At 41.4% G+C, this 72089-nt stretch overlaps 1 protein-coding gene across 1 annotated transcript; it reads left to right on the top strand.

Annotated features, from left to right (window-relative positions):
* The first annotated feature begins 34339 nt into the window (after nt 1-34339).
* Nucleotides 34340-59153, top strand: cdh10a (cadherin 10, type 2a (T2-cadherin)). The gene is made up of 12 exons (XM_047568096.1): nt 34340-34594; nt 40032-40378; nt 46748-47042; nt 48966-49085; nt 50549-50716; nt 50841-51022; nt 51700-51953; nt 52823-52959; nt 53042-53163; nt 53310-53418; nt 54244-54495; nt 57813-59153. The coding sequence occupies exons 2-12, from the start codon at nt 40166-40168 to the stop codon at nt 58301-58303; spliced, it is 2343 nt and encodes a 780-aa protein (XP_047424052.1). The 5' UTR covers nt 34340-34594; nt 40032-40165; the 3' UTR covers nt 58304-59153.
* Nucleotides 59154-72089: the final 12936 nt, after the last annotated feature.

Raw genomic sequence — 72089 nt, 5'->3', positions numbered from 1 at the left:
TCTTCTACATCTGGTAAATGCATCATTCTTCGACATACCAAGTCGTAAAATATATCAATAACACATCAGTCAGAATTTGAGCTGCTTGATGTAGCAGAAATTCATCAAAGTCAGCAAACAGGAGAGGACACAGACTGTTTTTCAAATTGCCAAGGATCTGTTCAATGAGCCGTACTCACAAGTGATTTATTTGCCCATTTTTCAAGCAACTGTATCGTTTGTTAATGCACCAATATATATGGACAAATGGTCAGAGCAAGGGGAGCAGTACAATAAATAAAGAAAAAGACAAAGTGATTAACTGTCCTGTTGACTATTAACTAACCATTTCTTTTGAAAATGTAAAAACAGAAATATTTAAGTCGGGCAGATGGCAATGTAGAAGTCCATGCTCTCACATTAATACAAAAAAATATGCATTAATGTGCAGCTACAAAGGCCAACTCCATTATAGAGGCAGTGCCTTATTTACACATTTTTATATAACTCTTATTCCAAAATGCAATATGCAATCGTTCAAATCATGGGTGAAAGATTTTACCATGGATACAATGACATATAAAACTGCAAAAGACACATCCGCAGTGACACAAGCACAATAGACACCTTTAGTTTTCTGGATAACCGGCCATTAAGAACCCAAACTGGGCCTTGAGTGTGACGCTAAGTATGTTCCCTTGACAGTCTACTCTCTAATGGCTTTTGCGAGTTAAAATAAAGACGTCAGCGGTGCACAATAAGGACGTTTGCTGGTCTTTTGTGCCCAAGTGTGTGTGTGTGTGTGTATGTGTGTGTGTGTGTGTGTGCGTGCTCGTGCGCCTGTGTGCATTGGGAGCGGTGCTTTTAATCTGTGTTATGGATAGTTTTAATTTGGCAATGTTTAATAATCCTGTCCCCATTACACTCAGATAGTGTTTAAGCTACAAAATAGATTTTTCTTTTTTTTTAAATGAATCACTGGAACTGCACCATGCACCAGTAACACAGATAATTCAAGTTGAAAAATAACGTTGTTTTTTTTTCCTTCTTGCTTCTTCCTAAGGAAGATGGATAAGCTGCTGCGGAAAGGAGTTCAAACGTCACCTGGACAACCGCGATTACCGAGAAGTGTCTACCTCAAATACTATAAAAAGAAACACAATGCTTTGTACAGATTTAATATTGCTTTCTAAGATTGCATTGTGTTAAAGGGAACTCATTACGGTCATTTCCTGCTCTATATTTTTTATATTTCCACTAGAGCCGCCGCACGTGATGCATAGTTAAAAAAAAAAAAAAAAATCCTTATTTATCTTACACAGCATGTCCTCAGTTTTGCACTTGGTCTGAAATCGGCAATAATAGCTTAGGGCTCTTTAAAGCCACCCTCCATAAAAGCCCACTTTCTTGTGATAGACAGTCTTTCCGGAAACCTTTGTTGTGAGCACTGCCTCAAATTGTCGCTATTGTGGAGGGTCCAAAAACTATAACCATAACTCACCCGTTTTATATAACTCACCTAAATTGTATTTAGGCTTAGCCTTGAGCATAATTAAGGTGCGCGCTATCACAGGTCACTAGCTGTCCAACTGGGTATTATTTTTGAATTAGCCGGGAGTTAGAAGGACTCTGGTGGTTCCAAGATGTGATGTCCGGAGCCACCGCACTGAGATTCAAGTACACTTTTTTTTCTCCCCAAAATTAGGATGGGTGAGGACGTAACGAACATTCAGTTGTGTCACTCGAATTCAATCCAAGACCAAAAGCAACAAATATTACAGCAGGATCTTGTTCAGTACCTGCTTATTGTGTGACATTACAGTGGTTATTTCTATGCCGGAGTACATAAAATGCCTATAATACTACACAGGCTGACTGCTTTGAGAGAAGTTGTCCATACAATTACCAAGATGACTGCAGTTTGATTTTCTGGTTCCTGGAGCAGATCGCCTTATGAAGACTACCTCAGATAAAACTTTAATTTGTAAATGACAGTCCATCCGTAGCTGCAAATATGTCTGCAGCTGTACAGTTGTCAGGAATAGTGTAAATATCGATAGAGATGGAGGCATCTTTTGGATGACTTGTGATAATGTCGACTGGCATTTTGAGCCACTCTCAATTGGAAAAACTGCAGTTCTTGGCGGGGCAGTTTAATTTTTCAGCTCGCATCACATGCATGATTATTACAGTTACAAATAAGAGTTGGATTATACACTGTGCGTATCTAATTTTTTTTTTTTTCTCCCCAACTCTCACAGCCCCACAGGACCACTTTACGGAGCATGTTGTCACATCCTGTTTCTATAGCACCAAAAAACTAACTAAAATTAAACTTCTCAAATGGACACTTAGAATATGTATCAGTATTATATTAACTCCCTAAAATGACTGATATTATCCTTGAAAAAAAACACCACTTACACGGAGAGGGTGGAGCTTATGACTTATACCGCAGCAAGCCACCAGGGGGAGCTCCACTTGCTTTGGTTTCACTTTTGAGCAACTGTTCTGTCGTCTTTATACAGTATACCCCCAAATCTGACTTGGAGTGAGTGTTCGTCCATATTTATATAATCAGTGGTTCAATATAGAAGAAAAATTAAGTTCCCTCTTTAAATTGTAACCATATTTTTTAGAGTGTGGCCTCAGCGCGATTAGTTGAACATCCACTTAATTGCGATGGAGCCACTGTTAAAACAGTAACAATGTTTACTCCTGCGGACAAATCATTCCTACTATGACATGTCCGCGTCTGTGTTTACTTCTTTAAAGCATTTCGCACAGTCGAGCATCTATACATTTCCATCAGGGCTCCTTCGTGGTCATCACGACTGCGCGGCAGAGGCTTGAAGTCGACTGTCATCGTAGTGTTCCCCGTGTCTTGGTAATTGAACATATAATTGGAAGCAGTGGGCCACTGTGTGCTGACATGGAATGATGAAGGTAAACATCAGGAGAAGGGACAACAGCAACAGTGCGAACGCTCTGACATGTTTGGCCAGATGATCTGACAGCAGATGGAGGTAACATTGCACTGTTCCAGCCCTTCATTAGAACTGTCTGCTGATGCCTTCCTACCGGTTATGTATGTTGATGGCTGGCACGTAATGTTCCTGGTTGCATGTCACCTTTGAAATATTAAAGTGTTCCTCTCATCTGCTCGCTTGCCGTCATTTAATTAGCGGAGATGCAGAGATGCAGCAACCTAACCCATTACTCTCTCGTACTTTCATCCAAAGTAGCCATCATTTGTAACAATAGGTATAATAGGAAAGTATTATTGCTGTGCACAAAACACGAGCTGAATATATTTGTGCCGGCACATGAAAACAATGACCATATACAATGTCCTATTAATACTCCAGGGTAGACACTGTTTCTGTTACTCGGATGGAATTAAATACATTCGGGTAATTTTACTATAGGATGTATTTGACCATCTTAAAAAAAAAAAATCAGCAATTTTATTCCTGACATCTGCAGGCATCCGTCAAACGAGTGCTGGGGAATAACGGGTTGTTATCAGGTTGTATCACAAATGTGTGTAAATCTCTTAAAACATCTCCAGGTGCTTTCCTGAAAATAGGTTTTCATGACAACACACTTTCAGTTTGGGGAGACGCTCGCGAAGGAAGATCAGGTGCGGGCCTCGCTCTGTTTTCTCCAATAATCTAAACTGATTCTGTAAAAGGCTAATAGATGGCATCCGATTTGCATATAAATTATTGCAGAGTCTCTGGTGATCTATGACTCTCAGTCTGATTTAGTAGCGACGGAACAGCAGGGGAGGAGCTGGAGATCCAGTGGGGGAGTTTGAGGGGAAAAGGGAAAAAAAGAAAAGATGGAGAAATGGAGGGAGAGTACATAAACGAATAGGACAGAGTCTTTTTTTTCCCTTCATGTTTGGCAGCTAGATAAGCGTTTTAATCATGTATCAGATTTCTTGGCCCTCTCCATCTCAATTCAGAGCACAAGCCTCTTATTCTATCAGGTGTTTTCTTTCTCTCCCTCCGTCTCTCCACTCTTTGGCTCAGCACTTTCTCAACAATTATAAAAATTGGGTTAGGTACAGATGATGACCCACACGAACACATGAGTCATATCTGCAAGGTTTGTTCAGATGTAGGCAGGATGAAAAGTGATTTTGCATTCTATTTCTAAGATCTTAACATCCTATTTAATAGGGACTGTATGTTTTGTATGTAAAATCACGGCTCCAGATGTCATGTTGAATGTAGCTGAGCAAAAACAGCAGGCAATGTGCACACGGGCCAAATTTGCACAATTTGTACCGCACTAATTACTTAATTTCAGCCATCTAATTAGGTACTTAATGCTCAGTATTACTTTTAGACATGTTGTTTTCAATAAAACTGTTATGAGTTAGTTTCAATCATGTATTTTAATGCTTTCTTAATTCATAAGACAGATAAAAACATACCAATATTTGATCTTTCTTAATGTAAAATGATTCTAATAAGGTTATTATGAGTGCCAAAACGATCTATTGGATAATAAGTCTCGTCTGAACGCTGCCTGTTTGTCCTGTACTGACACGATCTTTGTGTGAAACAGTAAAACGTCAACCGTTTCCTAAGGCGCATACAGTCATCGCTTTGGAAGTATTTAAAATAGAAATTAAAATCAAACATTCTCTTATTCTACCCTCATTTTCTACACGGCTCACTCGTTCAGCCCATCACAATCAGTGTCATAAAACGTATAATGGATGCAATCCTGTGTAAATGATGAGTAAGATTGCATGAATCATTGTGCCAGTGTCTGCTGGGCTGGTTGTAATCAGCTGGGAGACCTGAGGTTGTTTCACTGTGGAACTACAGACATCAGGAGATCGCATTGGAAGATCTGATGCTAATTGCATCGTTCTCCATTGGTCCACTCTGAAATTGCTGTGAGGTTCTCTGTTTCGAAACACAGAAGTGCCGTTGTATTTACGCCTCTCAAAACAACAACAAAGCAGAAACATATGCATTCTTATTATTCACGGTCTTTTCTATAATCTAAAACATAAATAGGGACTCCCTACTATGCTACTATGTGTTCTATATTAAACTTCTCGTGCACTTTTAGCTTCTTTTTTTGCTAACATGGTAGCATGCATCTGGGACACTTGGGGTCTGAATATCCTCTCGGCCAATTGTGTGAACCTGACAGAATGTGCAGTCTCGTGATTGGCTCAGCAGCGATAGGGGCGGGGCCTACCGTGTGCAGGAAGTTTAGATCGACGGGTCTAGTGTGGCGCTCTGTGTGTAACGGTGCACTGTTGAAACAGCTCCTGTATCGCTCAATGAGTGAAGTGCTGACTGAAAGACAACGTCTTCTTCCTCCATTTATCCCTTTACTCACATATGTTGGTTTTATATTAATGTTTATTTAAAGAAATTTAAATGTGTGGGGGAAAATTAAAGAAAAATATATAGAAAAATGTCTAATCAACCAAAGATATTGCGAACCCCCAACTTTTGCGAGTTTGGTCTCATCTAGGTGGGTTGTATACACCTAAGCAACATCCAAACAAATGCTAGATTCAAAGATTCCCAGACAAACGTCATATTATCACAAGATGGTTGGTGTCATTTACTTCCGCTGTTAGTGTTTTTAATGTTGTGGCTTATTGGTGTATAGTACGCCTAAACCATTGGGTATATTAGAATGATTGTAAATATAGTGAAAGAAGTTTAAACAATTAGTACTGAAAGACGTCAAACATGCTAAATATAAAATATACCAAAAGTAAAACACTGCACATTAATGCAACTTTTTCCATCTGTTAACCATCCTTATCAACAGCACTGTATCACTGAATGTGTAGATATTAGCTATAAAGCTATCAAAACAAAACCTCCCATTCATACGTTAGCTCCATTGTCCTTTAATTCGTTATCGACCCGTGTAACTGGAGACATATCCAAATGATGATGAAACCAGAAGGCCATCTATCCCTTCGTAAAATGGCAGCTACATCTCCACCAAAACCGCTGATCAGTTCATTTCTAAATGATGCACTGTTAATGGCGGGCGCATAATGACTTTCTTCGGTGCGACCATTGATTTCAGCAAGTAGTTTAATATATCACTTGTGTTTTGAGACGCAAGCTGTCGATTTCCTGTTAGCGGGTCCTCGTTTATGTTTATTTAAATATTGAGGGTCTTTCAGCGAAGGGACACATAAGTGGAAGACGCTGCGACTGCCCCCAGCTCGCTGCCAATTATTCTGCCGTCTTTCATTAAGGGAGAGTCTGTAACAAAATCAATGGCTTCTATTTTAATCATACATGTCTGACTGCAGTGGCAGGGGGGAATATACTGTTCTAATGAGTAAAGTGAAGTTTGAATTAAGGAAATCATTTCTTTGGAACGAGAAACAAGTGCTACATAAATGCAATTAAAGGCTTTTTGAAACTTTATCAAAACTGGTTCCTTTAGCAGTTAATTGCAGAAGAAGAAGTAATCATGAAAGCTTAGTGGCAGGTGGCTACAATCTTTCCACAATACCACTTCTTCTTGTGTTAAGCAACAGCTCCTCTCCTCCCTGAAAAGTGTGAAATAGTCTTTTATTTCTGTCCGTGCACTCCACAGACCATTAATTTACGCAATTTATTTCCTAATGAGTCAATTAGATTTAGATTACAAAAGGGGTGACAAGTTTAATTAATCTATAATGGATAATTTGCCCCACATCATTTGAAACTTTTCCCACTGCGCTGGACGTAACTGGATGCGGACATCCGGCTATAAATGTGTCACGCTACGGGAAAACGCAACTAGGACTCAGAGGGAGCCGGGTGAATGCAGAATCAAGTCATTTTGATACCCCGCTCAAACGTTACCTCGACAGTAGCACCGCTCGGAAAAAAAAAAAAAAAAACGCGCCGTGATTTTTACAGGATAAGACGGGCGTCGTGTTGCTGGGTTGTCTCTTCAGGCAAAATACGTGTCTGCACATCTTAGGAGCAAGCGTGTGCCTAAGGAAATGATAATAGATGATTCAGATAATGTTGTAACACCAGTTATTCTATATTAATCAGATAAGATGTAAAGAGTTGTGTCATCTTGAGGGCAGAAAGAAAATGTGAAGTAAGAAACAGAGCTAGCATTAAATAGCTTCAAAAGACATGGAGATTTTACAGTTAACTTCTTCTTTTGTTATGTTTTTAATTTGGAATGATAAGCAGTAAAGCTGTAAAGCAACATTAGATGAGAGAATAAATGCACAAGAGCTTTTAGTTTTTTTTGTTTTGTCTGTTCTTCTTTTCATATAACACTAAGGATTTGTACCGACATCGGACGCACTCATTTCGTGGAAATATTTCACAATTAGCATGGCTGACGTGACACCCGGGCATCACTTAAACATTCATAAATTCAAAATAAGCAGGAGTCGTACCATTTGCTTCCTGCCAGCTTACCGATGGTAGCATTATGTTGCTCACAAATGGAAAAGGACAGCCCCTGCTGACTGCATTATTTTTTGACAGATGCTCTTTAGATTATTGAGGTTTTCTATGACAAGAAACATACGGGGTGGTCAGCAATCACTACCTCATTCTTGGGTCAATTTCCCATCTGAATTCAATACTCAACTGACAGAGTGTGGATACATGCAGGAGGAGATGCATGTTCTGACGGGGACATTCTTATGCACCATTACTATATCAATAATCCTTTTCGTACGGGTAAAAAAAAAGACACTTATTTTAACATTCATCATGGCGCGTGTTTCTGTATTTTTCCTTTTCATATTGTGTTGTTTGTTTTTGTCAAGTTTCTTGTCACATAGAAGGCAATAATGGATATAAATATGAGAGGAAAGGCGTATACATCCAGCCTTTATAATTATTCATAGAGGGGTGGGTTGTTAAAACAAATAATTTTCTCACAAATTTACTCTAAGAATTGTGGAATAAACCCCCAAAACTGGCCACTTTCATGGGTTTACAGTTGGCGCCAATGTTAAACCAGGAAAAGAACAAATACTCCAGAAACCCACTTTGAAACAATGACTATAAGAAGAGAAGTTTGTGAGAGCGGTGAAGGTAGAGTCGAAGGACTTTCATTCACCCATCTCCTTTTTAGAATTTCGTTTAATTTTTACTCTGTACTAAGACCAACTATGGCATCATCTTACGTAACTGTCTGAACCAAATGGTATTGGCGTGGAGGCTAGGAAACTAGGTAGAACTACAAACCGCCATATCATACCTCCTAATGAATCTTGTTCATGTACTGGCCTAAGCTATATTCATCCAAGACGACCAGGTTTTAAAAATAATCATATATTTGAATGTGTCTGTTCAGCCATATATTCAACACCCTGAATCAGCAGAAAGGTCTGGCTTGTGGTAAAAGCTTGGATCACACCAGAAAAACTACAGACACATGCACTCATGGACGACCCACGCCACCAAACAGCTGACCGTAGGCTGCCTTTATGCTACTACTGGATTAGATTTTTGAACAGCAGATGATATTTGTCTGTAGTCTCAAGGCATCTGGTTAGGTTGACAATGGAATAAATTGCATTGCCGGTGCATCACTGCAACAAAGGCCATTCAGTATTTGATGGAAATGAGAGTGTGTGGTTTAGGCACCAAGGCAGATGAATTATGTACAGTTAAAAGAACCTTTGCAAATTAATATTTAGCACATCTGCAGCTACTTTCTGGGATAATGTTCCTTCAGAATGTTTTGCACCTGCCATAATATATTTCACTGTTTCAAATTAGTGGCATCACACAGTCACCTTATATAATGGATTTTCTTTAACATGTTAAATTATGATGATTCAGCATGAAACTTAAATTAGCATGATGTACTCCAGCATAATTTGTTTTGGTCGTTACAGCTGGTTGATTTTGGAGGAACGGCAGTGATAACTATTCTTATTCCTCGTCTGACACCAACTTCAGCTTTAAAAAGCTGAGGCATCAACAGCTGATAAGAATATTTGCTGGAGGGATAGTTTTTTTTTCCCTGCAGAGACGCTGTAAAGATTGCAGGATTTTGATATAACTGGGCAGAACCCAAACCTTCTGTAGTGACACTAGATGATTGGCAAGGGCATGGAGAGAGATAACTCTGGCTCCTTATGTAAAATGACCGATCATTAATTATGTATGCACCCGATAAGATGTTTTATTTCTGGATACAAACACCGAGCCTAACGTGATATTTATTACACTCTTAATTCACAGGGACGTGACAGCCAGGCCTATAAACACCTGCGCATTTATTTGTCCATAAGTCTGTGTTGATTTAAGATGGCTATGTTGACTTCTTAACTGCAGTGTATCACAAGTATATAATGCATATTAATAAATATGCAGTGAACAGTAATACACAATGAAAATGCTCAGTTTGAATTAAAAAATCATCCTTTTTTTATGCTCTGTCGCTGTTGTCATTGTTGAATGTCTGTGTTTCATTTCACTTTGATGAATCGCTTTACAGTGCTGTCGCAATGACACCAACATGGATCAATGGGTTTCAAATCATGGTTCTGGAAGAGCAAACAGTGAGCACTAAAAGTGTCTCAGAAATAGTGGAGACTCATCAGAGAATGGACATTGGCCTTCTGAGACTTTCCTGTGGTGTCCATTGGGTCCTATGGGTTGTGGGGAAGGGCCTCTGTGGATCAGGCTTGTTCCAGTGCATCCCATAGACACCTGATCAGTTTGGAATCTAGTGAATTCGGAGGATGTGCTGTGTTCCTTTTTTGTTTTTCTTGATTAGTTGTTTCTAAACCATTTTTTGTACATGTGGGGCAGCTGCTGCCATCAATGAGTGTAATTGCTATGGGGTGTGGGTGTCTGGCCTTGTACATGTCTAAATAACATCCACAGAAATGCCAGGTTCAAAAGTTTCCCAGTAAAACATTGTATTGTCACAAGAAGGTCAAAGTTATTCACTTCTGTCAGTGGTTTTATTGTTTTGGCTAATCAGTGTATCTGCTTGTTGGATTCCACATCTACTTAATGTTATGTTCCAACACTCCATCTCCAGCAGTTGCTCTCAAATGAGTTTCCCAACAGTAAAGAGGTTACTGGGAGGTGGTTGGACATATTTTAATGTTCAGCAAACAGTGACAATATACCAAGCTTATTTTTTTTTTTCTTCTCTGAGCTGAGCTGTAATGTGAACGCTATGATATCGGAAGTCTGAAATTTCCGAGCTGGAATATGGAATTTCTGTGTTTTCTGAAGGCATCATCTAAGCTGATGTTTTTTCATTTAAGTCAGCTGTCAGAGAGATGGAGAATAAATTTATGAAGCTGGGAAAATGTATCCTAAGTGTAATCAAAGGACTTATAAAAATAAAAAAAATAGCAAATAAATAAATAAATAAATAAATAACTTAAATTTTAGGATGTAAATTGCACAATTTAGAATAAGAATATGATCTACAGTTGTTTTTGTATGGAGGGTTCTTAGGTACAAGTAGGGGGGGGGCTCCAAGGAAAACAGGTTGAGAAACACTGACTTACAGGGCAGGGGCAAAACTACACCAGGCTTGGCTTGGCTTCTGCTTTGACAAAATGCCATTATTTCACACCATGGGAAGGAGAGTGAGTATTCCAGGAAGACAAATGAATTATGTACTCTGTGGACAATTAGCACACAGCACGAGAAAGGATGTTTGGTCATTGTAAAGTCAATGAAAGTGTCCCTTCAAAGCGTTGATGAAAATTGCAATTTGGCACCTGCCGTAATGTATTATGAGCTGCTGACAGGGGTCTGACTAATGGAAATGATGTTGGACACACCTCAAAAACAATGGCTGCAGACGTGCCCAATCGCAGCAAAAGGCCATCTCTTGGTATGTCATGAACTTTTTGTTTCGGCACAACTTGATCAGGTTATAGATAGAAGGGAACATTTACCTACAGTTTGATGGCATCTATTAAATCATGATAATATTACAAGTCCTAAATTAGCTTGATGTAGGTGCTTAGCATAGTAGTTTTGTTTCTGGAGGGACTGTAGTGATGTGCCTACTCGCTTCCATTGACCCTTGCAGAAAAAATCACTGCGGCACTGTGATGTATTTTAATAGGAAATGCAATGGATGGATGGATGGATGATCTATTTGCCAGTTTGCTAATCAAGCAGAAATGTGTGCTCCAACTTCACTCTTTGAAATTGCAGTTAACTTTGGAGCCAACTGTGCAGCATCTTTTCCCAGCTGCAATCGCACTCCCTCCCACTGCTCCTCCCTCGCTGCCTCTGGAGGCCGCAGAAAATTTTTGTAGGAGAAGTGGTCGTACTTTCCATTAGTTTCAAACCCTCACTGATGATATCACTGGCAGGCAAGTTTAGGAAGTAATCACAGCCCACCTCTGTGACATACAGTAGACAGAAAAAAAAGGTACGGTTCTTCGGTGAGCATTCAAGGACTGATATATTAAAAAAATACAAGCCTTTAATGAACTGGCGTTACATGCGAAGCTTTGTTGTTAAGCAATACTGACATTCAAAGAAAGTGTAACCTGTAAGTAGCCTTATAGCAGAGAAAACAAAATAAACACCTGTAAAAACAAGGCCCCCACATAATGTGACTCACTAATGGCTACAGACAGCCTGAATGAGGATAGATACGCCAATCACCCCAGGCTGACTCAGAATGATTGATGACCACCATTTTTCTTTCCTCATAATCAAATCTACCTGAGGGTCATGCCGCATCACACCAGCTTCATCCTCTACAGTGTCCATAATACATAATATTTCTTTTATTTAAACATAAAAATGGAAACAGTGATATTTAGATTATAAGGGGTCATGATTATATTTTTGAATTTCCCCAATGGAGATCAATAAAGTATTATCTTATCGTATCTCTTAATGCCCCATGATGTTATTCTTTTTTTTTCTATTTTTTTTCTTTGAGATGGGAATGACAGCAATTCAGCCACGAAGAGAGACAGGCCGCGTCAAAATGACAGAGCGGGGTCAGCGGATGCTGAGGTGCATAGTGCGTAGAGGTCGCCAACTTTTTACAGAGCTCCAAACTTCAGAACAGTGCACAAAGAGCTTCATGGAATGGGTTTCCATGGTCAAGCAGCTGCATCCAAACCAAACATCACCAAGTGCAATGCAAAACACTGGATGCATTGGTGTAAAGTGTACACGCATTCTCCGGAGTGACGAATCACACTTCCCCATCTGGCAATCTGATGGACCAATCTGTGTTTGGCGGTTACCAGGAGAATGGTACTTGTCTGACTAGATTGCGCAAAGCTCAAAGTGAGATGGGCTTGCCCCCTTAGGTCCAGTGAAGGTAACTCTGAATGCTTTAGCATATCAAGATATTTTATTTTGCTCCCAACTTTGCTGGAGCAGTTTGGGGAGGCCGCTTCCTGCTCCAACACGACTGTCCACAAGTGCACAAAAAGCAAGGTCCATGGATGAACGGGTTTGGTGAGGAGGAACTTGACTGGCCTGCACAGAGTCCTGGCCTCCACCCAATAGAACACCTTTTGGATGGATTAGAGGATAGATTGTGAAGCAGGTCTTCTTGTTTAACATCAGTTTGACCTCACAAATGTGCTTCTGGAAGACTGAAACACATTCCGAAACCTTGTGAAAAGCCTTTTCAGAAGAGTTGAAGCTGTTATAGCTGCAAAGGGTGGGCCAAAGTCATATTAAACGCTAAGGATTGATACATATATACATTTTTTTCATAACGTCTGTAGCCGAGGTCTGTTTGAAATTCAATATGAATTCAATATTAATCTGGTTTCAATAGTGTATCAAAGCATCAAGAAAATTACTATCCAATAGAATAGTGATATCTGTCTCGGCCTGCTTTATTGGTGCAGAACTGCTGTCCAGCTACTGCCACCTTTTACCTTTTTTCTTTTTTTCTGCCCATTACATGCAATACATATTTATGAGACCTCGTGATATTCCTCAGCCACCGGTGGTAACCTCAGCGCTTTTGTGCATAGGTTCACAGAGCATGCATGCAGATGCATTAGCACATAAATAAAACATAAAAGCTGAATGTGTGCAAAATTGTCAGATTTACATACGATTTAAGGGGCTTTGTTCTTCGAGCAGTATCTGTTAGCTTCTATGTTAATGGATCACATGGCGCTCAATTTCGTTATATTCTTGATGATGAATCTTTTCCTGAACAGCAAAGCTAATGCGCCAAACTTGACGAGACAATTAATTTGCTGCTGATGGGAATGTTGTCTGTTGCAGAGAGTGATGGTGTAAACTTTTGGTTACAATGCAGTTATATGGACAGCTAGGACATCCGTGGACTTTTTGCCATCCAAGGTTATGTGCGATAAGCCTCATATGATGGATTAGAACAACTAGTTAGGAGAACAACTCCTCTGCAATTCCTCCCATCAGTAGGCTTGTCCAGTTTGTATGCCGTGAGGCTGAGCTTATGGGATTACAGTCAAGGTTCAGTGGCAGCTAATCAGAAACAACCAACAGATACTTTTAATATCCCACTGTGCTTGTTAAAACATTGTTGGGAACTGCCACTGCAAATGTGGATTAAGTAGTGAGTGGGTTTTAAGCTCTGAGACAATGCCTTCAAATATTTTTTTTTTTGTTGTTTTTTATCTCTCTCTTTTTCATTCATAGTTTTGACTGTTTTTCATGTGATCAAACTGACGGAAGGTCTCAAATTTATGTAAAAGAGCAGTGGAATAAAGATTTCATACTTGTCATAGTCTTGAGACGTGACTTGATGTGACCCCTGACAATAACTGCAGGAAACAAACTGTCACGCTGGTTGAAACAAAACGGTTCCAGTCACTTGCCCCAAAACAAAGCAAGGATTTGTTTAGTGTGAAACAAATTATAAGGGAAAAATAGTTATTGTGCGAAGTGGCAGCTACTGACGGGCTGATAATTGTAGGTTGTTGGCCAGTGGAAGACAAACATATTCAGAGGGTGAACAAAATGCATGCACTGTATGATACTCTAAGCAACAGAACCATTGTAGATATTTTGTTGCACTCTGGGAGCAGTGGAATAGTGGCTACGGAACAGCTTTGGGAGAGAAGGGTCACTGGTTCACATCCCCCGATGGCCATAGTGGAGTTTATTTGAGCAACCATTTAATCCACTACACATATTTCAGACTACACACTATGTGCAGTGCACACACTATGAAGGGTAGATTAGGAATTTAACCATAAGGGAACAGTAAAGGATTTATTTATTTATTTTACTATTAATTCATATCATACACAATCTCTAAGATGCAGTGGTTCATTGTGGCATTGAAAGTCTACCCATCTACAATAACACTATGTTCCAAGTAGGCAGCAAACCAGCATTAATCATAATGCACGAACGAACATTTTCCTGGTACAACGATGGACGCAAAAAAACTCTACAACACAGAAGGCAATTCTTTACTTTATATTTTAGACCAATAATGTGCTCAACAACGTGTAAAAATGCATGCCTGTTGAGTATCCCTGGGATCTGTAGAATTGCAACTACTTTAAATAAATAGCAATGAAGTGACAAGGGATACCCAGAACTGAGTATACTCAGTCTGAGATGTATCCAACTTTTTTGCCAGTCAAATTTATACACAAAGGTAACAATGGTTTATACCATAGGTCTCCAACAGGGGGTAATAATGTCTATTTAGAAATGACATTAAGCGAAGTTATAGGCCTAGGTATTTACTTACATAGCTAGGTATTTATTTACATAGCAGCATGTCGTCGACGTATAGGTTTATCATGATGAATGACAGAAAAAAGAAAAGACAAATTTAGGTACCACCATTAGGCCTATAGGCTGAAATACAGAAATATTGCACTTAATTTATTATTTTTTCTTTTGGACATGTATATGTAGGACATAAAAAATAATATTCACGTTCTTCTAAACTGGTATCGTAAATAACAGTAATTATATTTATATATAGAACCGAACTTTGAAAGACCACTTCCTTTTAAAATACGTAGACCTTGCCATAGAAAAACAATTGTGATTCAGAAACATACTTCAGGATTGGACTGGTCTAATGAACCAACGATTAATGGTCACCCTACCCTAGTCACAGTCATTTTTAATCCACCCAAATATCACAACAGCTTACTTTAATTAGGTAAGTCCCTCTGAATGAAATAGAGAAATCATCCGGCTTGTGTATTCATGTGCCACAATGGAACATAATTGAATATCTATTGACTTTCTTGACTGACTACAAATATCTGATTAAATGATGTTAGCTATAACTCCCAAGGGGTTGATTAGCTGGCACAATCCACTTGCTGATTTATTAATCGGCTTACTCGTATGTACACACAGACAATCTTTTTCTGCTCACTAATCATTCTCTGGACCTGAACACATTTAAAGAAATAGTAGAAATTGCCATCAACAGGCATAGGAATTGTCTGTGCACTTTGTCGCAAAGGTTCACATTGAATTATTCAGAAGAGTCCTCCTGTACGTCAAGTCTGCATGCAACTCATTACAATTTGATTTAAGATCAAAGAGAGACTAAGTACATACTAAGAAGCTCTCAATAAGTACAATTCAATACTGAAACAAGGTTGTCCCCTGATCTTGCCCTTGTCCTGTTTTTTTTTTTTTTTTTTTTTATTATTTATTTTTCATGAATTACCTTACTGTGCTGATGGATTAATTAGTTAATCTCTAGACAATCATTTGGCATTAAATCAGATGTCTTGGTCATGTAAATTAAACAACAACCAGTTTAAAAGTGAAAAAAAAAACACATTATTTAAAAGCAGAAACGGTGTTTCTTGGATGCCGTACGTCAGGCCATTTTTCAGACCAAGGACCCCCAAACTGATGGAGAGATTATGTAGGGACCCCCTACCTACTATATGTGTTCTATATTAGCCTAGTGTTATTCATCAATATACAGTATCATTGTCAATATTAAGCTATCCCTTATCCCTTTACTAAAATATGTTGGCTTCATGTTAATGTGTATTGAAAGATTTTTAAATTTGTGGAGGACAATTAAAAAAAAAAGATATATTAAAAAATGTCTTATCTGCTACTAAGATATCGTGACCCCCCTACAGTACCTCCACAGACAGCCTAGGGGTCATGGACACCCTAGAGGTTACGGACCCCTTTGTTGAAGACCCATGTCATACGTTTCTGGGATTTGAAAACAGCACAAAATGCAAAGAAAGTCAGAAAAAGGAAATGGTCTAATATGCTAAACTATATGATTAATGCACACATTTTCAGTCTGTAGACAAATCAGGAATCAGCAGTAACACCATGGAAAGCAAGCAGAATCTGTAGCACAGCCATAGTAAATGATTTTATTCTGCGTAGGGCAGTAATACAAAACTGGGTAAACTCTGACAAAAATCCTTAAAAAAGCTGAAGAAAACCATAATGGGTATTTTGACTGACAAGTTTAGCGCCAAAGCCCTGCCAGATGCTTCTCGACAAGACGTTATTTGCACTTTTCGTCGTTATGAATGGAGTTATGATATGAGCAGGAAGATTTCTGAGCAGTTGAGATGTGAGCACTATAGACTTGACAGATATCCCTTCCAGATACATTCAGATTAAAAAAAAAAAAAAAAATGGTTTGATTAATTTGCGATATCTGTGGACATCATCACGACTAAGTAATTTAATCAACTAACAGGCCCAATAAAAACTCAGCCATGCACACTTGCCATGGATGGGAATAGAGATCTAAAGCTACCAGGTGGCAAATATGTTCATTTCTGCTGTAATGTGATAGACCTGCTTTTTGGAACTAGCCTCAAAAGGCCCATCTAGGAACTTATGTTTTTTGGCACTTTATGCATTGGCATAATTAACAGATATTACACAACAGCTATCAACTAGACTGGAATGAAATGAGTCAGCGAAGAAGTAGTCTTTATACATTTCTTTCCAGCCAATTTGTCGTATACATGTCCCGACAATGTATTTAATTTTCTTGGATGCTGTGTGATAAAAGAAGTTTAAAGAAACAAGTTATTAATTTTTTCAGGGATGGAAAGAAACCTTCACCCTCATATGTGTATTTACGATGGAGAGATAGGGTGAAAGGGTATTCAAGAGCAATGTGCTGTTGGCAGTGTTGCTGTATTTCTATGTTTTTAATTGCAGCCATAGATAAAGATGGTGCTGCGGTCAAAGATATTGCTATATATGTATATATATGTATTGCTATATATGTATGTGTATATATATATATATATATATAGATCTGTATATGATGCTGTCTTAGACTGTGGTGAATTTCCACTGCACAAGCTGTGAATTCTAGCTGTCAAAAATCAAGGACTTTTTAAACACAAAGAGAGGAGAAAGGCCAGAGCAGTGCAAAGTGCATCTCTTGTAAATCTCGGAGTATTTCGTATTCATTCTTTCCACTTTGGTCTGCACACGTACACCGCATAGCACTCAAACTTAAGAGCAATCTGAACTGTGACTTGAGCTCGCTGAAAACATGAAATAACTTCAAATGCAACTGCTGGCAGAATGCTGTCACATGAAAAGAAAAATAGATGTGACAGGAAAAAAAAAAATATGTGTGTGGCGAGCTAGTTTACCTGCTGGTTTGCTGTGAAATGCTTTAAATGCGCAAAGATTGGACATCTGTGTTGTGCATCCGTCCATTTGCTACAATATGGAGGATTACTACAGATTTGTCTGCTCCATTGTTTTTAAGCTAACACTGCTAGCACTCCAATGATTGTCCTTCAGCATTGAATTTGACGTGACAGCATTTTGTTCTCAGAGCAGTACGTCATTTCATCTAATAAAGACCCCTCACAGAGTGAGCTAGCTAACTTACTGTCAGATAAGGAGCCTTAAGTGTCAGGTAGCAAGCTTGTTAGCTTGGTGCATTTGAAAGTTTTTCTTCTTGGAAAAAAATGACAACAAAATAATGGAATATTCCCAACTTGCAATGTATTCATATCTTTGTAGTAATTGTATTTTAATATAAGTGTTGGGACGCAAACCATGCTGCACACCATCAGTTGACATTATACGAACTAAATGTCCAGTCTTAACAATCTTCAACCATTTAGCAGCAGCTAGACCACCATCGTTCAGCGAAACCCGTGGATCAAGATTATAATTAACATTGCCCCGAGTCACCGCTCTGCTCTATTTCATGGATTTGTATGCATTGCAATCAATGTTACACTTTATTCCAAACCAATACACTTATAACTCGACTTTGATTTCTTGGATAGCTTATCAGTACCGACTGTCTGTTTCAGTTTAGGTTAAAAATTTAAATAATCCACCTTGTTTTATTTATTTATTTATTTTTTAGGCCATTATGTAGCACTCACAGCTCTGACTTCCCATAACACCTAGATTTAAGAGTTAAAAGAAATAAATGAAATGGGGGGGAGACATGATTCATACCTAAATCTATACCAGGCCTCTTCTTTTGTGCTACATAAGTGATTGCTTTGACCTCTTCATTATATCGTGAGAGTCCACTGCAATGCAATCTCTCTCTCTCAGTGACTGAATAACCTCCCATCCACCCACAAGTGTCACTCAGCAAGGATCACGTCTCAAAACTAATTCTGTACTAATGAATAATTGCAAATGAAGTTATAACCCACTACCTTTTGTGCAAACTGGGTCATTTGCAGCACACATCTTTCATTCCATTTGTGCTTATGTCTTTTTGTGTTGTGGAGTCTAGTATAATGGAGGTTGCAAAAGACTGTGCCCTAGAGCATGGCCTTTATCACTACTAATGGTTAAGTGGCATACACTTATTGAATGTGTCACATCCAAAGCATAAAGGAAAAGTAAGATTTTCTAGAAATTGATCACATGCAATGCCAAAAAACTCCAATGGCAGACGCCTTGCCGAATGTACATTGCAAAAGAGCTTTGATATGGGAAATTTTAAATGTTGCAAAATTAACAAAATCATCAACTGTGGCTTGTCATGTCTGAGATGGGATAGTGAGTCAGTGTAGCGTCCATGCAGACCTCAGTCCAAGGGGAGAGGAAGAAATTGTCTTTTTTTTCAGCTTATGGGTGTTTATAAATGTAATGTAATGTCATTTGTGGACATCTGTCTCACATACTTGGTAGTCCAGACTTTGGTTCTTAGAAGTGCAGAGCCTGGAGGAAGGTTGGATGGTCATTCAGTATTTTCCAACTGCAGAGCAACGTCATCTGTTAGATAAAACAGATGGGACAAGAACATATATGAGCATTCGATCAGTACTTGTTCAGATGCATATTTCGATTTGGAATCCAATAAATCCACAAGAACACAAGTGCATTCATCAACTCCCTATGATTCTGACCTCTTGTCAACCACGTCGAAGCACAGGTAGACAACAAATCCAACAGTCAATGCAACAATGGGAGCTGATGAAATAACATCTAAATAGTTTGGTTTCAACCATTATTTCTACAGTCCCTAAATCTCAGCTAATGTTAGGGATGGCGCCACCTTACTCTTGAGCATTACAATTCAATAATCAAGGAACAGCAAGGCAGCCTCAGCATTTGACATATTGCTTTGATTACATTAAGATTAAATGACCTATGTAAGCATGGTTAATGTAACAATAACCTATGAATTTGTCCAGATATTCACCTTAATTTTCTTTATGTACAGTCCACTGCAGTGGTGATGCTTTGGAATGAAATCTATAAGAGTACCCGCAACCTTATACTGATTACTGGTCAGAACCATTACTGCATCGAGGTCAGACATAATTCTTGTGTCTTTTTTCTGTGCGTTTTTCCTAGTTATGGTTCTTTTCTGTCACGCCAGATGTAAATAACTGTCAGTCTTTTTTTTCCCCTCCCAAGCTGATATTGGTTAAATCTCCCTTTTTAATCAGTACGTTCTTGAGGGTTCCTTTTTAATTCCACATGATAATGAAATGAATAAATTTTCCAAAATAACTTTTCTCAGACTGTGCATCATTATGATGAACAGTGCTAACACACACAGGCACAATATCACCAGCAAATTGCCCCCGAGAATTAGCTTTTCTGTAATATATCCTCGCGTGAGAAACAAATGCAGCCATGTAACACATTTCCTCCAGAGTATCTACCTTAGGATATACCCCTGAGCCAAAGAAGCATCTGGCTGAGGAGTTAAATCCATCCAGCAGCCTCTGTCAGTGTAGGCCCCAGTGGGCCATGTGATAGACATCCACACCTTTAAAGCACCTGGATACTTCCTGTCCTTAATCACAAATTCTCCACAATTGGCCTTATTTTTTGGGGGGGGGGGGGAGTACCCAACAGAAACCAAGCAGTTCTTGAGCTTTTGAAACACAAAGGTAGACTATTTTTATATAACTTTTTAATGGGTGTTAGTCATGCAAGAAGACTAGTACCAAATACCAATAAAAGATGCATTTGTTTGAGAGGGCATTTGTTTTAACTTCATAACTGGCAGCCATAAATCTTGCAGCAGCATGGCAGATGCAGTATGTATTCACACCAGAGCAATCATTAGAATGACCCCTTTCCTATGCTGGAAAACAGCCAGCCACCATAAGTAACAATACACCATACCAGACATCCAAAGCTGTCGGCAGTGTTGTCAGAAAAGCCACTATTTGAGAACTGTGCTTTTCGATGCGTCATGATTTGATTTCTCTGAGTATGGCAAGTTTCAAAGAGAAATACTAAGACAGAAAAGAAGGCTGGCAGCCTGGAGTAGAGAAATGTGAAACCTCCTCCATAATGGGGGAGGAAAGATCGACAGTTACCGTGTCACCACTTGTCAGAAAGAGGAGTGGAGGTATAGTGTGGTGCTTGAGTTGTTCTCAGAGTAGTTTTACATGGTACCTTCTGCTAGCTGTCGGAGGAACACTTGGGGAAAGAAGGAGTTCAATAAAGCATGTAGACTGCTGGCCACAGCAACTATAGAATGGAAAAAGAAAAAAAAATGGAGCTGCAGGGTGTCAGACCACACTTAATTATTTCTCAAGATAACTGTTTGTACCAAGGCTGCACTAATGCAAATGTACACAAGACGTATCCAGGACACAGCGATGGCTAGGACCACATTCAGGGGCGGCCTGGACAGTGTATGGCTACATTCTTTCACCAGTGTGTACACAAATGTGGCCTTGGCCACCTCAAAGGACTGCCCACTCAACGGGCGGCCTGGAGCGTGCAGAGATGCATACTTACCTCCGCACCAACGTGTCAGATGTAAGTGCGGCAACAAATCCCTCAAACTGCATAAGCTGGCTTTAACTGCAACATCTGAAACACCTCATTCAAACAACCTGCAAATATTTATGACAGTTGTGTGGAAAACCTTGGGGAATTTGTTATTCATGGGATGCCACTGGATATACAAGTTTCTTTTCAATTAGACTTCTTTTAATTCCCACAGACTAGGCACGGGAAGTGAATTGCTGCTGAAAAAAAAAACACTATATTTGGTCTTTGCAAGTGGAAACGGTGAACTGTAGGTGCTTATTTGCTCACTGATTGGGAAGCGAAATTTAATAGCAAGTGGTCACCCGGGACACATTCTCATACCAGGTGTGAACCGACTTACTCAGAGCTATCCGCTTGTGATTGGATCCCCCAAGACACATGTTGAGGGTAGGTGTGAACACGGGCCACTCGTGTCCTCAAATGGGTGGCAAGACTTTAATTGAATACGCCGTTGCCAGGCTACATGCGAGGCACAATAGAAAACCAGCAACACATTTAGCCGTTTGAGAACAAGAACACGACAAAAGCGGAGTGGACAGTAGATTTTAATGTCTCCAAATTTACATGTAAATAGGCTCTCATAATATGAACACCCATTCCTATGCATTCTAGCAAAACACTGATGTATGATTCATAAGTCGTAAGCTATAGCTGATTGATGTTACTTGAAACACCAACCTCTTTGATAAATGAAGGAGAATAGCTGCATTCAACTGCATTCATTTCTACATTTTTTCTTTCAAAACCACTCTGCAACAACCCTTTTGCATACGGTATCTGAAAAGCTAGCAGGCCTGCGCAGACATTAGACGAACCCAAGCAATTTTTTTCCCCTGGACTTCTATGATGATACATGTGGTTGCTAAGGGACGCGTGACTGCACGTGCAAAGCTTCTGTAAAATTGTGCGCAAACAATTTTGCAGCATGCAAATCTATTTAAAATTCTAATCTCACCATTGTATCTGTTCCTGGGCTCCCGTTTGCATTTTCGCTTTGCATTATGTTCAGCTATAGCACTTGCTGTGTGCAAGTCCTAATGTATACATTCATGGTAAACAGAAATGTCATTCCATCCCCAAAGATAGACTGTCGGACAAGAGGGAGTCTTGTATTTTGCAATATATTCACAATCACATTTAAGGGTTTGCGGTTCTTACATTGAAAATAATTTCAGATGAATGGCTACTTCTACAAAGATAGATGGATGAGGGCTTCATATTGGAGGTCATTATTTGCTGCGTATGCCATTGGGATTAAAATGGCTAGAATTGAAATGTCTTTATTGTATGTATGTATTTCTTTTTAATAATTCAACCAACTTCCATTACTGTGTCATACTGTAGTCATTAATCAGCAACTGGGGCGAGGGTAACATGACTTGTCTATTTATTGTGCTTGTCCTAGGAGGGGGGCAAGGTTGTCATGGAAGGAAAAAAAAGGAAGAAAATTTTGAGTGGTAGCCTTTAAGGTCATCATCACTGAATTGCCTTGAGCTGTTACTCCGATGAGAGCTTATCGAGTTTTATCTGCTGGTTGAAATGTTTCTGTCCTTCAGGCAAAATGTGTTGTGCATAAGAAATACATTTGTAAAAAAGAAAAACAAAGAACAAAACAACTTTTTTAACAAAAACTGAGCGATCTGTATGAGGCCAAATGCATAATTCACACCTTTCCATATACGTTTTCACACCTACTGTATGTATGTTTTGAAAAGTAAAATGAGACGAAACCAAATCCCTACAGAGGGTTTTGTTTCCTTATACAGTCAGTATTAAAATAAGATAAATTATAATTATTTTAACTCCATGCATTTCTTTGTTTTCCACAAAATACAACAGGAATAAGGCTTCGGATTCCATGGCAACACAGTTTCCATGTAATCCTCAAGGAGGGGAAAGCTAAAAACTGAATACAGCAGCTTGAGTAGTTGAAAATGTGAGACTGGGCGTTCTCCTCGTAATGTTTTCAATGTATAGTGACTGGATGTGTCTGGATAGCCTACACATAGACGGAACAGAGTATGAAAACCCATTTAAAATGCAACATGTCAAAGGGAAATATCTGTTGCATGTCGGTGTCAAGGTAAAGAGAGTTTTACCAAGAGCAAACAAAAAGCAGCAGCTACAGCCAGTTCTATAACACACAAACAACCAAAAATTGTATACTGCGGGGGGAAGAAAAAAAAAATTGAATAAAATAGATGAATGGCTTTATTTCTAATAGCCTCCCAATACGTGTGCTGCGCGGAGCGTGTTCAGACCTACAGTAGTTTTTCATAAAAAGAAGTTACATAACGAAAAATCTACTGGACAAATACTAACAAATAAAACGATATGTGGGTCACCCAGTGTAGAAAGGAAAGAAAGCAGTGTCCTCCATGTTATGCATTCATACACGGCTAAGCTAAGGCACAAAAGATACATGCAACCATGGGCAGCAGTAGGTATGGCACGTCCCTCTGACAGGGAACAAGTTCACAGACGAACTGAACCTTGAACAGTTGTGACGTGCGTATACGCATGTATTGTAGTGTATCGTCTGGAATTACAATAACATATATTTATTGTAGGCATAATGTGTGTTCAGATGCAGCAGCAATGCACGTTGGCACTGAAATATGAGTTGTCCAATACTGATTCTTATTTGAAACTGCAAACTGGAAGATCAAAATATGAGCAGCACTGTAATAAAACTTAATAAAACGACTACACGACTACTTGCGAAGCATATGATACTCGGTTTTTAGTGATATCTGTCAGAGAGTTATTGATCCTCCCACTTTCCAGCACTTATCCGGGAACTTGCCAGGCCGTCTCCGCAGCCTCATCCGTTAGCCCTTCTTGGAGATCCTCCTAAGCTATATGGGATATGCAACATAATCCATACGGGGTGTCCTGGGCTTTCTAGCTTCTCTTTTCATTTGTCCTCTACAGGGAAGTACCCTTATACCTGAAAACCATCACAAATATATCCTTCAAAACAAAAAGTTCTCAAATCTGTGTGGTTTCTTTTATAACTGTCCAAGTTTACGATGAGTTAACCGTTTAAAAATTAGCCAAAAATGTGACTTAGCTAGAATATACAGAGTGGACTGCACTATATGTGATTCTCTCTTCTGAAACCTTTAAAAATTCTTCAATCCAGGAACATCCAGTATGTTTTGGTATGCATATAGTTATTGGCAGCATGACCAGACAAGTAAAACAAATGAATAATGACCGAAGCTGCAAATTTCCCAAAGTTTTTCATCGTAAGACAATTCGCTTAGGATTAATGTTGGAGTCATGGTTTGAGGCTGTGATGCAATCAAGTCCAGTACGGCAATGTTGATCCGACAGAAGCCTGAAAACCAATGTTTGCTTGTCTGTTAACATGGCTCCCCCTCCCTGAGCTGATGCACAGAAAACATTACAGTATATGAATATAGGCTTGTCTATACATCACGCTGACATTTACTGAATGTGTTGTGGCGCTCCTGTTTTATGGCTGATGGTTGAGGAGGAGGGAGGGGGGGCGGCAGACGTGGTGAGACCCTTGTGAACATAAAAGTGTCTGCTTGTAACAATGACTCAACGGCAACATGTACAGACGCTCAGATAACACCCTACGACGTTAGTCACCCCTTCTACCACCAACTGATTGAAGATAAAGGCCTTCCAGGGCACTCGAAGCTCTACACTGGGATCGTTGATGCCATATGTCTTTTAGATTTTTTGCCCTCAATCCTACCTCAATTATGGTTTGCCGCTGGCGTGTTACTTGAATGTGTGCCTTTTATTTTCTGCTGTGAGTACTCAAAACTGTAATCTGTGCGTGAAGCTGGAAGGAGGAAAATAATATTGCTTTTTGAAGTAATGCTTTTTCCCCACTTGTTTCAGCTCATTTCCTGTTACACAGTGTGCCTTCAGACTTTGAACCGAGAGCTCCAGATGCTATGCCATGAACCTAGCTGCTAAGAAACAAGCATCTTGAGTGAAGGGCATACGATTTACTTATATTTGTTGCACCTAAATTACATATAATTTACTTTTATCAGATCCAGTTTTGCACGTTGCTCTTCATACGGGGAAGTTTCAGGTGAACAAACACGAGGTCAGATCACAATAGAGCCTGACTCTCTCTTTTCTGTGCTCAAGAATCATCAGTGAACAGCGAGTACCTAAGAGTGCGGTCAAGAGGTGTGCGGTATAACAGTGGCATAGTTGGGAATACCAATAAACGTTGTTGGGCCAGGAATCAGTCAAGACCAATCAAACCACATTTCTCTCTTCAAAAGCTGTAATAAGTCAATATTGGTGTGGTACGTAGTGGTATCGCCACAAATTAAGAGAAAAACACCTGGCTGTAGACATCACGCAGCTTTTGGCTGGGGGATAATAGGTGCCTGCCAGCTTTCGGCACCAGTCACTAACATCTTTAAATGGCAAAGCAGCCTTCTATACATCATGACACACACTGACAACTAGTAATAAAATGACCAGCAATAATTTCCTCCACCACACGTATAGACATTCACTTAACCTGTCAGAAGTGCCGCTTTGGCTTTGAAAAAACAAAATTGTCTCCCTTGGCTTTGGTCTTAAAGGCTTTAAAGGAAAGCCTAAATTGTGAAATGGATTTGTGGTCTTCGAAAGAAAGGGGTATTTAGGGATAGAGGGAATCTAATGGACGATATCACCATGTTGCAATATTAGAAATAATTGATGCAGCAGTTTTGGGGACTAGCATACTAGGAAATAAAAGAATGCCTCAGAATATCTCAGCCTTTACTGGTTCAATTTATTCATCTCGTCCACGGCAACCAATTCTTTTTGGAAGTGCATTACCAAAACTGCTTGAGTTCTCCTTTAACAAAGGGACCACTTTGGATTAAGTGTTTTCCTCTTTTTGGGGCTTTGAAAAGTAACTAGTAAACATGGTATTTGTAAGAAAGTAAATAAAATTAACAAAAAAGGGTGCTAAAGCGCATCACGCGGCAAAGCTGCGAATGCAGTGCAAGAAGATGAAGCCACCTTGTGTCACCAGCATTTCACCTAGCAGATGACACGAGAAAAATTTTTTCTCTGGAGTCACGACAATGACATAAGCCCTCGCTGTTTCCTTGGATGCCTGAATGTGTGAGCTTCGCAAGCCAAATGTGAATAATGGCAGCAGCTGATGACTAAACCACCAAACACTAAAAAGACCAAAAAATTTACTCAAATTACTTCAGTTGAGTTAAAATTCTTTTGATTTGCAAAGTTAAACATCAAGCAGACATTGCACAGCTACATAGTTGCATAGCTATATAGGACAACCCATATAATCTAACATCTGATGGAGAAAGAGAAGGTAGGGATATTCATGTTTAGTGTCCTTAAAAAAAATTATATTATTGTTTTTTGTCTTATTTAAGCATGTCAAAAACACCAATATGTAAAATCTTGTGCATGTTGCTATTGTTTTTCGCATGTTAAGGTTGGAATTCCTGGGTGAACATTTTTCTCTTTTTGACAATATCTGCAGATGCTGTGAACTCATTTTCAGTCATGATGGATTGATTTCATGTTACACAGGAAACAAATTGGGTTAATGAAACACTGACCATAAATGGAGAGAAAATACTCACTAGTTTAGCAACATTATGGCTACAAACAACAACCTGGGAAGAAGAAAATCAAGTTTAGCTGTTGATGTTTGGATTTCAGAAACAATATCCGTTGTGAATTGCCCCTGTCCTTCAATTTTACAAAGCTACCTTCCAGGAAAAAAGAATGAACTGTTAAATAAAGGACAGTGTATTTCAATGTTATGCAATTGGCAATAGGATAGTCCTACAACCAATTGGAGCCATTTTCTGTCAAGTTCCCTACGTTGCAGATGACTTTGTCACTGTTAATCTTATGTTAATCTTAAAGTGTCTTGAGTTTATATATGGAAAGGAAAAAATATAATCTCTCGGTGACCTCTGACTTTAGCCTGGCTTTGCATTCTGTATTCAAATTTACACTATCACTATCTTTCTTGACAGAAAGAGAGTAATTTCTCTCGTCATAGCTGTCACAGGAAGGAATGGTGAGTTACCATTGATCGCCCCTTTTGGAAAGGGAACTAATCGATACCTAGTTTTCAACAATACTACGTGACAGACAAAAACCTATTACAGATTTCTCAAAAGCGTACACTGAATAATTATTGCAACTAGTAGTAAATTCATTTCCCCAGATAAAGATTGCACCACAAAATCTGATAAAAAGCCCACAAGGGGTAGTTGAGAGTGAAATTTTTATGATGGTGCCAACTTAGTCAATAAAAGCAGATGTATCGCCTGCTGAGCACTTCCATAACTAAGTGTTCACAGACTGGGTGTAGTGCCATCACTTTGGCCGGGACATCCTCTGGGCTTCTCTTGTGAAACCTCCATCCAGCACTTCTTCCTACATATTACACCACTCCACACAGATGTCACTGTACAATAGAGGGGGTTGTTTGCTAAGACAAATAAATTACATCACACTTACCTAAAAAGAATGACAGATAGATATGTCAGTCAACCATGTCACAGTCTGGAATGCAATCAGTGGTTTTAGTCTTTTAGGCAACATTAATGCCCCTGGTAAAACTGTCTAATGCACAGTTTATATATCAGTGCCAATGAGCAGACCATATGCAGACCCTAATGCCATAGCCTGATGTGTACCTCCCCACAATGTCATTATGCAGTCTACTTGGTAGTAAAATATTTCCGTTTTAGTATTTCCGGCTGCTTCTCTATCGCCGCAATTTTTTAACAGATTGTTTTGGATCAGTAACGATGGAACACATGTAGGAATGATTAACTGAGGAGTTTCGGAGATACAAACATTTGGATGATTCCTTTTTTGGCAAAATTTTGTAAGAAACTTTTGCCTAGTTTACGTCTTCTATGTCCTATAGCATTTTAAATGTGCCTGTAAAGCTATAGTGCGGGATAGATTTTTACACACAGATCATTACTCACGCAATCCCTCTTTATTTTGCAGTATCATGAGATTTATATGTGTTCCCTGTGGTGATATTCTCACAGTGTGATCTACCATGTCAGATGGCATTGGTTGTTTGACAGATAAAGGGAGCAACGTAATGATCAAAACAGAGTGGCCTACAGCAACTAGGTGACAGTGTAGCCTATGGTGGAGAAACAAGAGTTACCAATGGTAACCAAGGTACTATGAATTTTGGATGGCCATCTCGGGTGGTCAGGAAGAATGAAATACAATCCATAGATAAAACAGGAACTCACTGTTCAGATGAAGGAGCATGAGTGCACCTTTAAACTTGATCTCAAATCAATGCTGAATGAGGAGCTGGAATTGCAATGGAATCTTGTGAAGGTGATGTACAATGTAAGATAATCATGCTACTGAAAAGAGGACGTTCAAAAAGATTCAGAAAGAAGCACCTCTGTCATATTAATATACACTGCCTGGCCAAATGAATTGGATAATTACTCCATGGGCGATTATCTAACTCCAACCAACGCAATGAGTAGCTTCTCATTTCTTAAACAACCATGTGGAAAAGACACGTCCTCTGGTCGTGGAAAAGATGTTAAGTGTGTATGAGAAAGGTAAAAACATTGACATGCATCAAGGAGAGAAAACATCTAAGGAGACTGAAGCAGAAACTACTACTTCTTAAGAACTGAAGGACAGTGGGGAATCATTGTGTCAAGGAAGAAATGAGGTTGGAAAAAATTCTGATTGATAATGATCGGTGATCACTTAAACATTTGGTGACACAGTAAAACTCAGAGCTATGCTTAATAGTGAAAGTAAGAGTATTTCCACGCATACAATGTGAAGGGAACTCAAGGGATTGGGACTGAACATCTGTGTAGCCTTAAGAAAACCACTAATCAGTGAGGATAACCAGGAAAAAAGGCTTAAATTTGCTAGGGAGCATAAAGATTCGACTCAACAATGGAAGAAAGTCATGTGGTCTGATGAGTCTGGATTTATGCTGTTCCAGAGTCATGGGTAAATCAGGGTAAGAAGCGAGGCAGATGTAGTGATGCAGCATTATGAACTCATCCCTAGTGTCCACTGTACCAGCCTGTTGGAGCAGTGCTATGATCTGGGATTACTGCAGTTGCTCAGGTTTAGGTTCAGCAACATTATGCCCAAAGAATGAGGTCAGCTGACTACCTGAATATACCGAATGATTCCATCAATGGATTTTTTCTTTCACGACGGCACAGGCATGTTCCAAGATGACAATGCCAGGATTAATCTGGCTCAAATTGTGAAAGAGTGGTTCAGGGAGCATGAGACATCATTTTCACACATGGATTGGCCCCCACAGAGTCCGGACCCCATTGAGAATCTTTGGGATGTGCTGGAGAAGGCTTTGCACAGTGGTCAGATTCTCCCATCAACACAAGATCTTGGTCAAATATTGATGCAACACTGGATGGAAATAAATCTTGCAACATTCCAGAAGCTTCATATCGAAACAATGCCACAGTGAATGTGGGTTACCATCAAAACTAAAGGTGGTCCAATGTGACCCCTTTTTCCCCCCGGCCAGGTAGTGTGTTTTACAACCATAAGCAAATGGTATGCAGTGAAAATTTTGCCCACAATTATCAGTGCCCATGCTGAAATACTGTACTAACACCACTCATATTGTCTGTCAAGGTGACTTTTAAATACCCTTACCTTTGAAAAGCACCAGGCTGGGTTACTGGTTATACACTGGCCCTGTAATAGCCAACATGTGTCCATTAACTGTCATGAACACCATTGAAGTGTCCTTGAGAAACAGCATGAACTTTTGGTGTACCCTCTCAACCAGCATTAGTTGGTCCGGGTAAAAGGTTCAGCTGCAGTTAATGGGTGAAATGTATGTAAATGGTTCATTAAAGATCAGACTCTAACCTTGCGAGTGTAATTATGGAATCGTTTTAGGGAAATGTTAGGGGTACTGGCTGGTTCCTCATACCTTTTATGTTGACTTTGACACGTGGACAATTCAATTAAATGCTTAACTCTTGAGTGAAACATGACCCACATGACCGTTTAATTGTTACAAATCAGAAGGCTCTTCTCCCTTTGGATCCCGTTTTTTTTTTTTTTTTTTTTTTATTTTGATTAAAGAAACTGCTGAGAAACCAATATCAATAAGGAGTGTGTGCTGAATCAAATAATGGTATAAGGTATTGTGTTTACATGCTCTTCAGTTTGTTAGCTGAGAAATTGGGTACGACATTCGCAATATAATACTCCAGGACCCTGCCGTAGCTTTGAAAGCGATGGAGCTCTATCAAACACACCGTTTCATAAATACTGCTTTTATTATTAGTGAAGCAACAACTTTGGCAGAATGTTCTACTCAAATTCCTCGAGAAACGAAGCAAATGTGACTTTAAAGTACTCAACTTCTTCCTTACAAATGTTACATGTGGTTCAGAAAGGTAAAATGATTGTCCTACTCAGTTCTGGCCTTGACAAAACTTTCTTTCTGCTCCAAGTCACTTGTGTACATACTGTATGTGTCTGATATTCTAGGAATGTACTTTTCTTTCTTTTTTTAACAGTGAACAATGCTGTCAGAGATGACTCACAGTTGGAACACCTGCCAGCTTCGTACTGCTGTAAAATAATTCTGGCTCACACTATGCAGTTCTTCTTGAGGGTGTGAAGTGACCGATGATCTTGAATTCTACTCACCACCTGAGATATTCCTAACGAACATGAAACCAGTGGGTTCTGTCACTCATTATAGGTGTATGTTCTGCACACATCTGCTATCTTCCAAACTGTCGGACGCGACAGCACCTATGTAAGCATGAAATAATTTTGTTTGGTTCTTGTTTCTACAGTAGACGTATACGCTTGAAGGTTACTTGTAAATTTATTTTTCCTATCAAAGGAATCTAAAACAACTTTCAGATATAGTGGTTTAAAATTTAACAAACTAGCTTTTATTGTATATAAATCTAAATTTAAAATATCGTTGTAGCTGATCTAAGTTAAACCTACATTACCAAAATAAGTAATGATGACGAAACCACAGAAAATTTTTTACACTAGGTACGAACACTAGGTATCATGTATGATATCACTGTTTAAAACAAAGTTTTACATTTTATTTACCAGAAATTCAGTTATTTTATAATTATATAGTTATAGTTATTTTATAAGCTTAAAATGGATCCTTTGGGCCTACATAGGGAGGCTCAAAATGTTTTACAACTATATTTCTACACTGAGCAGCAACTTCCAAAAACTGTCAAAACCTGCAGTTCCTTGAATGTCCATTTGAGGGTGACTGCAAAAGTGAGTCAATCCACATTCCCAATGGTATGATTTCCGAGCATGGTGCTATGCACAATTGGGGGTGTGGTTACTTCACCTGCTCACCCCACCACACCGAGTTTCGAAACTGTTCTTTAGGAAAATTACAGGTCTTGAGGAAGTACCGCCCACCCCTGACCTTAGCCCTAAACTTCTTGCATGGCATTAAATGCTGTAAAATGATACATAATAGCTGAAAAAGCACAACAGTAACGCATTAAATGTCCTGCAAGTGGTATTTATACGTTATGTGGGGGCGGTGACCACTGTAGACTCTCCAACATGTTTGGAAAGAAGAGGGTTTTCACTTAGTTGCAATCTGGAGGGTAAAGTTAAAATAAATAAATAAAAAAAGTTCTGAGAGTCAATATGATCCAGAGTAGAAAAAGGTCAGGACTGATGTAATAAAACATAAAGGTGTGAATTATGTAACACTTGAAGTTAGGATGTGAAATGTGCAGCACTCTTTAAACGAACATAAAAATACCAAAATGGGATTGAAATTATGGCTTTAGTGTAGACAGAGTGCTGTCTTTTGATGTCAGATAGGTAAGCAGCAGGGCACAGAAATCTACCAGACGTATATACCTCTTGCATGTTTCCAAAAGATCTTCAAGTGACCGCAAAAAAAAAAAAAAAAAAAAAAAAAAAAAAGCCGGGAGACGGGATAGGCGCCGCCAGTCGTGGGCAAATGTGGTCTTGTCATTGTCATCCGCAGAGATGTATCAATAACCTATCAGCAGCTGCAGCTGTTATGCTAGCACAGCAAACAGTGGGTAGACATCCGCACTTGAGCGTTCCTCTGGGAAGGCTGGGGAAATCAGAGAGCTAATCAGCAGCAGCTAGGACTGTGGAGGTGAATGCAAGTGCAACAAGCTAGTGACGCTGATGGGAGCTGACGCGGAGAATTGGGAGAGGATCAGGAGACACCCTTACTTAAGGAAGCTGTTTCCGCCGCCTGGAAAACTTTGATTTAATGTAATGGAGTCCTCATCAAGAGGAGGAAGAAAGAAAAAAACAATGGGAATTTGGAAATCGTGTGGCCGGAAGGCATGTGAAATTAAGATGGGGAGATTGGAGGTTTTGTTTGTGTGTCTTTATAAGGTAAAAAGGAACTTCGGCTCGGGAAACACATCTCTATGTTTCCCGGACCAGTTGGGTACAATGCTTGCTCGTGTTCTCTGATGTTTGCAGAGTTGTTTGGGCTGCGTAACAACGGCGTAATTAACGTCCCAGGGGTGTAAATAGCAAGTAAATTAATACTAATTCTATGCAGAGATGTACAAAATAGCCTCCTTTTCACAGTGGCTTGTTAGTGAGCAACACACATAAGACGTACGTGCACATCCGCACACACACACACGGGTATAAGCAAACATGACACACCTCCCTTCCCTCAGTCACACGTACAAATAAATTACACAAGCCAACACATGCACACAGGAGCAAACACAAACACGCACCTACTTCTTAATCTCTCAGCACCGCGAACACAACGAGGGAGTGAATTATGAAGTGCGAGGACTTGGCTTGGTATCAGAGGGAGGCTACCTCGCTGCTCGTTTGGATGTTAATTAGTTTGGCCTGTTTGCATTTTTATTTATCTGGCGCGGGGAGTTTGAGTTGATAATCTATTCGCACTGATATCGGGGAGATAAAACTCGAGCTCAGGCGAGGCCGGCCTGGCAAAACGGCCGCTCTTCCTTCAATTATTCATCGCCGGCGCGGCTCTGAGTGGCGTCCCGCGCATTTCAAAGTCACGCCGTCCAACCGTTTATCCGCTCAAGGTACATGTTGGGGGACAGATGTCTGCATCCCGCGACGTATCGCCCGCCGTCCGGCTCTGCCTCAGCCCCCGGCATCAAACGGCTCGATGACATATTATTCCCCCCTCAGTTGAATTAAAACGCCATATCGCCCTCAATGGCACGTACTGTATGGAGACGTATTGATATGCATCTGGCGTTGGGCATGTAATGAGAAGAGATGACAGAGTGGTGGGGCTGCATGTGCACCTGCCACACACTGCCGGCCAAGTCAGCAGGACGAAGATGAAGATGAACAGGGCAAAATGCGACCCCCCCCCCACCCCTTCTCTCCTCCCTCTCCCCCCTCCTCCTAACCCTCACTGTGCGGCTGATTTACAAGTTATAGCCCTTTTCTCCTTCATTCCACTGTCATTGAAAGAAGATTAGATGGGGCCGATTGCTTTTGACATCAAACGCCATACAGTCGATCCGTCACTTTTCAGAGCAGCCTCTTATGTGCACAGCTTTCTGGACGCATTCACAGAAGGAGAAAAGGGAGAGGCGGGAAAAGGAAAAAAAAAGAAAAAGAAAAAAAAAGAAAAGTGCCATCCCAGAGTCCACCCTCTTCTTCAGCCTCTAACCTCCTCCGTTTCTCTATTCCTCAGTCAAACTGAAGCCGGCTGGGATGTAAGGGCACTATTTTCCTCCTCACCCCTCCCCCCTCACCCCCGTTTTTCCTTCGGCCTCCTTTTTTTTTTGTCCAGTTCTTTTTTTTTTCTCCCCTCTTCTCTCCCCTTTTTTTTCTTTATGGCTAACTTGTGAATGGCAGCCAATCAGGGGCAGAGTCGCCTCGGCTTCAGCCTCTGTGACATCCACCGCCAGAAGTGATGCACTGCTAGAGAAAAGAGAGAGGAGGGGATAAAGAGAGAGAGAGATAGAAAGAAAGAGAGAGAGAGGAGGAGGAAAGAGGGAGAAGGGGACAGAGGAGGAAGAGAGGTGCGGGGATAGCGAGAGGAGATGATAGAAAGAAAGTGTCGAGGAGGAAGGGGGAGAGGAGCCAGAGAGCGGGGAGGAGAAATGGAGCGAGGGAGGGAAGAGAGAAAGAGAAGCATAGAGTGAGGGAGGGAAGCAAGCAGGAGAGTCTCTCTCTCTCTCTTTCTCTCTCTCACACACACACACACACACACACACTCCCGTACACATTCGCACCAGCTGTGCTGTTGTCAGTCTTGGAATGTAAGCACTGCCGCGAGGAGTCAGATTCTCCACCGCTAAGCACTGCTAAGGAGTAGGAGCACAGCACCGTGCACTCTGTGACACAGATGGATGCTAAGCCGTGAAAAATCAAAGGTAAGGGCTTCTTTCTTTCTTTCTTTCATTTTTTTTTTTTTTTTTTTTTAGCGTTTCGTCCCCCCCTCTCCCCCCTCCACCTCCACCTCCCCTCCCAGATTAATGTTTAAGAGTATATTTCTATTTTGTCTGCCTCCAGACTCCGGGGGATGATCTGCTCCTTGCACTGTGACAGAGCCAGACTTAAACGCAGCGATGTGAATGTCTTGCGAAAAAGAAGAGTTGCAACTTCAAAGAGGTTGATTTTGACACCTAAATCGGTTGTGGTGGCAAAAAAAAAAAAAAAAAAAAAAAAAAAAAGATTAGATTTGTGTTCTAATATTTGTCCCTGTGATTTATTTATGAACAGGGCGTGCTTGGAAATGAAATAAACTCTGCGTTGTAGTAGTCGAGCAGCTTCTAAATCATTCAGCTTTTGGCAAATTGAAATTAAGGCTCATTAAATGGCTCTGAATAGACCAGATCCAATTTATAATTTTTTTTTTCTTCAGTATTTTTAACATTTCCCCTGATTTTCTGCTCATGACACCTGTCACACACCGGCTCAGACTCGCACATGTAACTTTCAGGTGGCTTGGGATCACACCGTGCTTTGACTAGCGTTAACTTTGTCGCCGATTCCAAAGTGCCACATCCAGCTGTTCTCCATAATGTGCACCGATATACGCCCGTGGAGTTTATGTACAAGGGGACGCACGTCTGAGCACAGATGTGCGGTGTGCATTCGTGTATCTGTGTGCACCTGCATGTGCTGGTGCGTGCGTGCCTGTTCCGGTGTCTAGCTGTGTGATGCATTTGTCTGCCTGCCGAGAGGCAGCGAGGGCGAATCGTACTTGTGTGATGTGCTGTGGGCAGATTTGATGGAGAGGCAACGTACCGTTCATATCTATAAAAAAAAATAAATAAATGCACAGAGGTGTTTACCGTGGCATTCGAGCACCGCAACGAGAGCAGCAGACGCACGGTGTTGCAGAGTGTGCGTACATGTGCATATCCGCCACAGCACAAACTTAATCCTGCCCTGACGCTCTCTCCCTCTTCTTCTTCTTCCTCTTTTTTTTTTCTTTTTAATTTTCTCCGTGTGCTGCCCCTCACACGCGGACGGCTTCGGCAGCCGAAGTGATATACGAGGGGCTTGTGCAACGTTCGCCGGGTCGCCCGTGTAACGCCATTATTGTTTAGTGCAAATTAGCCACTAACATGCTCCCTGAATTATTGTCAGATATGGAAGTGACCTTTCGGCGGTAAAATGAAAAGAGGTGTAAATCCATTCTCCCACACAGGCAAAGAGGCTCTCATGAGCATTCACACTGCTGGCTTTAGAGGACTAGACATGAATATTTATGTGAGAAACATTATAGAGTGGAAATAATAAACAGAGAGGAGGGAATCGGTGTATCTTCTGTGTATTTTTTCATAGTCAGTTTGAATTAAAACATCTCCACAGGGTGTTATTTCTTATAGTTTTGGTTCACTACCTGGGCAGGGTGCATTATTACTTCAAGATGCAGCCTCCCAAAAGGCACCCCAATCTAAATGATTTTTAAACAACGTGAAGCGTTGCGTTTCCCTGTCAACATAGCCTTTTCAAGAAAGAGCCACCCCACCCTCCTCCTCCTCCTCCTCCACCCGATACCCCCTTGGAGTGGCTTTTCAACAAGGAAGTGAGCACTGTATCACAAAATTGCTTTGAGGATTTCAAAACATGACCAAAGCTTGCTGAGGTTTTCCGGAGACTGCAGGCAGCCGAGGGCCCGACTTGGGAAGGTCTAGGGCTCCACCAAGTGGAGGCTCGCGCCGGCTCTTGCAGCTTGGTGCATCAACGCCCCTCATGGCAGATTTATACTCCGTCCGTGGCGGCCTGTCAATACCGGCAAGCAATCACAGGAGCCACTCAAAGTGCCAATCACACAGCGCTGCTCACTAGCTGCTCACATGCTGGAGAAAAAAAAAAAAAAATTAAAATACTACATCGGCCAGAGATAAATCGCAGCATTGGACGAACGGCGCAGCAAAAAGATCAAGCGAGACTAATCACGACGTTGGTTTGATGACCTCTCTGTGCCCTCTTGCCATGTCTCTCTTCCCTTATTACTGCACCTCTGTGCGTGTGTTTTTTTTTTTCCTTTTTTATGGTTTTCTCAGACAGTGCGTTCACTTGTTGAGTTGTCTGATGGTGCACCGTGAGACTAGAATTTAAATGGCGTTGGAAAGGCAGCAGTTTCAAAGTGGGTCGATATTTGTGTAGGAGGTTTTGGATAGTCGGCGGTTAATTATACTGTCCCACCCTTACGTAACACTGCATCTGTGGATGAATGTATGTGTGTGTGTGAGCGTGAGTGTGTGTGTGTGTGTGAGTGTGTGTGTGTGTGATAATTTGCTTGGCTCCGGAGGATTGTACCAGTATGATGACATGCATTATAATTTCAGACTTTGATCTTTATTCAGTTCGGTTTACTTTTACAAAAACCTCGGAGTTTGCAAATCCTACTGAAAGACGTTCGCTTTAACGGCAGATAAACACATTCAGGAGGTAAAGTTTGTGGAATGGACATCACATTTCTGAATTTATAGAGGATTAGTCTCCCTTGCGTCAGTTCATCGTGCATACATTTATTATGCTGAGATTTGCCAACCAGACTCCTGCTGCATATTGCACCTATAATTGTTGTCCTGCTCAAGTCAGGGAAGCCACAGAAGTGCTTCGGGTTATTTTTATTTCATTTTCATTTCAATTTTGCGACGCATGTGCATGGGTTTTCAGCAGCCTGTGCTCTTCTAGGAAGCACATCCTCATGAACAGCGAGCTGGTGTCTGATCAAAGATATTCTTATTCAGCAAAACAAGAATGTATAATTTGTAAATTAAAGAAATGGAGCAGAGCGGTGCTGATGCCAGCGTGCGTCTTAGCCAAGATTAAGAATAACAACCCTAGACAACACTTAAAAGCATATTTAACAATTTCGTCCCTTCAGAAGTGTGAGTTTTAATGCCATATAAGCGGCCTACAGCTTAATCTAATCATAAACTTTTTTTTTTTTTTTTTTTTTTTTTAAAAATAAATAAACCCCACTATTTAATAGGCTGAATAAGCTGAGTTTATTCAGCTCGAGTCTAAAGGCTCTGGCACGGACTCAGCGTGCTTGCTCATCCTTTAATGGAGTGTTTGGACGAATTTTGAAAAGAAACACTGGCCCCAAAGCTTAATAGGCGCGCCGCATCAAAGATTAATATCCAGAATGCTATTAAAACTCAAGGACAGGCTGGAATGATAATTAGAAAATGCAATCACAGGCATCAGACTAGATTAATTGCGAGGCGGCGTTTCCTGATTTCGGCAACGCACGTGTCGCGCCCGGGTCACATTATGAACGGGGTGGGGGTGGGGAGGGGAGGATAAATAAAAATGCGGCAACTGATTTGCAACTTTCAACAGATAAAACGGCAGATACAATTTGAATCAGCGCATTGTCCTGATGCGTGCGTACAGCCTGTGCCTCCCCAATGCTCCGTGACGCTGCAGCTCCTACCAAGAGGTAGCTCTGTGATTCACCGCCAACAAGACTTTGATCAACTCAAACATTATTGAGATCACATGAAAGAGACTGGGCTGAGACACTAAGAGTAAACACAGTTGTTCAACGCCGAGATCTTGTTAGCTGTGCATTTACATTTTTTCTACCAAAAGGATTACACTTCACTTTTATCGGTGGAGGCGCGACGCTAATTTGTTCGTCGACAGCAGCAGGCCTCGCTGACGTTAGCGTCCTCGCTCTGGAGCTCTGAACAAAAGAGGGAGGAATCGTTGAGCTCGCGTGGGCCGGCGGTCCCCCGAGGAACATGCCAAATGCTCCTCAGGATAACTCTCGCGCCCTTGCCTTTTACACAGAAACCCTTTTTTCGGAATGGGTTCTTTCAGGGAGAGGAGAAAGATTTATTAGGATTAACTTCCAAAAGAGCGTAAATTATGCATGCGCGCCCAAATTACCTATCAGGGCCGGTCCTGGTGGGGACGCAGCCTCGGTGAAGACTGCCAATAACACAGAATGCCTCATCACATGGCACAAAAGCTCGACACGTACCTGAGGATGGTTCTGCCGGTTTTAGCAATTCACTACATGTCTATATGGATTTGCTCTTTTTAGAGTACATCATAACATCCTGGAGCGACGGAAAATCTATGAAATTAACCATCAGTAATGGATGCAGAAAATTAAGTGCTAAAGCTAAAAATTGAGGGGGGGGCGGAGGGGAGGGCTGGATGGAGGAGATGAAAAAGACATACTTAGACATACTAACCCTAACCCTGTAGCAAGACAATCCATTTCTACATATGTTAGTGGAGACTGCTCTGCAGCTTTGCAGGGAGCGAAGCATAAATCGAACATTTCTGAGCAGAGTTTCGGTCTCCCGCTCGTGTCAGATCATCCCACAGACGCCTGTATTAAGCTATTCAAACATGCTCACCGGCTCCGCGGCATGTCACCAGTGTTTGCATATTATTAGTAATGCAACTTATAATTAGCGGAGCGCCGCCCACTCCTTTGTGGCGCAGGGGATCTGAGGAGATTTGGAAAAGTAAGTTTGCGACGCACTTTCCACTGGATTTACCAAACTGAAGGGACCGCTGAAAGGTGACGAGAAATGCGGGCACGCCGATTCATTTCCAGGTGACGTCAGAAACAAAAGAAAGAAAATGAAAAAAAAAAAAGGTCAGCGCACCAGAGAAAACATGTGCAGGGTGGCTCGGCGAACTAGTAAGACACAAGGAATAAAAAGAAATGCCAGAAGAAGAGGAACCATGTCTCTGGCCATAAAACCCTAGCACATTATGTCGAAGTGAGATTATTTTAATACAAAGCACAGGGCATAAGTGACTAAACTTAATTTGAATTTGCCATTCACTCTGTTGGTAATGCGGTCGGATTATTCAAGCCTTTTGGTCACACATTTATATTGCAATGGCTTCAAATTCTTCAAAAACCAAGTTTTTTTTATCATCATGTCAGAAATTTGTCTAATAAGTTCTACTATATACTAAATAAATGAAAAGAAGTATATTACATAGAAGTAAGTACCTGAATGGGTCTGAAATAACTTCCCCTCCGTTGTGAATTCATCAGTTTTTCTATTTTCATGATGACTACATTTTAATTTATCCTTGACCTTACCTTGCACAATGCACATACAGACGCATTCCTGTTTGCTGATCGCACGGTTCCTGTAGCGGCTGCACGAACCGAAAGAAAGACACAGCACGCGCCAGACCTGCACCAAGCTGCTGCGTGTGCAAGTGAGGCCCCTATTGTCGCCTGCATGCTCCCGCACCCCCCCCCCCACCTCCCTGTCTTCTGTGCTAGGATTTTAAAGTATATTACGCAAGAGATGCATAAGTGTCAGAAGGCGCCTCTTGACTAGCGTGTCCTCTTTTTTGCAGGGATCCAGAAGGACGTCAAAGGAAGGAATACAATGTCTGTTCTGATGACACCACCTTCCAGTGTTCACCCCCTCACGAGCGCATCGCCATAACTCAGAAGTCATCCAGGACATTTCCCAGCTGACTTGGATACCATGATAACCAACCGGGCTCTGCTTCTCCCCCTGACGCTGTCTTTCCTGTGGCCCAGCGCGGCCCTTCCGTTCACGCCTGGGAATATTGGGAATCTGTTTGGGACGGCGGAGAGTGATGGGAAGGTTCTCCAGCGGTCCAAGCGGGGATGGATGTGGAATCAATTCTTTCTGCTTGAGGAATACACGGGAAACGACCATCAATACGTCGGCAAGGTAACGTGTCCGAGCGCATTGTCGACAGTCTAATTATGGAAGGTTTAGCTTGTTGTAGTGGTGTTTGATGTAATTGGCTGAAGACGGATGGGCTGCCAGGAAACTGGCTGATACAGGCACGGCTAACGGGCGCAATCAGCTATCACTGCAGCAATTAAACTCCCTCTCCTTTTCCACACAAGCCTCCCAGTTGAAGAATTTGTTACAATTAAAGTTCCACTGACACCAAAAACAACGCCTTGCTTTATTAAAAGTCATAATCAGTGATCAAATCAGCCAATAATACAAAGGAGCTTGGGTTTCCTTTGGAAAACACAATGGAGCCTTCCTCTTTTTGTAAAAAATGACCTCTGAAGGAAGATGGAAACTGCGTTTGGCACAAAAATCAACAAAAGCAAAACAAGTAGACAGTGACACCTACTGTCCGGCAACTGAAATACTTGAATACATATTCTGACAATGTTTTCTCACAACTTCACACGTCTTAGAGGCGGAAATATAATTGGAGGAGCTCCTCTTTACTCTCCGTAGCCGCTTGGCCCAAGCTGCAATTCCGTTCATGATGATAAACAAGAGATAAGGTGCAAACTTTAATCAGTATCAGGTCAAGGTCGCGACAGGCATGCAGCTAAAATCAAGACGGGTGATTTGAAGACTGAATTAAAAACCTGCAGCTCAACACTTTCCCCGTTAGAATCCCTGAACAAAAAAAAAAAAAAAAAAAAGATACTTCTGGGACAGCGCTGCCTCTCTCCAACTCAGCCAGATCAGAGAGGTTCTTGTCAGCTCACCCGTGCCAGCACTATAAAGACAGGTGTGATGAGCAACGCTACAGTTATCAACTCGAGGGAGGGAAATGAGGTGACTGTCGACAGCCAATTTTCTCTGAGGAAGCTGGCTTTCATCACACACCTCATTCTCTGGAGTAAACAAGTGTCTCGCGCGAGGTTGAGTAGGGGGATATGACAACTTCTTTTTGCAGGAACCATCATCCTGACGCGGCGAAGAGAAAGGAACGGCGGAAAAATAAATGGAAAAGGCAGAGAGGGAGGAGGAAGAAAACATATCAATCAAGAAGGGGCCAATGAAATCCACCTTGCCGTGTTATGTGATGAAGCAGCAAAGCAAAATGCTAACTATAAACGGGGCCATCCGGTAATATGTCACTGACTGGTGGATTTTTTTATTTATTTTTTTTCCTCCCCTCCACTCTTTGATGCTTTCTGGCATCCAACTTCTGTGGCGTGACAGCGATCACATCCGCCAGTGCCCCACTCTTCTTGGGTCCAATATCATTCACTGTTAAACTGTCAGAAAAACACGAGGCTGTAATAAATTACCGGCGGGAGAAAATAGGGCAGGCGCAGGCTGCCATTCTGCTTTCACAGAAGAAGCAGTGGCGATACAAATCACTAATTCCATCAGTTTGACTTTGGAGGTTTAGCAACAGAGTCAGACTGTGGCGGTGACAAAAGAGGCAGATACACACTGCGGGGTAGATAGTCTGAAAAGCGGCGCGGCTGGGGCGTGCACAGTCATGGGTGAAAAATCCGAATCACGATCTTTCGCGAACTCGGAATTTAGTTTACGGTCCTTGCCAGCACAAACCAAGGACGTTGTAAACCTCAATCATAGTCCTTCTTAGGCAGCCTGTCGCCATATAAATCAACCGCTACACGCCACGGTGCAAAACAATAGTAAAACGTGAATGACAAGCTGTTTAGAAGTCTCACATCAGCAATAACGTATCACAGTGACATATTGTGCCTTTTGTTTCACACACACACACACACACACACACACATTGGATTTATTTATATTTGAATCTTCTCCGTCTCCTTGCTCGAGTCTGTCATTTGTAGGAGCGGCTTAGGCAGATAAGGGAGCGCTTAATTTTAGGCAGCGGGCCTCCTTGCTAATGCAGCAAACATGGCAGAATTGTTGTCATGTTTAAAAAAGGAAGAAGAAGAAGAAGAAGAAGAAGAAGAAAAAAATGCTGTGAATGGAGAGCAGGGAATGAGTTAAAGGGTGGCTTGGCAGAAAGAAGTACCTGCAGCAAGGATAAGTTATTTAATCAATCAGTTGATTGTCAAAGAATTAGAGAAGAGCGAGGGGAGTGGAGAACAAAAGAAAGAAAGAGAGAAAGAGCACACTCATGCCCGGCACAAAGCTATCAACGCGTCGATGGTCTTTCACATAAAGATCACTTAATGGCCTTTGCAGTGCACTGTGGGAGACCTTGTTTATTTCACATTCAATCAAGCCTCTCCAATCAGCCCACACACACTCACTAACTGTCACTTGAGGTTGATTTCTTGATTGTGGCAATCACATTGGATGTAAAGAACAGTCGCGCCCGCGTTGACTGAGAGGGAAGCGACCGCGCCGCCGTGTATGCGGCTCACGTCGCTTATGGAGGTGTTCAAAAGACCTGCTAGCTTTCAGGCTCACATCCCAGAACAGTGCTGACTCACAGAACGATGGAGACAAATAACTTTATTATTAAAAGCCAGATACTCAGCACTTACCCCGATTCAGTAGCAAGCGTCAACAGTGAAAAACGGCATAGTATATTTCGTGGCTGTAAATATTCGACGCAGTGCAAGTGCTGTGGGGTGCAAGTGTAAAACCCCCCCAAATCTCATTTTAACTGACTTTCACAGGGCCATTAATGAGTGTGAGCAGTCGCCGTCTGCAGCTGTGCTGCCCTACTTCTTAAGCAGGGCTGTGGAGTGTGAACACTTGCAATGCTGAGCAATATAACCACAAACTTTGGATTCTGGAGCATCTGAGGGGAGTGTTTGTAGTGAACTAAATCCTATTAAATTCCCGGTACACTGCATTGTCTCATGCCTCGTAAACAAAATGAGCTGCCCTAAATTAGAATTTTCAAGGTAGCTCGCTTTGTTGTGTTGATATATTGACAAAAAGTATCCTTGGCCTTTTTAGAGATACTCATCTGAATGAATTTTTATGTGGAAGTTAAATACAAAGCGCATCAGAGATACACTAAGCCGGAACTTTAACCTGCACATTACACATTATAGTGCAGTGCTCCAGTAGTAAAGAATCTTTACCTACGTCTTCAGAGACACGGGCAGAGAGGAGGAAGAGTAATTATTCTGTATCCATTCTGCGCTCTATTTTCCTATCTCCTCTTTGCAGCACCAAGCAATGCTTACCGGAGACCTGACAAGAATTGCCAATGATTCCGCCGCTTTACTGACAATTCCTCAGTGTTTGTGCAAGGCGATTTAACTCATCAAGGCTCTCTTCTGTGCTTCTGTTGTAAGGCCTTGAAAAGGCTGTGTTTGTGCTGCAAGGCCTTGAAAGGGGAGCCGCTAAATCTCTGCAAATATAGCGTGCTAGTGCTAACATTTGATTTCGTTAGAACTATGCAAAAGCACTTTGTGCCACACTTACTCAAGAGTATCACAGCTGCTTTTTTTCTTTTTTTTGGGGATGTACCGGATTTACATTATACGTTAGACACGCTGCGACATATGAAAAGTCCATTCTGGCATATTTCAATAAAAACCCAGCAGCACATTACCCTGAAGCCATTACATTTTACAGTGTATGTGGGATATTCTCGCAGATATCAAATCCTCCATGCTGCTGGCACAGTGCCTCGCCTATATAGATGACCATAAGCACTATTATTTTTAGATGCATGTTTTTTCAAACCAGCATTGCTTACCTGTGCAAAAATCCCTACCGATTTACAGTACCACTCAGAAAAAAACATAAATGCTACGTAGATATCTAGTTACTGCCACGAGTGCAGGGGAGGTTTGCAGGCTTCGATCTAGACTAAGGGAAATATGTAAAATACAAGCTGCTGCAAAGACTGTAAAATTCCCATTATCTCGCAGACAACTTGGCTGCATAGGTATTGGCTCCTTTGATGGCTTGTTGTTTGTTATTGTTGCTTCTCAGATTCCTTTTTGCAGGATTAACGACCAAGACTGGGGGATATGGTAATAATCAGATGAAAAAAAAAGAAAAGAAACTTCCTAAGGATATAATCAAAGGATTCAGAAAACTCCGACAGTATGACTTGGACTGAATTTGCGCTGGCCTAATTATTATTACCCAGACTATGTTTGAACAGTCACGACTCTGAGTAACAGCGATGAAACATGTGAGGAAGAGGAGTTCAGTGTTGCAGAGTGAGCGTGCAATGTCTCCTGCAGGCGACACGACGCGAAGAGTGGAACTCGAAGTAAAGGAAAATTGTGGAATTACAGACGGTTTTTAAATGGACAAAGATATAAAAACCCACAGGGAGGCACACAAAATCTATATCGTGCAAACAAAATTAACCTGTCATTCGCACTCAATAGCAGTGGAAGCCTTCTCATCTAACGCGTCTTAAATCCTCGGTTTACTTGTCTACAGTTTAGCAGAGAATACATATTCGCAAACAGCGCGCCTCAGAACACAAATATATGTGGAAACTCGAGCTGACTGATATTCCTCTTTAATAGACTTTCGGATAATGGAGTTCATCTGCATGAAAATATTCTCAAACGCCGTGCCAAACGCCGCTGTTCATTTGACAGCATCTTGTTTTCGCAGGCGTCCCCATTTTTTAAAAAAAATTCTGCCTGGGAATAGCTACCACCCTGGCAATACGTTTCTGATTTCCATCCAAAGTTTGCACTGTTGACATCACTCTTCTAACTGCGGGGAAAAATAATTAGTTTCCTCACAGCATGCAGACATTAATATTAATAAGGCGCTGACGTACTTTCTGTGTCCCTAACTACTTGTCATTTAAAATGTGAGCCCATGAGATAGTGCTCTAAATATATCTGCTGACAAATCCAGTACAGTAATGAGCCTGAATCAAGTGTCTGTCACAGCGAGCCGCCATTACTCCTTGGTGACGCTCAGAGATGCTTCAAGGTGATGGATAGGTCAGAGGTGACTAATTTTAGCAATTGTTGCTGTAGGTCAGGTTTTTATCATTATTCAAAGACACAATCTGGAAGAAAAATGTACGACTAATTTGATCTGGAGGAATGGGGTATGCCGCACTTGACACTGTGGACATAAAAGGCACTGCTCTGTGCCAAAGATCCTGGTATTGGAACAGACTCCTCTGTGGGTTTACACAATTTTTAGATAAACGATATTTCTTCACCCTAACTGAAATAATTCAGATCAGGTATTTCATCTTAAAATGGTTACATGGATGCCAAATAAAATGATCTGTTGAGAACATGGAATGTATACAAATATAGACAACACGTCCCCACTTCCTGGCATTGGCCAAGCATGCTAATTTCCCAGGGATACGTGCACCGCCATCTTGCAAGTTTCGAGCCAGAATCTGTGCAGGTTTTACAACTCTTACAGTCCCACAGGATGTTTAATGGAACAGCTGACATGGCTACTTCTAGTCAGCATTATGTCACATCCTGTTTCTATGTTTCTAATGCTAAATAACTAACTGAAAACAAAGCCTATTCAAACACTTGAACATGCATCAACATTATAGTATACTACCCAAAATGGTGGAAATCATCCTTGAAAAAGAAATGTATTTGATGTGTATTTTAGTTTGGGAAGAGCTTATGACCACCCAGTCACCAGGGGGAGCTCTACTTGCTTTGTCTTTACTTTTGAGAAGCAGTTCCCGCCGTCCATCTTTTTACAGTCCATGGTACAGATATGTATGTAAAGCTTTATGGAAAGTGGTCCTGCCTACATTGGAGAGTCAAACTTCTTTGAAATATAGGAGAAGACTTGAACAGAATTGAATTCATATTCAGTGTTTTTTTTTTAATATCATTGTGATCCATACAACAGAGCCAATTTTCACTAAATGGTCACAGCTTTTATTCATAAAGAGTGTAAATGTAGTCCGTAAAGCATACATCTTCATTAATCCTTAGAGACGAAGTTCCATTAGGGGAAAAATAAAGAGGACACAAAGCTGACCGGCTTAATGCATGCGACGACAGCAAAGAGTTAAAAGTTTACAGCCATTACGCAGCAGTGCCGCTTCTAATCATTTTAAATGAATTCAAAAAAGGATAGAAAATTGGCAACACAGTTCTCTCAATGTTTCCTAAATACTCCTGTATTAGTTTTGGAAAGAGATTTTGAAGGTTTTGTCATTGTGTAAAGACGTGTTCAAGGGCATTAACTAAAGGGCAATATTCTGGGTAATTGTCTTTCTATCTTTCCAGTAAAATGTAACTCTAAATAGCTATGTCGTGTTGCTGTTGGTTACAAAAAATTGAGGTCGGACTGAAAGCCGAAGAGAAGCAGCGCACACAGCCTCCATTCACAACCACATACCATGTAAAACAGCTTGTAGAGTCTTATTTCAAAAATGGGTTTCTGCTTAAATTTCAGCTGCACTCCAACATGGACAAAGGCGACGGCAACGTGAAGTACGTCCTGACCGGAGACGGGGCGGGCACCCTGTTCCTGATCGATGAGAAGTCGGGGGACATTCACGCCACCAAGAGGCTGGACAGAGAGGAGAAAGCCATGTACACGCTACACGCCAAGGTCCTGGACAGGAACACCAATGAAGAGCTGGAGCCCGACACCGAATTTAACATAAAGATTCACGACATCAACGACAACGCGCCCAAATTTGCGAAGGAAGTCTTCTTCGCCAGTGTCCCTGAAATGTCTGAAGTCGGTACGTCGTGGTTTGTTTTGAACAGATTAGTTAGATTATCTAATATACATTTGCTGATGCCTTCCTCTTTTTGTTTTTCATTGTAAACTGAAATTGGGTTAAATTAAACATGTCACCCTAGGATCCTTTTGACACACAACAGAATTAACTGTGAGTGAAGAAAATAATTAGCACACAAACCTATAAGGACAGTCATTACCCCATATCTATGAACTGATGCAATTATATAGTCGAGAGAATGTGGCGGAAAGACTTTCTAGACAATGAAAAGCAAAGAAAAACTGCACTGTGTTGCTTGCGGGCCTGCTGGATTGGCCTTACGTGATAGGCACGTTCGCTTTTTCAAAGTAATGTGCTGTTCTGTGATTGTTATTTGTTTGGTCAGGCTCATTGGGCATTCATAACAAGCTATGCCATTTTTAATAGGCAGTAGAAATATTGAAAGTTTAGATTGTCACAATCTTTCCAATTAAAGATTTGCTTCATTGCCCCCCCCAATCCATTCAAGTAATATAAATAAACCAGCTGGCATGAATATAAACAAAGCTCATGAAAGTAATGCATGCAACTTGAAATCAATCCGCAATTATGCAAGCACAAATTAATACACGGGAGCAATCAAGGGTAAATCAAAACCCAATTGCCTATATGACAAATAACAATACTCTATTTGGGATTCATGACGCGCTGGCCTTCCCAGCTGCATAGATTCTGGGTGGATAAAAAAAAAAAAAGGCTTAGGGTCAGCAATACTAGACTAATAAAGTGCCCTATATGTTAAAACTGAACGCACTGCTTAATCAAGACAGCCAGCCTTGAAAAATCAGCAACCTACCTCTTTTTTTTTTTCTTTGCCTTTTTCTTTTACTATCAGTGCTGGGACTAAGTGGGACAGATGTTTCAAGGGTTCATTAGTATTCACAGAGACGGTCAGACCCAAACAGGACACGGCAGAGGTCTCCTGAATGCCAAGGACAGTATCCGCAATGTGGCGTTATTGAAACGCTTGGTGGATTATGCAGGGCTTAATGTGTAGGTGATTTGAGAGGATGTCTGAGAAGAACGGGGCTCTTTTTTAAAAATAAATAAATACAAAAATACAAAAATTTAAGCTTAGATTTTTTTTTTTTTTTTTTTTTTTTACTTTTTTAACACTTATCCAAGCACCTTAGTGTACGTTTGTTGGTGTGAATTTTAGATGTGGTTTCACGTCCTGTGGCCAGATAACACCTTCTAAAAAAAAAAAAAAGGGCTGCTGGGTCCAACTGAAGGTGTTAATAAGAAAGGTTGCGTGCACAAGAACATATTACGTACAAACATGCTGTCTATAAGCACAGATAGAAGGGTTAGAGGCAATTGTTTAGGCTAAGGCAAATGACTGATTTATCATACCTAATACCTAAAGCCCAGTGATACTGTAGATTTCCCTAATGTCCTAATAAGAAAGAATTATTTAAATTCTTGAACAAACATCAGTTGGACTGAAATATTTTCTGTGTAACTGAATGTCTAAAAAAGAGCCAACACCGGGGTTTCATCAAATCAACCACTTGCACTCAGGTGCCAGAAGAGACGCTGGCACAACCTGAAAGTCAAAGTTTAGTAAAAATGTGGCAGCTACCTTGGCATCACTGCCTTTTTTGATGTGGATGACATCAAACAACCGATAAGATTTTTCTCCACAAAGCCTTTGGTTTGACATGAAGAGTAGTCACCGGTAACCTGACACCGGTAAAGTCAGGGCACGGCTGTCATTAAAGGAGCCGCTGCAACGCTTAAAAAAATAAATAAATAAATAAAAATGTAAAAAAAAGCATTCTCCTTTTAAATGGAAGGTTGACAAAAACATGCCGACCACGTTGCATGATGCAGTATTGGGTTCAGTATGTGCAGAATCTGGTAAGTTACTGGTTCTTTTTGCAGGTACATCTGTTGCCACCGTGACTGCGACCGATGCTGATGATCAAACGTATGGGAACAGTGCCAAGCTCGTATACAGCATCCTACAGGGACAGCCGTATTTCTCCGTGGAATCTGAAAATGGTAAGCCAAGCCCAGCGGGAAGCGTTCTAATGTTTTGCAAACAGACCCCTTGCAATGCTCCAGAAATATGTTTGTGAGAGTTAAATAAGCAGAATAAAGGTTTATTCATCCATTTTCTCAGCCCTTTTCATCTTAATGAAGCCACAATTTTATTTTCCCTTTAGAAACTCATCAAAAAGATTAATCAATTTAGCATCAATTTCACAATCCAATGCATTATTTCACAAAGTGCGTGGTGCTTGTGTAGTCTTGAAACTTTAATTTCTATTGACCGCACAACAAGCCACATGAACATGCTCATGTTTCATAAAACCTCGAGAGGACATACTCTTTTGATGCGACCACTCACATTATTTAGCTAGAGCAGGTCTAGAATTTGAAGTAACATATGAACTTCTGCTAAGTGAGCTGAGTGGCGTGTTTTAGCAGGAAGTACGTGGGATGATCATTTTCATCTAAAAGCATTCACTTGTTGATTGCACATCCCCTTTTATCAGGAAACATTAGCCGTGTTTGCATGAACACTAATATCCCATTAATAATCAGAATAATAGCCCAATCAGAACAGAAAGGGGCCTTCTGCAACCACAACAATCTGATCAGGACCATTGACTGGCCTAATCAGGAGGAAATCAGGAGGAAATCAGAGGGGTGGGGTGGGGCAAACCTTTGACAGTCTGTTATGATGATCCAGTCATTTCTCTGTGATTGGAATAAACCCAATCTCTCTGCACATGTTTGCCCCTGAAGTGATGGGTTTCCAGGAGGGAAACAACCAGTTGTTCAAACAAGTGAACAAAGTCGAAATGAGTTTGTTGAAAACGTTGGTGCATCTTGGTATCCTTCTACTTCTGTATGTTGTCTTGTCTTCTGTAAAGTTGGACTTTGCACATTTCAAATGTTCCAGTTGATTTATGGGAATGCAATCACATACATCTTGTCAGATAATTTTAGTTAGGGTCCGTGTAAGTTGGAATTTGGAGGGTGGTGTACGAGCCAGCCTCTGGAAACCGTCCTCCATACTGTACACATTTAAGAGAAAGGGACTTATTTGGGAAAAATAAAAAAAATAAAAATAAAAATAAAAAACAGATGACCAATGACTTCTTGGCTCCATATTGCCAATTACCTACTTTTTTTGAGGCCCTAAACACAAATATCCCTGACACCGTCGTAGTTACATATCAAGAATGAAATGGATAACTAACTCTGGGCTAAGGACTCCAAACTTGTACACCAAATTGTATGTGGTACTTAAATGTTGCATTGCTAGGAAGCCTTTTCCAGGCACTGTTTAGACATTCATTCACAACAGAACTGGTAAACTGAATCAGATGGGTTTAAATGTAATTTCCTAGGAGAGCTAAGCAGCAGAATTGATCTTAGACAGTAAATCATTTCCCCAAAACACTGTTTTTCTTTAGGGAAGCAAAGGTTCTGAAAAGCTTGGTATTTCTTTCCAGGGACCATTAAGACAGCCCTGTCTGGCATGGACAGAGAAGTCAAAGAGAACTACCAGGTTGTGATCCAGGCTAAAGACATGGCCGGACAAATGGGCGGGCTCTCAGGAACCACCACGGTCAGCATCACCCTCTCCGACGTGAACGACAGTCCGCCACGCTTTGCTAACCGTAAGAGACCATTTCCCCCCACATGCCGTATTGAATCGTACCTAGGCTTTGCGAACGACAGATCTCCGCATTACGCGGCCAAGTGAGCCCGCGATGAATCTTCCGCATTCGCTGTCATGTGCAGATTCGTTCCGTGTGACTGCCGTGGAGTCTACGGAGATTGGAGGCGCCATCGGCCGCATCAAGGCTGATGATCCAGATGTGGGCCGCAACGCTGAGATGGAGTACAGCATCGTCGGCGGCCATGACATATTCAACATCATCACTGACCAGACGACACAGGAGGGAGTCATCATAATCAAAAAGGTATCTCGTTTTTTATTTTTTTACCTTATTCCATTTTCTTTCACAGGCTGCAATGAGCAACAGAGATGCTGTTAGTATCCCAGTGGGAACCCTTCTACATAAAAAAAAAAATCTGTTATTATCTGGAAGATTAATTTTGACGGATGTGTACAAACTAAAAAAATATTTTAATCTCTTACATTTGGATTTAACAGAAACAGTCAAATAGTTCAAAATTAAGTCCAAATTCAATGTACGTTTTTATTTAAACTTAAGCTTTAGCTCCATCTTGATAGGCTAAATCTCTCTTTCCCAATTATAATACTTGAGTGGAAAGACAGAACAGCACAGTTCCAGATTAGAAACATCCCCGTGATAACGTTTATTCGTGTAAGAAAGATATGACAGACTTTATTTTTGAGCTGTAGTGTAAAATCAGATACCCTAAGCCTGTAAAATGAATTATATAAAAGATTCTTTTGCTAGAAACTCTTTTTGGTTTTCCCCTAAGATCTCACCAGATCAGTATTCCTCACTTGGATCTGTAACTTAGAATTTAGAGTATGAATAAGATAAAGGGAGACAAATGAAATGCTATGAATTGCCTATCAAAATCCTGGAGGCGGTCTGTTTTTTTTTTTTTTTTTTTTTTAATGGAAAAGTCTACAGCTTGACTTCTGATGCTCTTTCATCTTCAGGCACTGGATTATGAAAGCAAGAGGGACTACGAGTTCAGAGTGGAGGTGAAAAACACCTACTTGGATGCGAGGTTCATCCACGGTTTGCAATTCAAAGACTACGCTACAGTCAAAGTGACGGTGGAGGATGTGGACGAGTCCCCGATTTTCACCAGGAACCCTTACATCATCGAGGTGCATGAGGACACGGCGGCCGGCAGCTTCGTCGGGGTGGTGTCGGCCAGGGACCCCGACGCTGACGACAAATCAGTCAAGTACGCTACACATGAGAAGCGTTTAGATCGAATGGCTTCCCTGCATTTTGACAAATACTGTAATTAATTGCGAATCAAACTCATAGCATTTAGGAACCTTAGAAAGGAACCGATGGCCTGTTGAGCCGAGATCTCCTCACCATACATGCAGTTCTGTTGTAGTAATTTGATTGTTTCAAAGCTTACTAGTGTTTCATAATGCACTAGTATAAAATCAATAGGAACAAGTAACACATGGTAGAAACACCAAATCTCATCTTATCAGTTTTATAGAGTGCGGACAAAAATATGCCCACTTAGCTAAATCTAATCCATCAGTTGAACCAGTGTGGGAGAGGGGGGGGGGGGAATATTATTCACGGGTCCCTCTTGGAGATTTCCCAGCGGAAGATGGCGGCGGCCGAGCGAAGTGACTACAGACACTGTTTATTTCCCAGAATTATGTAAGCCTCTGTGGCACTGTGCAAAGTCAAAGTGAAAGAACCCAATTTGCCGTATCGATTCACACAGCTCAGCGCCCGCCGCCCTGCACATATGGCGCCCGTCCGCTCGTCTCCGACACACAGATACGCCGCTCTCGGCCCGTGCCGCATGGGGTATTGTGTTGCATATTCAAATTTCAGGTGGGTGACCATGATAAATGAGCCGGCTCAAGGAAAGATGCATCATCTTCTGACAACGGAGAGCACGGAATACATTTCCTTTTGGGGAAAAGTAATATACGGATTAAAACACTTTAAGATACAGTGTGCTGTATTTTAATCACTTTTAGCATGTATGTGCCCTTGATAGTGTCAAACAGCACCACTGACTCAAGCTTTGTCAGAATTTGAATGAATGAATCAAAATATCTTGTGTTTTTCTTGCAGATACTCCATTGATCGACACACTGATCTTGAGAGGCTGTTCAACATTGACTCTATGAATGGCACGATCACCACATTGAAGGCACTGGACAGAGAGATGTCCAAGTGGCACAACATCTCCGTGGTGGCCACTGAAATTAGTACGTTGGCATCCTTTGACCACAACTGACCTTTAACAAGATATATATTTTTTAATCATAACTCCGTCTTCATTTGTTTTAGACAATCCACGTCAGACAACTCGAGTGCCTGTGTTCATCAAGGTGTTGGACGTCAATGACAATGCCCCCGAGTTCGCAATGTCCTACGACACGTTTGTCTGTGAGAACGTCAAAGCGGGGCAGGTGATTAAAATCCACGGTTTACAACGAAAAAGCCTCAGTTAGAATTAATAATGAATGTGATCATCGTTTAATCAAACAGAAGAATTAGAAGTGGTCTTGTGTTTCCCTAAACTTAGCACTCACACTTTGTTATTTGTTCCTTGCAGCTGATTCAGACAATAAGTGCTGTGGACACAGATGAGCCCCTGGTTGGACACAAGTTTGTCTTCAGTATAAGTGCCACCAACCCGAATTTCACCATCATTGACAGGGAAGGTAAGATTTTTGCATTATTTTTGCAACTCCAGAAATAATTCTTGTCAGGACACAAGTTTGGTAACACCACATTAGGATTTAGCTGTGGGTTGTGTTAAAACTGTACATGCTATTGGGTAATTTTGCAACCAATCAGAACGATTTTCATGTTTACGTATGCGGCTCAAAGGTTCCCAGATGACGTGCATGACTATGTCGCCGTTACCCCTCTGTCCGTTGCCACGTAAAGCCTGTCCCAACAATTTGATTGACTCATCAGATGTTTGTTAGGGGCGAATCCAGGCCAACATTCTAAATGCTAGGCTAAATTTGGGCTGGCTTTCAGGTCAGTATTCCCAAGCTTTAAGATGTAAAGATGGATGACATGACAAAGACTGACCGGCCCCGTTGGTAATTGTCCTTAAAGAGATCTAGATAGGCTGTGAATTCCTCCTACGGTATAACCACTGTGAATATCAACATTCATGCAGCCATTCCACATTGGACTGCACTGTGTTACAGACTGTATGTTTCTGTCTTATCATAAAGAACAGAAAGAATTTCTCATAATTACTTTTTCAAGCAAGAAATGCTTCAGATGCTGGATCCGTGTATTCCCTTTTTGCTTAGACCAAAGTTAATCCTAAAAAATAGTAACACTGCATCTATTTCAGCAGGCAAAGCGAAGCAGGCTAGAGCAAAGACGTTTGATGGAGACTAACCCTCTCATTATATCTGAATGGTCCTGCATATCAGCCAGGACAGATCAAAAGAAATAAAGATGTCATTTCGCCAATTCAAACATCCCTTCATTGACAAGCTTTACCCATCTGCATCTTTCCGCAGATAACACTGCCAATATCCTGACGCGGAGGGGAGGTTTTAGCCGGCGAGAGATGAGCATGTACTTCCTGCCCGTAGTGATCTCCGACAATGACTACCCCATTCAAAGCAGCACCAGCACGCTGATAGTGCGTGTGTGTGCTTGTGACAGCCGTGGAAACATGCAGACATGTAACCCTGAGGTCCTGCCCTTCTCAGATGGTCTCACGACTGGAGCTCTGGTGGCCATACTGCTCTGTGTCATCATTCTCCTCAGTAAGTCCCCTCGTCTGTGTGCATGTGTGCTCCCTGTTGTTATTCTTGTGATGTTGGGTACAGCAATGGAAGCAGATTTTTTGATGCACAGTAACAACTCAGACCTTCTGTTCAAGGCAGTTTAATTTATTTTTGTCTAAAATACAAAATCACAAATTGGCCAAGGATTGTTTCTATTTTTTATTGTGAGACGTTAAAAAAAATCCTATGTCCTGCTGATAATCAGCAAATGCAATGCGAAATGATGCGGCCAATATTGTGATGCCAATAAAGGGGGGTAGATGCATTGAAATTAAGAGCATACAGCACAATTGAGTGCCAGCCTTTAGACAAGTGAGGAAGGAAAACGTGTAAGTAGGAGCTGTAAACTGATGGTTAGAGAACCGGAGTTGGGAGTGTAGGGTCACTGGATCAAATCCCTCTAAAGCTCTAAACTGAGGAGTTTATGCCTCTGCGGTACTAGATGCCATAAAATATGCAAGTAGTCGATGCCGGTGCGAACCGTTTGTACAACGCCACCTAAGCACCAGATGGCGCTGTGTCTTTTTGTCCAGTCAGGTTTACTTTTGCTTCTACTTTCAACGATAGCGACTGAAACTTTCGCGGTCCCTATCTACCGGCAACAAGAGAGCCGTCTGAAGATGTTTTGACCTGGGCTGTTGTAGAATAATCACCCACATAAAGTACAGTTAATTGTGAATTAGCATCTACGCAAGCTTCAAAACATCAACAATAATGTCACTTTATGGTATTATACCCTGCGATGCCACACATTAGATAACTGCATTAAAAGTAAACCAAGTGGCTTGGAAGTACCACTGCGTCCTGAATGATTTGAAGCTTACGTTAGAATTGACATAAGCCATTTAATCCATCCCTTACACTATGGCGCTGTGTTTATGGTTTCGGAAAGGTGATTATTAAAAGTCTCTTAAAGCCTTTTTGAGATAGTTAATATTGCCCTTACTAAAGCCCAATGCACACTGCTATGCATGGATGCAGATCCTAATTTAAGTTGCTCGGCTATGATTGGAAAATTATTCTTTGGGGATGGATTTTAGCGGGCTGTCACTTCTATCAAATCAACAGAGATGGTGCCACTTCCCATGACAGAGGATTTTTCCAGACAGATTCACCAGACCTTGCAGTCACACACCAGGGCTGTACATGCTAAGCTGTCCATCCACACCATGCCACAGGACAGTTCTTTAACTGCATGGCTCTGGTGCCTTGGCAAAACATAAGCCAAAGACACAATCTCAGTGGCCTCACTGTAGCATCTGTTGGTGGGGACACATGACAGACACACAGACAAAATACCCAATCCTGTCATATGTTTTGTGCTGCTGCCAATTCAGGCTGAAAAAGTCAATAAAATAGACTGGAGTGACTCACTTGCTCAAGTGCAGGCGGCTGAGAAAAAAAAGAAAAGAGAAAAAAAAGAAAACGCATATCTGTTATTACAGGGTCTATAACAAACAGGTCATCGATTATAAGCCTGGACTCCCTGCTCACTTCAATCAGTACAGATGTTACTGAAAAGCTGTCACCCTGCCAGCGGTCACCACTTTGCCAGGCAGCAATGTAGCATCTCAATATGAAAATGTCAAATCCATATCAAAACATTTGCCAGTGCCTTTAAAAAAAAAAAAAAAAAAAAGTCCAACAAGGCCATTAGAGGGATGACTCATGTGAGGACATCATACTAGGAAAGGTACCTCAGGCAAAAAGGTACACTGCAGCTGATAGAAAACTAAACATGGACTTAAGACACTTTGCAGGGCAAACGACGCACTAAGTTGTGACCCAAAATGTTGCCCATTGGGAAACTAAGGAATTCTATATTTGGACAAATTTTCAATGCTGTTGGCATGTCAATAAATCAATGTGGAGGGCACGGCAGAAAAATAACAATCTTTAACAAGGACACAACAGCAGCCAAGTGCTAGAGAATGTCTCCTTGACGTTCTTTTTAATGTGTTGGCAAGCGTTATTAACTCCAATCAATGAGAGGTCAAAGCCAGTTTTACGTCAGAAAGCGCCGCAGCGGTTCCAGGCCTCTTTTGTTAGCAAATAAATACACTTAACAAAACGTTACGCGTTTCCTTTAGTAAGCAGGTCACATATGACAGAGCAAAGCGCCACTACATGGCAGACATTAAGGAACAACAGCAGCAGTGCCTCGTGTTTCAGCCGGCAAAAAGCAGAGTCCTTTGGGCCTTTTAGGCTTCCTAAACATACTGAACCGCAGACTGTTGAGGTTAATGAAATTAAAAAGAAAAAAAAAAAAAACACCAATGAGTACTTGTATAAGAGACCCCTAACCCTTTCCATGTGTTGAGTTCGGCCCCCTGTCCATCTGTCACTATGTTGCTTGGGAGTTATTTGACGGACTACACTAAACTACTGGTACAAGCAGTATAGTAGCGACCAGCTTTTCTTCCATCTGCTTGTTTTAATTCCAAATTTCCAATCCTGTGCAGATCTCCTCTCACATATCGAGCGTGCCGAAGGTTAAACTCCGTGATCTCCTCTTGAGCAAAATATCATGACATCTGCTCATTATCTGACGCTTCTCGCGCTTGAACCCCCCCGACAGGCTGTCTCATTCACCTCTGCTTGACTCCGATGGGCAAGCGCTGAGCTGGAACGGCTCGCCATATCTGGCCCTCCTCATTGCAGCCCTCCGAGCCGACTAAAATCGTGGCGCTGGTAGGTCACCATGTTCGTCAAGAACAGCGCCCCCACTCCCCCCCACCACCACCACCTACCCACATCCAAATCACGTTGAAGGCGTTGTAATTAACGCCCAGGTGGGAGGCAAGTAGGCAACGACGGTGCCTGCCGTGAGGACGAAAAAAGATAGGAGAGGAGCACAGGTGGAGCAGGATTTGTGCTTCTCCTAAATAAGATGTAGTCTAATCTCTTCCAGGAAAAACCTGGGTTTAGTGCCACTCCCTGAAACGCGCTCACTCCACAAACTCTGATTGTCTTTAACCATTGAGAAAGAAAAAAAAAGGAGGAGACAAGATATGAGGATGAGAGATTGACAGTACGAAAAAGGATCCTCCAAACGCAGTGCATTCCTTACAGTGAATGTGTCATTCAAGGGGAGAAGAAAGAAAAAGATTTTTCTCTGAATCTTTAATAATGGGAGGTGAATGCCTGAGGCAGTGTCGAGGATTTGTCACTGGTAGCAAATGTGTCTCCCCTCTGCGCCTTTACTCCCCTGTGCTCTTTAATGCGTGACACATGTTAAGAGGCGCACCTCTTATGCTGCACTTTCTCTCTCTGCATATCCCACTGTTTTTGTGTAGTGATCGTGGTGCTGTTTGCTGCCCTGAGGAGACAGAGGAAGAAGGAGCCTCTGATCATCTCCAAAGAGGATGTCAGAGACAACGTCGTCAGCTACAACGATGAAGGGGGTGGAGAGGAGGACACTCAGGCCTTTGATATCGGCACGCTGCGCAACCCGGAGGTGATGGATGCCAACAAGCTACGCAGGGACATCATACCCGAAATGCTGTTTCCCTTTCGGAGGACATCACCTATAAAGGATAACACGGATGTCAGAGACTTCATTAACGGGAGACTTCAGGAGAATGATTCAGACCCCACGGCACCCCCCTATGACTCCCTGGCCACGTATGCTTATGAGGGCAACGGGTCGTTGGCCGAATCCCTCAGTTCACTGGAGTCCGCTGCCACTGAGGGGGACCAGGATTATGATTACCTCAGCAACTGGGGACCACATTTTAAAAAGTTAGCGGAGATGTACATAGGGAGGAGCCCTGACAGAGAGACCTAGACAGAGCCATGACAGTCTCTCTTTTTTCGAGCCCATTTTCTTTCTGTCTGTTTATCTAGCTAGCTAGCCAGACAGCCATTTTGTCTAGTTAGTTAGCTGGCGAGTTAGTTGACTGTCTGTCTGCCTATCTATCAAGCTATCTATCTGTTTATCTGTCTAGTTTGCTAGCTAGCTCGCTAGTCAACTAGTTGTCTATTTGATTCTTGTGCACATGTGCGTGTACGCACAGATGCACAAACACACTCGCGCACATACACACACACACGCTCACTAAGAGAGAAAACTCCACAATCCACATGTGGATGCAGAAACGGAAATTAAGACTTGAATGGAGTTGAATTTTGTCATTAATGCAGATACAGTATAAATCTCAAACTTTTACCGTTTTTGGTCATAATCAGTGAAGATGCCTTTGAATTTTAGGAATTTTTGTGAACAATGGTGTGGACAATGTGTTTTGTAATTGACCTGAGGATAGTAGTATTGTATACTATCAATGTTTAATGGTACTGTTCTGGGTTTTTTGGGGGGAGGGGTCGAACGGCTTTTCCGGCCAACTCCAATAAATACTGTAAATGTACAAAGTGGTTTTTAAATGATGGACATCCTATATACTATTTCCTATCTTCGTTTGACGAGCAATGTTCACGTGAATGGTTGGTGCAGTTTATTTGTCAAACTGTGAATTCATTTCATCATATAGGTGTAACATGTAATGGAAAGTGTATGTTGTAGGAAAACTGTCATACACGGACTTCATGCTGTTTGAATGCGGAGTCATATTGTTTTCTATTTATATTTTTATACTTATTTTCTTAATAAAATTATGTAAAAAAAAAAAAAAAAAAAAGTAGTGATATTTCCAGTCCATTGCCTGCTTTTGTGGTCACTGAAAGGAATTTGCTGGATGTGTGCAAAGAAGGAAAGACCTACTGTATATATCATTCATTCACAAATGCTGTATCAGAGGTGGAATATGAGAATGTTATATATTTGATATGACGGATAGACCACATATCAATATTCAGATTCATCTAGGCTGGATTTCTACCAACATTTAAAGTTGCGCACCATCCTCTATGTCACATTTTTACACACCTTGAATGCTATTTTGCGCAACAATAGTAATGTTCAAAGGTTAGCAGACTTTTTTGTGTGTTAAGTGTCCACTTCCTTCTTTAAGTACGGGTTTTAAGGGTTAGTAAGGTATTTGAGGTGGATTTGCTAACCCGTTGGACATTACAAATCTTGACTGAAAGGCCGCACAGTATTTCTGGACTACGTCAAAGGTTGAATCTAAATCATGTGCTCCATTTGTACTCAAAAGCCCCTTGGAGAAATCAAAAAGAAAGAATGGTAAAATGGTATTTAACATCTTACAGTGCTCTGTTAATCAAAACAGAACGTGTTGATGAGTGGACAGCTGTGGAGATGTCTCAAACCAATGCCCTCCTCGCGTCATTTCATGTTGTTCCAAATCTAAACACGCACCAGCTCAAAGAGTGCTAGTGCTACACATGTAGCCGCCATACTGCCTTTAATTCCCAAAATACATGATTAATATATCAAACCTGGATTGTCGCAATGCTGTTATTAGCTTTATTTCTTCTTCAGATGAAACACTGTGTGAAACATGTGCACGGAGGACTACAGAACAGAGAAAGTCCAACTGAAGTTAGCAACAAAAAGATATGAAAAGACAAGCTGCTGCAGCAGTTCCACGGCAATGACTGCTTCATACTATGCATCGCTAACAGCTATCCATCATCACCAGAGCACAAGATTTCTGAGTCTCACTCGACAACAGAACTCACAGAAGTTCCATTGCCTCTCTCTTCAATGGAGGTCGAAAATGTCCTTGTTCCAAACTCTTTTGAAAAGACATGTCTGAATACATCTGTACAATTTATTAGTCTACCTCTTTGTCTCCGTACAAGTAATCGATCAGCTTTTAAAACAAAGTGACACTTGATTTTCAAAGCTGAATCATTTGTCTTTTAACTGCATTTCATGGTGGAATTTAGAGTTAAGTGGTGGCAATGCATGTAATAACAGCTAAGGAAAAACTCCACACAAGTATGTGTTTTGTAAGGCCACTCAACATTGTATCACGTCGTCCTTCAGTCCAGTTCAGTGGACATTGTTGCTAAATAGATATTCCTTCAAGGTCTTCTCGCTATATCTGGATATTGTGTTTTCGGAAAAAAATGGTCGGGTCGTGAAATGTGAGTGACCTTTGACCACTCATTTTTCATCAGTTCATCTTTCAGTTCAAATGGATGTTTGTGCTGAATTTTAAGAAATTCCCTGCAGACGTTCTCGTGATACAGAGTGATACAAGAATGCGACAGACTAACAAAGCCATCAGGTCAAAAATAACCTTCACGAGACTGTAAAAGTGCTCAAATACATTTTTTTTTCTGTTGCATATAATGAACTGCACATTCCGGACCGGAGACAACATGCGGCGGCGGTGATTCTTTCCTCAGTAGTGATTTATTCCGAAAGTGAGAGCGCACAGAGACCTTTGGAGCCTCTGTAACGAACCCACAGCATCTCCATGTCCTGAGAGTGCTATCGACTGTCCAGGAGCCGCCACGGCCTACTGTACCTGCGCAATACAGGGGAGATCATTGTGTTTCCCCTATTGATCTTCAAGCTTCTAATACTGGTGAAGGTTATTCATGATGTTATGCATTTCACCGTGTTGTCGCCTCAAGACTGGCTGGTCAATACCTCTGATAATGTGAAAATGACAAACTGCAGGGATCTTAACCTTACCGTCTGATATAATCACCCACGAAAGCAGTTATTTTCAGTGTGCGTAAAGAATGTGCATTGGAACTTGTTGTGTTGAGTGGCGAAGAAGTAGGACCCAAGTGCAGACGCAAGGAGAAGCCGTAACGGGAAACAAAATAACTTTAAGGAAATATCAAAGAATCTGGAACAAAAAGCGCTGCAGGATAGGCAGGATAATCCAAAAAAAAAAAAAAAAAAAAAAAAAAAAGCAATATAAGGACTCAGGAAACAAGGAACCATGAGGAGAAGAGCAAAAAGACTAGGAAAAACAAGGGTACTGGAAACTAAGAAGAAACTTTGCAAACATAACTCAACGGGGGTGATCTATATGGCTTGGTACGGGACAAAGGGAAAGGCAGGACTATATATACACACAAAGGCTGAGGCGTATACACGACGCAGGTGAAACTAATGAGGGAGGAACACACAAGAAGAAACCAATCATAACACAGGGGAAACACAGCCAGGAAGTGAAGCGGGAAACGAAACATCAATTACAGCGGTTCATTGGCAGCGGGCGAAGTGTCATTATGCACAGTCTCAGGTTCTACGTAAAGGGCCGTACGCGCTTGTGAGTAACAAAGATGGCTGTCGTGCTTTTGTGAGCGGCGATTACGTTTTCCCTAAGAAAATTACCACGTATACGAGACACAGGTGAAACTAATGAGGGAGGAACACAAGAGAAGAAACCAATCGTAACACCACAGGGGAAACACAGCCAGGAGTTGAAGCAGGGATTGAAACACCAAGGAAGAGCTTACAAAATACAAACAGGACAACCAAACAGCAAATATATAGAACTCAAACCATATAAGGACTCGCTCTGAAAGGATTTGGCTCTGTGTCCAGTGGGATGATTCAAAGGAAATGTGAGTCTATGTGACCAGCAATGCAGGGATTCATGTGTCCAAGGAAAAGAGATTATTCATTAATAGTGTATCACCACTATGTTTCATGTCTCGGCACTGGTTTGCCCACAGTGAGGTCACAGTGGTGAAATTAGTCTGGCGTTGAGGCTCCTTAGGGCTTCTGCCAGCTCCGAGAGCTTCTTTTCTCTGTCCGTCCTCCTCGCATGTGAATGCGTGATTAGCGCTTATATGGAACATATTCCACTTGATACAAGAAAGGCGTCAGATCGTCACATGGAATAATACATCACAGATGAGGCTGTACGGCAAACCAACTGTGAGCTGCTGTGACTTTATTGGTTCGAGTGATGTTCAGAAAAAAAAACACAGCGAGGATTTCTTGATGTTTCTTCTGTGATGCCCACTGCAAGAAGAAGTCGCTGCAGCCAGCCAGGGCGCGAGGTTAAAGTTCGTTCGAATGCCAAGAACGGCCGAGACTTGAAACGGCAAAATCTGCAACCTTGCCGAGGCTTTGTCTCAAAATTGGCAATGCGCCGCCGCTCTAAGATTACCACAGGCCGTCTGCGGGCGCCAGGTTGCAACTTCAAGACTTTGTTTTTGTGGCCCCCTGCAAGGTTTCGAAAGAAAACAGGCCTCATGTCACGATTCATAATGCATGCCGTTTTCCTTATGGGCCCATTGTACCTGGAAAACACTAAAGGATGCAAAGTACTGCAATCAATAATGCAGGTGAAATATTGGTATGCAGACGAGACATGACAGCGCCAATGGACCGCCTGTGGCTTTTTTTTCTTTGTCCTGTGCCTGGACTATTTAAAAATCGTCTGTCCTCGCACAACACTTCCCCCCAAACACAAGTCGCAAGCAGATACCCAGTTTCTCATATTCCCTGGGTATCAGCTTAATGTAGCTTCATTCAGAGGGCCTTAGTTTTAACATGCATTGCTTACATAAAGGACCATTCAGCTTCTTGTAAAGCTCACGAGTCATGACATTTCTTTCCATTTACTGACATTTAATAAATGAAACACCCACGTGCCGTTACAGGTACACTCCAGAAGGCAGTTTAAGCATAAATAACATTACTCCTGGAAAGCAGAACCGTAGTTCTTGAATATGCGATCCTGTCGTCCTCTGCTTTCTGTCTCATTTCTGTTGCTTCAAAGCTTACCTCTTAATTTTGCACCTGACACTGGCGATCTGGATTACGCCAGTTTCAGCCAGGTTGGACACCTTAGGACAGACTGTCACAAGCCTGTGAGCCAAAGAAAGGCACAGCATGGCCAGACACCAGATCAGTATACTGTGAAGCTTAGTTGAATCCCAGGGTCTTGACATGTGATGAAACCTGGTTTGTTTGACACTCCGAATGTGATGAGAATGTGCTCCTCAGACAATCGAGCACTCAAAGAGGCATCCATTTGTCAGAAAAAAACAACAACAAAAAAAAATCATCACCACGACACATATGTCATAATTTTATGACAAGAGCACATGTGCACACATTGTGGAAGTCTCGGGACCCACTTTCCCAGGTTTAAAATGATTTCAGTGCTCTGCTGGCTAGCGCTTACGGACGTGAGCTGAAAAACACGAGGCAGCTTTTTTTTTTCTCCCCCCCCCAAGGAAAAGAAAATTACTTCTGAGCACAAGGGAATGCATCAGTGACATGGCATACTGCCTAGTTTGTTATAATTACAAGCAAAACCAGCACTGAATAGACATCTTAATGACCAAACAAATTGTTGCATATTTCAAACCCATCTGGATAATTTTCTTAGGGAAAACGTAATCGCTGCTCAGAAAACGCACGAGAGCCATCTTTGTTGCACACAAACGCGTACGGCCGTATACGTAGAACCTGAGGTTTGTGCATAATGGCATTTTATCCGCTGCCAATGAAGCGACGTGCTGCCAGATTTCATGTGATGCAGGTGCGTGTGGCTATCTTCCGCCTTTCTATCGACTGGGCCTGTGAGAGTTCACTAAAGCACGGTTTGACAACCGACATATTACGTATCTGTGGCACTGCGTGCTATACGGGGATAAGATGCAGCTTCTTTTAAGATAAACCAGCATCAAGCGGGAAACTATTACAAAATGTGTTCTATACATTGTCAACATAGGCTGTATTATGTGGCTTTTTCAACTACCATCTTCTAACAGGTTGTTTCACAGCGTGCTTTAATAAGATATAATATCACCTTGAGAATGGGAGAATTCTTTCATTAGTATCTGGCTCCATCTCCTGGAGAAATGAAAACACAGCATGCTGCAGTACCTCTATTATTTGTCATCAAAACCACAAATTACACTGAAACTTGTTGTGTTGAGTGGCGAAGAAGTAGGACCCAAGTGCAGACGCAAGGAGAAGCATCACCTAATAGTTTGCAGGTCTCCCTTATGCCTCCAAAACAGTTGTGACTCAACAGAGAGTGGACATGGGCCTTGTGGTGTCTGGTAACAGAATATTATTAGTCGGTGCCATTGGGTGCTATGGGTTGAGGGGAGGATCAGGCTGTGGATCAGGCTTGTTCCAGTGCACACACAGGTACTGGATCAGTTTTGGATTTACTGAATTTGGAGGCCAAGTCAACACCTTGTGCTGTTTTTCATGTTTTTTGTTTTTTTTTGTTTTAGTTGTTCCACAACCACTTTTGTGTGTGTGCCTGTGTCAGACTGCATCCTGCTGGTGATGGCAGCAGTCATCACCAGCAGGATGCAGCAGGGGTGCCTGATCCGGTCTACATTGGGTACACGTCTAAGTAATATCCACATAAATGTCAGGTCCAAACGTTTCCCAGCAGAACATCGTTCAACATTGAATCGTCACAAGGCGGTCAATCTTATCTACTTCGTCTGGTCAATGTACTATGATTACTTCAATAATTAAACAATGGCTTAATTATACACAAGTACACAGACTTGACATGCAGCAGTTCCATTTGCCAATAAATATCCTATGCATAGTGAGAGACCTATACAGAGTACAATCAGGAGCTGAGTTAGCAAACATTTTACAATATTAAAGTCATACATGAATATAGTTATTTCATGTGTTCCCACTGCAAGGTTTATTTATATAATGATTTATTCATTTTTATCCCATCAAGGCAAGCTGTCAACAGAGGGCAGCAGAGATCTTTCGACGTGAAAAGGGAAGCAGCACCGAGCAGATCACCTCGCTCTAAACCTAAATCAGCTACACAGATGTGTATGATTACAAAAAGACAGCATCCCCAAACTTTTAAAGCACACGGGTCGCTGAATAAAAACACTGCGTATGATAGAAAGTAAGGATGTGTCACATTGCATTTCCTCCGTATCTGTTTCATATACCACCTCAAAGATCAATATTTAATTTCAACCCTCATCATTTATAGGCTAAAGCTGTATTTATTTAATTCATTTTAATATTTCAAACTATTAAGGAGAAATGCTGAAATCTGCTGAAACACGGGTCTGCCGACTGATAAAACAACCTCTAGTCTGCCGTGTGAAATGAGCTGCTGGTAGAGATGAACCCTTTAACGTTCTACTGGGTCATATATGGGACAACAGAGGCTTTTTTTTTCTTAACCAATCAGAGCTCTGTATGCAAGTTGTGTTTGAGTAAGTGCTGCATGCTACATGTAATTTTCATCTGATTCCATTGGCGAACCCAACAACTTCTTATTTTTCTTAACTGTGTGCCAAGTTTGATTACTCAAGAACAATAGCACTTAGACTGATTCTGACTTTTGTGATAGAAACTTCAGAGAATTGGCTTTCAAAATAGACCCTGCATGAGCTCTAAAATGTTCATGTTTTTTTTGTTTTGTTTTTTTTCCAAAAAGGCTGGAATGATAGAGGGTAAGCCACACTGAGTTGTCATAAAGAATATTTTTCAAGCTTCCACTCAGGGTTTTGATTTCCAGGCTATAAGAAATTAAAGGTTCTAGCCACATGACAACCCTGCGTACAATGGCAATAAAACGGTGCAATGGTGCACCTTAGTGGTGCTCATAGGTAGATTTTGTTACGTTTGGGCAGAGGGGCTGTTTCCTGTCCCGTCTTTGTGTAAAACTAAGCTCGCTGTCTTTTGTCTGCAGCTGCGTACAGTATTTACAGAGCGGTATTGATTATCTCATGCAACTCTCAGCAAGAGAGCCAATAAGTGCATATCCTCTTCCTTTAATGGATGACATCTGTTTGTCAGGTGTGATGAATATCAGGTGCACAGGAACCCGAAGAAGATCTTTGGTGCATTTTTACGTCCTCGTACTCGGAGGGCCGTCCCTCCACTGGCAGTGGTCTAAGCTGTACCTGCATGGATTCATGCTCCATTAGGAGCACGCCTCAGTTTCCAAACAATGATAAAGCGCTGGCCATACAACAGGAGGTGTTGAGATTACTGCAACAATACCGGATGCCTTTTCATCCGTTGTGTTCCATGAGGAGCAGCATTTAGCCTTTACGATAATGGACATTTGCTTCTCAGGTTGTGCAGATGAAACGCTCCCAAAACCTTATACCCTTGCCGGTTGCATGGACGATTGCATTTCGTCCTCTCTTTCACCCCGCTTACTGTCAAAATAAACAAAAAGCGCAAGTTCGTCAAAGTCTTTTCGTTTGAGCTCTCTGGATTTTCCTGGAAACCAATCCTTGCGGACCCACATTTAATCCCAAGGGATCTACAATGAGTTCATATCTGGGATCTTTCCATCCATCACAACATTTTGTAAATCGGTAAAAACGCAGCACATTTAGAACGACCATCAGGTTAGTGCGTTTCTCAGCGCCGGCATTTGACCGATTACCAAATGTTCATTCCGCCCTCTTTAGATAATCTCCGCGACTGCAGCCTCTAGCTTTTGTGTGCGTGGAGTGTGATCCAGAGGTCAGCTCCGATCTCATCTTCTATTTTCTACATTCGTTAAGCTCCATTCTGCTAAGCGCGTCCAAATAGGGTAATTCTGTGTTCAATTAAGCAGGGCAGACACAGGACATTCAACACAATGTCAATGAGATGCCACGAAGAGTGAGCTATCAACTTGATAGACAGTCAGAGAGGTGGATAATAAGCTGTTGTATGTCCCCTGATTCTGCACCACCCAAGGCCATCCCTACAATTGAATTACACCGGCGCCTTGGTAAGTCACAGCTGATAGGGCCTCATGCATTGCAAAAAGCCACCTTGCAGTGAGTGACTGGCTATGTTGTATAATTGTGCAGTTGTCTGTAGCTATCATGGCACTGTCTTCCCACCAGCCATGGCCACGAAGCCAGTACAAAGAGACCCGCTAGGACACACAAAGCACTGCAGTTGTCCTTAGGCAAGTGGCCAGTGAGCAAGAGTGAGAGGGAGAAAGATAGAGAGGTAAAGAAGGGAATTAGGGGGATGGGGTGATGCTGCTGCACACAGAGAGCCAAATATCCCTGGGCCACAAGCCAAGTGGCCAGTCACAAGGATGGAATGCCAAGAGAATGCCATCCGGCCAGGTTGCACAGCCAGATAAAATGCTCTGCGGGTTGCCCGTAGCTCAACACAGACATCCCACGATATAGCAGCGCGCTCTCTTCTCACTAACTAGCCTCCTTCGCAGGCCTGCACACTGTACGCGCCGCAATTGCAATGAATGACACGCGGAAAATAACAAACCAAAAAACAGAACATTCCTATGATCCCCAGGAAACTGTGCCCAGGTGTAGGGGAAAAAAACAAAAAAACAAAAAAACAGAACGTTATCCCGTGGTTGGTAAAAAGGAAACAACGAGATTCAAGGCTTTGATTTTGCTCAGACACAAAAGCCCAGAGAAGGCACACTGACATTTCTGTTGCTCAGCTTCTGAACTAAAGTTCCTTGAGGTGTTCGGCATCTACCTACTGTACCTCGGAAGATACGGAGAACAGATAGATGGATGGATAAAATAGTTCGGGGGAAAACTTCCGCTGGAGCTTCTTGACCTCAGACGCCCCACAACCTCAACACTGGAGCTGATTTCCGGCAAACTTTTGAAATGTTGCAAAACAGGAAAAAAATAAAATAGAAAAGGAAAACAAGTGTGAATTGAGTGTGTTTTTACTAATCAGGTTTGTAGGGAATACGCTGAACCGTGTGGTGCTGTCTGACGCTGGCAGTAAAGGTAAAGTTATACGTGGCTATAAACCCCCCCAAAAAACAACCACATTCAGATTTCTTATTTGTGTAACAACTTAAATATTTCAAATTTTATTTTTTTATTTTTGTTTAATGTGACCTGCGTGCGAAACCATATGCACTTGTACTATTTTTTGCACAGCGTTCAAGGTAGCTGACACAATTCCTTGTTGGATTCCACTTTGCACTTTATTTACACGATATTAAGCTTTGTCTTCGTTACCTTGGTACACACTTTGTTACACATTTAATAACTGAAGAAAGGGCCATCACATCTATTGTTTGGAGCGAGGTATCATCTTTGATTGTGTGTCATTTAAAACGTGGGGAATAGTGTGTGTACAATTTTTCAGCAATGTATAATTTAATCAAAATTGTATTCATTCGTGTTTAGCGTGGGAACAAGATTGTGAAATGTTCGTTGTCTCTCGTATATCTCCAAAGGGTTTTCATGGTGCCCTGAGGACTCAATGAATAAAGTTGCTCCTCGTCGTCATTTTGCTACTAGGTGCATTTAATAAAAGAAAACTTACGCATCAGTCGAGACTCTCAGTCCTTTTCAATCCAAGGGGGCTGCTACAGCCCTGGAGGAGGAGGAGGAGGAGGAGGAGGAGAAGAAACCAAACTGTGATGCTTTGTGATGATGACCGACACCTTGGTCATCTGGCAACAACGTGCAAAACTTTAACTATTCAGACAAGGTGTCACCACAAATTCTTTGTCCAAACAAACAAACTTTAAATGTTGTCATTTCGATCAATTTATTCTAATGGAACGCTCAAAAATGTACATCAGCTCCAATCACTGTCAGAAAAAACCTGCTCGGCAAGAGTGTCTGCTATAAAATGCCTTTGGTCACATGGATGACTCAGTTGATTGAGTGATTAAAACTGTTGCTTAGACATTAGTGTAAAAGTGATAATTATTCAGAACCCACGGCGGCGTCTGCTGTTCACATTGCTCGTCTTTTCAAACAGTGCAAAACCCCAAAGGAGACTCAAGGTTTTCACTGGTTGGTGTGCAGCATTTTCTGCAATGCAGAGAAACATGCAACAACCCAATGAACAGTAGTACAATAAGCGTGCAACATGACAATACACCCGTGCGGCATAACATTATGACCACTTTCCTAATACTGTGTAGGTCTCCAAAACAGTCGTGACTCATTAGAGGGTGGTATCTGGTAACAGATTGTTGTTAGTGGGGGCTTTTAGGTTCTGTGTGTTGAGGGCTTTTTACAGTACATCCCACAGATGCTTGATCAGTTTGGGGATCTAGTGAATCTGGTCAACACATTGTGCTGTTTTTCGTGTTGTTATTTTAGTTGCTTCTTGAGGCTGCTGCCATCAAGGAGTGTCATTGCTATGGGGTGGAGGCGTCTAGTCTGGTCTAGGTGGGTGGTACATGTCTAAATAACATCCACAGGAATGCCAGGTCCAAAACTTTCCCAGCACGGCACTGAATTGTCACAAGATGGTCAACGGTATTTACTTCTCCTTTCACTGGCCTATTCAATCAAGTTTTGTTTGAAACTACTTCTGAAATTAGTTTAACGTTATCATAATGTGTATCAGTGAATGGCCTATCCTTGGTACATGTATATAGTATTGTGCAGGATGAACATTCTGAGTCCTAAATGCTCCTCCTCGCTACTAAATCCTGCTATTATACAGCTAACCTAATGCCCAACCCTTTAGCACCACCCACTGATCTAAGAGCCCATTCCTTTATAGACGACACTGAGGCAAGATGTTTACCAAAGCGCGCATTACTTTCTATTTCAAACCACTGGCTTGCTTGGTGAGACGAAAAGGTGGCATGTGAGTGCGGGGATGATGTCGAGGAAGCAGCCAGAGGATGGCGGGGGGAACAGCGGGAGGGGGTAATGACAAAATTGGGTATGACAGAAAAGTGACAAAAGAGGCGCAGCAGGTTGTCGGAATTTGCCACTCAGGAGACTGGCACGCTCCAAAAAAAAAAAAAAAAAGTGTGCGGAGAAGTCAGAACAACGCAGCTCCTCACTCTAAAGGGATTACGCAAACACACGAGGGGAGAGAGGTGAACGGTGAGCTGAGGAGCATCCTGCAAAGTAAGCAGACAGACATTCGCATAAGCTCGTTCAATTACCGCATGTGCCTTCAGTGCATAGTTTATTTATTTTTTGAATGGAATACGTTTTCAGTCATTAGTTGCTACGGGAAATCATTAAAAAAAAAAAAAAAAAAACTACATTTGGCAAGTATGCAGTGTATCATTTTGACATTTGTGCATATCTTTGTATGGCAGAATATACTCATCTGTGTTGCAGGAGGAGGAAATAACACACAGCTTGGAAGGCTTCGCCTTGTTTGCCCATTTATACCAGCCAACACAAAAAAAACAAAAGATGAGGAAAATAATATTTTAAATAACTTATAATAGATTGTATTAAGTTTTGCTGAAACCGAGGATAGCAACAGCACCAAATAGCCAAAAGAAAAACATAGAATATCTTTAAATGGGCTGATTTATGACAGCCCCAGTGCTCCCAATTCTGCTTCCATTCCTTTAATGCTTGTAAGTGATTGACAGGTGTCATGTCACGCCCCCGTGATTCATCGATCATTCGGGCTACAACCAGTCAGCCCTCAGGCCGCTGCCATTGGTCAAAACTGCTGCTTGTGCCAGAGTGGGAGGAGGGACGAGAAGTTCAGCTATGGTGGGCGTCAGTGTCTTTGAATGGTAGAAGTAAAGATACTGGGATCACATCGACCAAACCATGTTCAAATAACTCCAACGGCCAGACGCTGTTTTGTGTTCCCTGGTTTGAAAGAAAAGGACTGACTAATGGCAAATGCAGTCAATAATTAATTTTTGTGTATTCTGTCTGCCTGCCAGAAAGCAGGAAATGGTTAGATGGTACAGCGGTCAGTAACGCTGATTACCACACAGGGGATTGTGGTTCAAACTCCCATTAGGGCAAAAACACATCCTATGAGGACCTTTAGACTGCAAATTGAGTTTCTCCCCCATAGTGCAGCGTTGGTGGTCATAGATTCAGTAAGTGAGGATTCTCAGCAACATGATTTGAGTTTTTTCATGTATTGTTAGTATTTCTCAGTAGTTGGACTTTTTTTATTTGGTGTTTAAAAAAAAAAAAAAAGGTTGAAGTTACTGAAGTGAAATGTTCTGGTCATACTGTGATGTTATATTCTATTATTTCAGGTACAAATCTTTCCATTCAATGAATTTGAGAAGTTGAATTTTTTCTTTGATTTGGGTTGCGGCTTGTCATTAAAGGGCGATGGTGGGCCCTGAACCCGTGATGAGAAGAACCACCGACGTAGAGCACTATGTTTCTTTTGCTGCTGTGTTAACTATTCATTCGGTTTTGTGCATTTGTTAGGCCACTCACCAAATTTTACCACCAGTCGCCACTGCACTAATGTATTTAAAGGATTTACTTTAACAGCTTTTGCCTATTTTATTAAAAAAAAAAACAAAAAAAAAACAATAATAATAATAATAATAAATAGCCCGTCCACCAGATAACACAGAAATATTCATAGCATTGCTAGTTTCAACAAGAAACCCCAAGGGTCCCCCAGGGTGGATAGATTAAACCCTTAAACTTTAACATGGAAGACTGCAATTCATTTATTTCATTATTTCAACCCTAACAATAAATGTCTCAGTATGTTATGAGTCAGAATGCAATCATTTCACACAATGATTTGACCTATATGATTTGGCCATAGGCTCACCGACTGGTTGTTGTCTGCAACTACTTTTAATAATTCCTCCTGGAATGTTCTGTAAGAGTCATCCTGCTGATACTTCTGTGCTTCATTGGACAAATGATGCCGTCGTTAAATTTGGACGCTCTGACGCAGTAGAAACTCTTCCATGATTATATTTCCCGTGCACGCAATCCACCCGCATTACCTTTGCAATCTACCAGTCAATAGCGACTGACGTAGTGGGAACCCCTGGTGTATG

Source organism: Mugil cephalus, chromosome 18 (genome assembly GCF_022458985.1).
Source record: "Mugil cephalus isolate CIBA_MC_2020 chromosome 18, CIBA_Mcephalus_1.1, whole genome shotgun sequence".
Lineage (NCBI taxonomy): Eukaryota > Metazoa > Chordata > Actinopteri > Mugiliformes > Mugilidae > Mugil > Mugil cephalus.
The sequence above is the reverse complement of the archived record's forward strand: the minus strand, read 5'-3'. Positions and strand labels throughout refer to the sequence as shown.

Coding starts and splice junctions, on each gene's coding strand:
- cdh10a (XM_047568096.1), top strand. CDS start 40,166: ATGATAACCAACCGGGCTCTGCTTCTCCCCCTGACGCTGTCTTTCCTG. Junction 40,379..46,747: donor ACCATCAATACGTCGGCAAG/GTAACGTGTCCG, acceptor CTTAAATTTCAG/CTGCACTCCAACATGGACAA. Junction 47,043..48,965: donor CCCTGAAATGTCTGAAGTCG/GTACGTCGTGGT, acceptor TTCTTTTTGCAG/GTACATCTGTTGCCACCGTG.